The 72089-nt window shown below is 32.7% G+C and overlaps 2 protein-coding genes and 1 long non-coding RNA gene across 3 annotated transcripts; 2 read left to right on the top strand and 1 right to left on the bottom strand.

Moving 5' to 3' along the window:
• Positions 1-800: 800 nt before the first annotated feature.
• Positions 801-5870, top strand: LOC139872064 (protein MLN51 homolog). The gene is made up of 11 exons (XM_071859869.1): positions 801-1505; positions 2366-2468; positions 2902-3104; positions 3185-3870; positions 3977-4088; positions 4179-4313; positions 4415-4470; positions 4786-4831; positions 4927-5124; positions 5283-5369; positions 5453-5870. Exons 1-9 carry the CDS (start codon positions 1033-1035, stop codon positions 4952-4954), a joined length of 1842 nt encoding a protein of 613 aa, XP_071715970.1. The 5' UTR covers positions 801-1032; the 3' UTR covers positions 4955-5124; positions 5283-5369; positions 5453-5870.
• Positions 5871-35755: 29885 nt separating this feature from the next.
• On the top strand, positions 35756-36963 carry LOC139873401 (auxin-responsive protein IAA1-like). The gene is made up of 4 exons (XM_071861334.1): positions 35756-35951; positions 36030-36214; positions 36316-36418; positions 36609-36963. The coding sequence occupies exons 1-4, from the start codon at positions 35776-35778 to the stop codon at positions 36700-36702; spliced, it is 558 nt and encodes a 185-aa protein (XP_071717435.1). The 5' UTR covers positions 35756-35775; the 3' UTR covers positions 36703-36963.
• A 28712-nt stretch (positions 36964-65675) lies between these two features.
• LOC139873629 (uncharacterized) lies at positions 65676-66574 on the bottom strand. The gene is made up of 3 exons (XR_011767394.1): positions 66515-66574; positions 66356-66392; positions 65676-66267 (listed from the first exon to the last, which is right to left on the bottom strand). It is a non-coding gene; the product is annotated as an uncharacterized lncRNA (long non-coding RNA).
• Between the last annotated feature and the right edge of the window lie 5515 nt (positions 66575-72089).

Genomic DNA, 72089 nt, shown 5'->3' with positions numbered 1-72089 from the left:
AAAAATATTGTTGTCTTTATCTTCATCTTCAACGATACATACACATATATACATATACCTAAACCTTATACAGCAGCCATGAAAATGGGGTTAAGCTCCAACTAAAATTAATAAATAAGAAATTCAATCAACAAATACACCAAACACTCAGTCCTGAGATATTTCACGAAAGCACTAAACAAGGGACGAAAGGGTGGGCGGTGGCCTGGGCGGTCTCCTGGGCGAGCCGCTGCCATCGGCGCCCAGGTGGGCGGTGGCCTGGGCGGGGTCCAAGAAAGAACCGTTGGGACTCCCCTTAAGGAACCTTGTGTTGTAGCTCAAGTTGAAGCTCAAGTGCTAGTAACCTGATATTCAAGTGATAATAATAAATAGATCTTAATGTAACCTGATACATTGTGTAGTTGGGGAGTGGGATGAGGTTTTACCGGTGATGTTCTCAGATTGATTCGAGTTTTCTTCAGGGCAGTAGTTTGGGGCGAGTTATTCAACTGCGGGAGATTATTGCGTTAGTAGTTTAGCCCCTGATTGATCTCAAACTACTGTTAAGAAAAAGGAAATGCTATTAAAGTACATTGATGTGTTCTATAAAGTCGTTAATATTTGTGGTTACTAAAAAGTAAAAGTCTTATTTCATCTTAACAAAGTCTTGACCAATATTCTACAAACATTTTTTTAAGGTCTAATGTGCAAGCTTTGTAAAACTTGAAGGGTTTATTAGAGTTAAATCGCTTATATTTTATAGAGTAACAAACATATCTACCTGCCCCTTATCTTCTACTCTCATATTTCCACCCAAATTGGTGCCCTAGAAAATTAAATTAAAATACATACAGATCAGATACGTATATTCTACCCACAAGTCCACACCCTAGACCGACACTTGTTACTTTCGATCAAAATCTTTTTATTTTATTTTTTTAATTTATATCTCCTTTTCAGTTATTCTCGACAATCGATTCCAATTTTTTGATTTGGTTGTGTTGTTAATTAATAAAGTTAGGGTTTTTATTGTTGTGGTTGTTGAGAGTTGATATGGCGGATGAAGAAGAGTACGAGAGTGATCCGGAGCAAGCGAAGCTTTCTCTGAAGATGCGGCGGCGTACGGTGGCCAGTGACGATGAAGACGATGATGACGATAAGGATGATATTAGGGTTAGGGATGTTGATTCTAGGGTTTCGGATTATGAATCTGATGGTCAAGGTGCTGCTGCAGAGTATTATGATGATGATGAAAATGATGATGATGGATATGATGATGATGATGATTTAGTTGAAGAAGATGATGTGATTGAGGAAGTTGAAGTTGTTGAAGGTGTTATTGGTGAGGATTGTGTTGGAGTTAAAAAGGAGAATGATGATGATGATGATAATGTGAATGGTGGACTGGGAGAAGGAGAAGCAGGGCAAGGGGAAAAGAAGGAGAATGAGCCATCTGCAGTGCCCACTGCAGGTGCATTTTATATGCATGATGACCGATTTCGAGATAGTTCTGGTGGTAGACACAGGTGATTCATTTACCTCAATTTGGATATATTATGTTTATTGTTTATATTATGATTCTATGTTTGTTTTGGTGCGAACCGGTAGATAGGGTTTTTCCTGTACACTTTACCAGCTAGTATGTTTAAGTTTGTCTTGGTGCATTTGTTGTAATTGGTTGAATGCTCATTTTTAATGTTTTTTACCTTTAGATAGCTAGTTAGTGTTAACTGTTAGGTTAGTTTCTATTGGTGCAAAGATGTGGTTTTTTGTAGTGGGGAGTGTTGGAGGCCAAGTGTTTATGAGTTGATCAAAATTTTGAAAGGTATAAATCTAATTTCACTTCAATTTTTCGTTTGAGGTCTTTTAGTATGTTAAAGTATTAAACTTTGGTGTTTATTATGTGTAGGCGAAACTATATCATGTATCACGCTTCATTTTTTATTCTATTTTTTATGTAACTTTTTCGATTTCTAAGATTCACTAATACCCAAAGAGTACCTAAGGAATTACATTAACGAATTGTTTCACAGAATGTTATACTACAAACTTGATTGATACAACTATATAAGGGTTATCCGCTGATGCTATGATGATCTAGACATGATTCCAATTTACGATTGTGATTCATTTGTCGTGAACACAATTGCTGATATCAACTCATTTGATGTTTACTGCAAACCTAAACATGAAAACACTCAATGTGCGTTCTTTGTGTTGGAGATAAAAAGTGCTCGTTGAACAAATATGTGGAAGTATATAATAATTTGTATATAGTCTCCCTTCTCTAGATTCATCTTATGTAAGACATATTTCAACAAATTCTTCCATGACATTGGATGTGTGTACTTTGAGTAACAAGGTTTGTTAATATTATTATATTCAGGCGTAGTCTTGGCCGGGGGAAATTGTGGGAGCTGAGAGATGACAGAAAATGGGGGCATGACAAGTTTGAAGAGTTGACTATGCATGAAAGGCATTACGATGAGGTGAACTATTTCTCCAGGAGTATGTATATTTGTTTTTATAGGTGGGCATTTTGACCCATTTGCTCGGAAATGGGTTGATGCAGGTTAAGTTTGTATATTCATCAGGGCAAACAGGATGCTTGTCATGTTTATTTTCTCTTTTTTATCTCTAACAGCTCAAACAGTAATATTAATAAATTTGAAAAGAGATTTTTTTGAGTTAGATGAAAGTCGCAGAAAGTGTATTCATTTATCATTCTACTATATATAAAAAGAATAAAAATTGGTTAGAAAACACTTTGGATCAAATCAACCCAATCCATTTCAAAGTGTACCAAAGATTTCCCATTTTAACTTGTGATCCTGCCCACTTGACATGCACATTTTCAAATTTGAGTTGCGACCTATTTTTTTCTCTAACTTTTTTTTATTCTAATATAATCTGTTATAGCAGGGTAGGAGGGTTTCTCGGGGTCGTAATAGAGCTCGTGGTGGTAGAAGTCGAGGAGAAGATTGTGGATTTGTACGTGGAAACAGGCCTAAAACATTCAACAATAGCAGTCAAAATAATGCTCCCAAGTCTGTGAGAGGCCGAGGCCCCAGAAGATATCAATCTTCTTCACAAAACAGTTTCGAGGCCCCTGCACAAAGCAGACAGTGAGTAGAAACATCTTGACATGTTATTTTTCCATTATTACTTGTATGATATGCCAAGTGATTGATTACCAATGTATTAGGTCAACAAAGTCAACGGATAAAACCCCCCATGTAAGTTCAGGAAGAGCTTCTGCAGCCACCTCATCATCAGATTCTTCTCAAGTTCCAGTTAAAAAAAATCTTGTTGCATCAAATTTGAATTCTGCTTCTCCACCATTTTATCCTTCGGGCTCTTCAAATAAAGAAACCAATACAACTCAGAAAAAGGATGTTCAAACTGGACCGCTTAACCGCGGTCCACGTCCTGTTATGGTTGAGAATTATCCAATCTCTCAATCAAACAAGGTGCGCGGAAGAAATGTTTCTGACTCCTTAGGAATGAACAAGCTTCATATAGATGATTCAGTCTCAAGGTCTGAGGGGAGAGGTCCAATGAATTTTGGACATGTGGCATATCAACCAGTTGCACCTCATCATAACCAAGTAAATAGGGTTACAAATCTGCATCATCCTAGTCAGCAGTTTGTGGCTCGATCTGCTACTGGATCTCGAGCGTCTTCTCCACCCAAAACACCTGGCCCACCTGTGCATGCAAATGAATCTACAGAAATGGAATCTTCTACAGAATCTAATGATTCCAAGACAGTGTTGGTTGGAAAAGGAAAAGGTAGTATTACTAGCAGCGGAATGAGTCCCTTTTCTTATGGAAGCCTCGGTGGTAATCATGGTGATCAAAATTTTTCTGGGGCTCCAACGTTTTTACCAGGTAAATGACATACTGAAAAACATTTACTTTAACTTTTTATGTATTAGTTTCTATTTATATGCTATGATCGTATTTAACATGTGTTTTGTGTCGATTTTTCACATAGTTATGCAATTTGCGGGGCAGCATCCAGGTGGTCTTGGAGTTCCTGCTGTTGGCATGGCGTTTCCCGGCTATGTTGGTCAACCCAATGGGATGGGTAGTTCAGAGATGACCTGGTACACTTTTACCCCTTGGCCGTTTTTTTGTCTGTTTGGTTGTTGTTGTCGAGGTTAAGGTGAGTAACAATACTTTTTATGCTTTACTAGGCTACCTGTTTTGGCTGGTGCTGCTGGAGCTTTAGGTGCTGCTGGACTAGGGGGAACGTACCCTTACATCACAATGGATGGTACTTATCATGCTCATCCCTCTGCCCAGCCATCTTCATTACCTTCTCTTACTAGGTATATTAATATTTAATATTAATATTAATGCTATGGCTTGAGTAATATTCACAGAGTATTTCATGCAGTTCACTGATTTATCTTTTTGTTATTTTATGCAGCAAAGAAAATAATACAAATAAACTTGGCAGTGAAGTGAAACCTTCTCAGAGACCTGGTAAGACGCAATTCTGGTTTCATAACATAATTGTAGGTATAGTGGTATACTTGCATTTTGAACCAAATTGTATAAAGTTCTATCGGAAACGGACAATTTTTAAAATGGTATTTGAAAAATCCATTTTTTGTGGTAAAAAAATTGAGATATATTAATTGATGAGAAAAAGAGTTGAGTACTTGAACAGAGAATTTTGACAAGATTTGTTAGCTTTTAATGCTATTTATCCTTCTCTTAAGTGAATTGAGAACCAAAAATATGTGATTAACTTCATATATTTGACAATTACTTCGTAACTAAATATCTATTTTGCAGAGCTTGTAAATGATGATTTGAGGCAACGACAAAATAAAGCTCGCAGGCAAGTTCACATTTTGGATATTCATTTTGGGGATACCTAATGTTTTCATTTTGTGCATTAAGTGATGTATTTGAGCTGTTTTGTTTTTTGTGCAGATACACTGAAATGACGTTTGATAAGTGAAGTATTAAACAGGTCAAACCCTGTTCAAATTAACTTCTAAAGATCGCTTTTCAACTGAATTTCTGAGTGGTACTTGTGGTGCTTCAGGCCTTTAGGCCGTCTGTGTGTCCTTATGGTGTGTACTCATAACAGCACTTCGGGCACAGCTGCTATATTCTCAATTATTTAAGGTGATCTCCATATTCTATCATCGATGATGTGCTGTTTTATCTATGAATATGTGGCTAAGCTTACTTATTTGCTTGTTATGTGCTTACGTTTACAATTTTAAGTATCACTGGAATTGCGGAAGTATGAATATGATATTAACGTTTCTTTATAAATTTAGGTATTTGTTTGAAACGCCAGTCATGCTGCGCTCTCATAGCAAAAGAATGCAGCCTGATAGGTAGCAGGATTGTTTTTTTGATGCGAGGTATGTCGATAATCGAGCTACATTATTTGTTTAGCATAGACGTGTCGTTTCGTGAGTGTTGACATGTTTGTTTTCAATTACAGGTTTATTGTGGCTTTGTTTCTTTTCTCTTCTTTTGTGAAAGTAGTTTGCAGACTTGGTTGGAAGAATATATTTTTGAAACTAGTTAAAGAACAAGAGATATGGTGCAGTGGCTTTGTGTCAAGGGTAGTTAAACTTTTCTAGTAGGGATAATGGTTTTTTACCTGCAACTGTATTAAATTTTTTTTTTTTTTACTGTCTTTGAGAATTAAGATGTGTTTGGTTGGTGGGTTGCATTGCTGTCTATTTTGGACAATGTTTGGTTTGTCGTCTCTCTTGGTTATAAGTTGGGCCAACGTAATCGAAGTTTCTTCTTCCCTATCGTGTATTATGCAATAAAATCGAAATGTGAACTTCTTTATTATTCCCTTTATGGATATGGATGGACAGGTTCTTATCTTGGTCAGTTTTTCATCAACTGTGAACTTCACAATTTAAATACTCACTAGAAGTACATGTAAAGTAGTAATTTTGATCCATTTATAGCTATTTGGTATTCCTGAAGCATCGCTTTCGGTTCTATGGGTTTTTATTTCAAGGTATCAGGCTAAGAAGTTTCCGAAGCGTAAGACTTCTGTGGTGAAATATTTTTGGTTTGGGGGTGGGTATGATGCTTGTTACTCGGCATTTCATGTCCTATGGGTTACAAATCGGTTGGACCAAGTTTCATTTTGGGTAGTGTTTCACATAACTTATGAACGACAGAAAATGTATGTTTTGGCAACGTTTTGGATGTTTCGTGCCTAGGATTTGTTGGCTTCACTCGATAGTTCGATTGTTATAGTCTAACAACGAGTAAACTGCATCGATTGTTGTAGTCTATCAATGAGTGAAGTGTTATCGGATCGTTAAAGTCTATCAACGAAGCGTTAGCCCACACTTTGGTAAGTTATTTTCAAAATGCCTGATAGAACTACTTTGTACTTTAAGGTGAATAATGACTGGTCAATTATACAAATGTGTCATTTATTATCTATATCTCTAAATGGTGTAAAATGCCATCAATTTGATTGGCTCTTAATGGTGGTAAAGGAGGTAAAATGCCATCAATTTGATTGGCTACAATTCATTTATGTACATTAACATTATCTTATAAAATTACTGTTTATAGTTTAACCATTCAAACAGACATAATTTAGTTATTTAAAATATTAAAAAAAAAATATTGTTAAATAAAAGTCAATAAGTAATCGGTATGTATAACTCATAAATTAAATATACCATATTATTTTTTTAAAAATTTAAAAAATTAAAAAAATATAAAAAATAGATAAAGAAAAATAAAACTGCTATTTTTTTTATATCAAAATTTGAACATTTTATATGACATGATAAACTTTTAACTTTGAACCAATAGTAACTAGTTTTAGGTGATCGCGCTTCGCTGTAGATATAGCTAAATCTATCAAGTTTGCATATTTTAATTTTTATAATATACCCATTCAAACACTTGTAAATTAATTATTCAAAATGATTGCACGATAGAAAATTTTGTTGGACAAAATTCAATAATAATCGCTACATATGTGGTAGTTGTAGTCGATGTTTAATCAGTGGCGATTTCAGGATCAGAATACAGTGAGGTCCTGAATTTTTTTTTCCAATATAATTATATTTGAAAGTTATTTTAGTGAATTTTTACCTTCGAAAAAACCTACAAATTGAAAAATATATGTGGTTTGAGTAGTTAATTTAGTAGTGTCTTATACAATTTAAAAGAAAAACTATAAATACAAAAAATATATTGGGTTATATAGTTAGATTTAGTAGTGTCCTATACAAATTTTAAAATATTTTCTACGTAAAAATTTTAAATTAGTGGTGTCCCGTAACACCACGGATTATACACTAAATTCTCCTGTTTAATAATATCATTAAGCATCTATTTATTACTAATTAAGTTTTGTTTTGAAGGGTAAAACGCTTACAATGCTAGTAACACCTTAAATTTCTTTTACATAATGTGACATCTATGAGGGGGCAATTGCTCTTTGACCTTTGTATACTACGGCAGTGGCGGAACTTTAACTTAAAGACGGATGAGGCGGATGCGAAAATTTAATAAATTTTTCATTTTCAGCAGGGGTAAACACTAATAAAAACTTTATTTTTTAGTAAAAAAATTGTTTTATTAGTGTAAATTTTTTTCATATGTTAAATCCAGATAAGCCGGATACCCTTTTGAGTTACTCTAAGCTCGGCCCGTGTACTACGGACTACATGCCTACGCAAAGGCACAAATATGCACACCATGTTATGTTTATAACCCTATTTATGGGCCCGGAGTAGTTAGGGTTGCCGATATTATAGCATTTTGGAGCAAACATCAAAAATTCAAAATCCATACAAACTTCTTTAGAAACACGATGAAGAATTTTAAAACGCAACTAACGGAATCAATAAATTATATGTATACATACAACCATAACTTGATCGTTTGAAAACTTTGAAAGATGTGTGTACGTAAATGGGTTGTTTAGGTGAATATAGAAAGGTTTTAAAAAAGTAACCACCACTTGTATTGTAAGTAACATAAACTGAAAAGACTCATGTGGTTATAACTTCATTTTCCAAACATGAAGTTGGCTAACCCAATGAATCTCTCCCGAAAAAACCCGCCTATACGTTATTTGAATGAATGCGAACATGGCGGTTCATAATACAAGTCTCCGTTTATAGCCCAACAATCAAACACCTTCACATGCTAGTTTGGGCCAACCAGAATCCATCACCACCCTTTGCATTCTTCTCTAAATTTCGAATAGTCAATTGTTAAATGTTAGATGAGGATTGAAATTTTGTACGCTTAAAAATGTGTTTTTTATATTGTACATTACAGCATGTTAAATATTTAAGATTGATGATATATAAAATTCGGAGTATTACTTGCAACTCTAACTAAAACTATTATTTTAGAAAATAGATTGAACTAGTTTTCGAACCCTCGCTTCACGCCGGGGGTTCGGTTTTCAATGTATTTTATTGCGTTTAGTTTGTAAAATTATTTCGTGGCTAACGATGATGTCGTTGAAGCGCAACTCGAGTCGAACTAAAAGGTATAACCCGTGAAAGATTTAAATGTTATTTTGAATTAACAATATATGTGCATCTCCGCGTTTCGCTATGAAATTGTCGACTTTTAAAAATTTAACGCAAAATCAACGTGTATGAAAAGTACCCCAAATATTTAACGTTTTTTAAAAAGCGTCCGTTTTGCGTATAGTTAGTGACATTGTGTTCCTAAAATTATTTCGAGTTTAACGATGGTGTCGTAAAAATTTAACTCGTTGCGAGCGAAAGGATATGACCCGTTAAATATTTGGGTGGAGTTTACTTAAGATTTGTTATGAAAATGGTTATTTGACACTTTACCCCATGTTTGGAGGGTCGATTTGATTTTTTGAAAAAGTGGGGGGAGGGGCTTTGTAAGTGAAATGAAATTTAGGAGAAAAAGTGAAAAAACGAAAACGCTCCTAATTACTATTCATCATTTTTGTTTAATAGATAGTAAAATTGAATGACTTTTTCTAAACATTATCTGGATTACTCAGGGTGCCTCGCATGAATTTTTGTTGGATATAAAATATGTATAATAAATGTCAATTTTACCTTATATTTAACCTAAATTTGACTATAATTTTTTTCAAAATATGTGTGAGTGAGAGTAATAAATAAGGATAAAATTGTGAGTTTAATAATACGAGTATTTAATAGTTATTTTTTTCAACTAAAAATTATTTTAGACATATTATTTTAGAACAAATGAAGTAGTTACTATTGAAGTATAATAGAAAAATTCATAAAATAACTTTTACACGATGACATATACCAATAATCAACTAGATTTATTTTTTGTTTTTCTCAAATCATTCACTTCTCTCTCTATTTAGAACGAACATTATCTTAGACACTTTTTGACCATGACGTGGAGTTAAAAAAATGTACTTTTCGAAAGTGAGAAAAATCCGACTGTTATGTGGCAGTGTTTAATTTTGAAAGTAGATTATAGTAGGTGTCAAATTTGAGGAGAAAAAGTTTTACCTGAGGTGGTTAAATATGATTGGAAGTTAAGTAGAAAAATATGATTAGAGTTAAGTAGAAAAAAATACAGCAAATAAATAAAGTATAAACGTGGCAAGATTTAATTGGTTAAAAGAATTCTAAAGCCACATTTGCCTTTAAGAACATAACTAACGTCCCAAAAATGTCAAATTTAAAGCCTCGTAACAAGTATTAGCAGTTAGGGTGTTAAATTTGGCCAGGGTGGATTCCAATGCTCTTTTACATCCCGAGTAAAATGTGGTCTGATCACATCATTGTGTAGTTAACATCTTTCCTCACCCGAAAACGCAACTCCTTGTGAAGTAGGACATTCTTTCTCCACATTCTTTACCGACACAATTGTAGTGACCCGAACTTTTCCATGATTATATATTATATGAGATTAATATTTACATGAATAAATGTTTCCAACATGTTAAGCAATCAAACTTGTTAAGACTTGATTAATTGAAATGAGTTTATGTAGACAATTGACCACCCCGTTTGCCTGATGATTCACGAACGTCATAACTTGTGATAATTATATAATCGTTTTATTTTTTTATGATGTAAGTTTTTATTTTATATATATATTGAAGCGACCCGTCCTAATCCATCTGGACGAAGTCCATATCGATTATAAACGATTCACAATAGTTGATTACATCACGAGGTTCATGACCTTCATGACCTCTATATGATACATTTTACAAACATTGCATTCGTTTTTGAAAAGACAATCTTTCATTTCATCGAAAGTTGACGGCATGCATACCATTTCATAATATATCTAACTATAATTGACTTAATAATAATCTTGATGAACTCAACGACTCGAATGCAATGTCTTTTGAAATATGTCATGAATGACTCTAAGTAATATCTTTAAAATGAGCAAATGCACAGCGGACGATTTCTTTCATACCTGAGAATAAACATGCTTTAAAGTGTCAACCAAAAGGTTGGTGAGTTCATTAGTTTAACATAAATAATAATTTCCATCATATTAATAGACCACAAGATTTTCATTTTTCATTTCTCATAAATATACGTCCCATGCATAGAGACAAAAATATAATTCATATGGATTGAACACCTGGTAACCGATGTTAACTTTAATGCATAGAATATCCCCAAACAGAACCTCTCGTATGTATAATAATAATCTCAAAGTACTAAAGCATTCGTACCCCGAATGGGACTTGTCAAGGTCCATAGATCTATCTTTAGGATTCGCGTCAATCAGGGGCCATTTCCCTAAATTCTTAGGTTACCAGACTTGAAGGGCGATATTCGGTTTAATAATCCAACCATAGAATGTAGTTTTGCGTACTTGTGTCTATTCCGTAAAACATTTATAAAAGCAGCGTATGTATTCTCAGTCCCAAAAATATATATTGCAAAAGCATTTAAAAAGGGAGCAAATGAAACTCACCTAATGTATTTTGTAGTAAAAATACATATGACGACATTAGACAAATTGAATAATGCAGGGTTGGCCTCGGATTCATTAATACATATAATCGTAATCGATTAAATTTGTATATTAACATATTTCCTATATTAGTAATTTATTGACTATTTATTTAGGTATTTTAAATACTTAAAATTTTGTATACTTATATATGTGTGTGTGTGTGTGTATATATATATATATATATATATATATATATATATATATATATATATATATATATATATATATATATATATATATATATATATATATATATATATATATATATATATATAACAGATTTAAAGTAATAGATATGTTATGTTTTATAATTATCCTATATTGATGTTTAGAAAAACTATCATTTTATGTTTTAAAACTTTATATTGATATATTTGAAATATTTATTTGAAATAATAATAATAACAGTGATAGTAATAATAATAATAACAATAATAATAATAATAATAGTGATAATAATGATAGTAATAATATAATATTAGTAATGACAAAAATGTTAATAATATTAATTTTACTAGTAATCTTATTACTTATATTGCTAAATAACAACAATCATAATAATAATAATAAAAAATATAATGATAATATTAATAATAAGATTGTAATGATAATAATAATAATTGACAATAATAATAGTGTTAAAATTAATAATAATTTTTAGAAAAATAAGACTACCTCATAAGGGTTTTAAAAAAAATAGTTGTCTCCAGTAGGAATCGAACCCGAGACCTCCCGCTTATACGCAAACACCCATGACCACGGCTCCATATCTGCTTTTCTGATTAATATTAAACCCATATCTATTTATCTCATTCACTATTCTGTTCCTATTCTCTTCTTCATCTTCTCCAATTTTATAAACCGACCAGAATCATTTATAAATCATAATTGAGATTTAATTATAATAACATAAGTAGATATGATCTGTATTAGCGAATTAAATCAATGAAAGAAAAGAAGAAGAAAAAATTAAGCAGTAGCTGCTACTATTCGTAAACAAATGAAGAACATGGATTTGATTTTTGAGATTGAAGTGTTTTGAGACCCCGATTCCTTCATGGAATAGTTTGAAAATCATGCCTAGAAACTTTTCAAATCACTAATTTAACTAGAAACAATACAACGAATTCAAATTTTCATGAAGAATAAATAGTTTGACTTTTAAATTCGTAACTTTGACCCTGCAATTTGAATTCGATATTGAGAATTAAAAACTAATACCTTGCAGATAGTTTCAATAAAGAATTCCTAACATGACTACATTTTTAGATTTCTAAAATTCAATTTGTATTCGATTTTTGATAAAAAGTTGTAAGAACAGGGGTACGAAGGTGTTCTTGAGCTTTCTTGATTTAATTCGTTTGAAATAAGGCTGTAATGGTTCGTACTTGATAATGGTAACGTATAAATGAATGACTTAATCAACATACATGTGCAATTCGTTTGTCTTCTGGCCAAAAGAGAATCGACAGAAAAATATATGGTCGTACAGAAAAAAATAAAAATATATAAAAGTTTGATATCAATTGTAATCAGATTTGGAGTGTTTTGAGATTTGGAAATCTTTGAATTGTACTGAGTTGAAGCCAGGAAACATCTTACGTAACAATTGATAGCTACATCTAACAAATTATGTAATACTTTTATAGAATTATTATTAGTAATTAATAATTATATTATTAATATTAATAATAATATTATTTAGTAATAATTATATTACTAGTACAGATAATTAAATAAATAAAAAAATAAAAACAAAAACACTAATAATAATAATAATAGAATATACTAATTTATAAATGAATAGATTATATCATTTTCTAATAACAAAATAATATAATGATATTAATTCATAATAATAATTCTTAATAATAATATCTTAATGATAATACTAATCATAATATCAAAATTTAAAATTTTATTATTAGTTATAATGATATTAACAATAATGTCAAAAATTTTATTATTAATTTTATTAATAACACTTCTTATAATACTATTAATATTATTACTAATAGTAATAATAAAATTTTACATATCCAATTTCATTTAATAATCTTAATAATATAGATAATAACATTAATGAGAATAATGATCCTAATATAACTTTTATACTTTGCCTTGTCACTACACATATTATATCAACTTTATATTTATTACATATGTATTATTTATTTTATATAATAATATATTTAGATAGTTAACCTTTATATATTTTATATATATATTACAATATATTAAATGACAATCATATATGTATGTATATAAATTCATTTTAAGTTTTATTTATTTATTTTGTATTTATTTTACATAGTTGAATTCTAATGTTTAAATTTTATTTTATTATTACCAATTATTATATATATACCTACATATATTTATTTATAAACAATCGTTCGTGAATCGTCGAAAATAGACAAAAGGTCAATTGAATATATGAACATAGTTCCAAAGTTTTCGAGACTCAATACTACAGACTTTGCTTATCGTGTCGGAAATATATAAAGATTAAGTTTAATTTTGGTCGGAAATTCCCGGGTCATCACAGTACCTACCCGTTAAAGAAATTTCGTCCCGAAATTTGAGTGAGGTGGTCATGACTAACAATAAAAATGTTTTCATGACAAATATGAGTTGATAAATTGAGTTTTATCATTATTGACTAATATAGATAAAACGATTCGATTAGATGGAGTGTACGAATGAAGCTGTCACAACAGATTGAGATAGAGATTTAACTTTTGACGTAGTCACGGTGGAAATTAGAAAATAAGGTGCGTCTTAGCTTTTGACGTTGTCTTGGTTGAATTTAGAAAATAAGGTGCGTCTTAACTTTTGACATTGTCTTGGTTGAATTTCGGAATTCAAGGGATTTAAAGAAAATCTTCGAAATCTAACAGATTTGATTCTTCGGCGAATAAGGAAATTAATATCTCTATAATTAAATGCGGTCATCTGTCTCGATTGTTACGTCTGATTTTTCCTTTATAATTTAAACTCTTTCGTTCCATTATTCTTACCATCCCTATACTTTCTTTCTTAGTTCATACATCCGAAAAATTATGAAAATGCTTAATCCAATACTGATCCTTACTATCGCAATGATCGTCCTTATTTTCCAACTCCCACCAGAAGAATCGGTTTATTTCTACTATGCTCTAGTGCTTATTGTATTTATAATCCTCCCGTGTCTTTATATTGCTATACGCACTGATATTCACGGTTTGTAATTTATGTGTTGTTATTGGGCTTTATATCTTCCCTGATATTTCGAAGTCCCTGCTTCTACCTTTTATAATCATTGTCATCCCCAGTTAATACTTCCCCCTTATTTGCTGCGATTTATACTCCAATTTCTATTTCAGAGCTTTGTCCCTTCGTTTCTTCTTCTTCTTGTGATTGGGCATCTCTTGTAATGGTCCAGAATTCGCAGATATAAGTTTCAGAATGAACATTGTTAATGTCCTAAGAAGGAAACGGTAATAGCACAATTTGACTTGTCAAATTACCAGAATTCAAGGAAAGATAGGACTATCAAGAAAAATATGTTCTTGATATGTTTATAGATTAGACAGAACGTAGGAGTCGTGTAACATGGCACATGATGACGTTATGATCTGTGAATCATCATCTCCCATTTAGAAACTCGGCATGACTTACTGTAATATAATCACGTTGATCAAGTGTCATTATATTATACTAACTCATGCATCAGTTCCCAACATTACTTTACTAACATTTATATTTTAAGCTCGAAAGTTTACAGAATATAGAAACTAACAGTTTCTATATGATGTAACACTGATATCACGAAGAGATTAATGATTTCAGATAAGAATAGTTATGAAAATATCTTCAGAAATATGGAAGATATTTATAATAAAAGATACGATGATATCTTGGAATTTCTAATATCGAAGGATGGTGAAGAAAATTTGTCCGCAAGAGTTTGGATTCAGAAGCAAGGTATTCGTTAATGACGTCAGCAATTACTGAATCATTTGGATTCGTTGAAGGGAGGTTTAGTCCTTGTGATTTGTCCATAGCCTCCTTCATACTTTGCTCAATCCGTTTTTCAGTTCCAGCTTTTCTGAGCTTTGCCAACATTCTATTCTCTATCATCTAATTTCCGATGAATAAGGTCGTTTACAGTTGTCTATAGTTTCTGCTGCTTCATTCAGCTTTTTCAAACTTTGAAGTGTTGATTCGTAGACTGAGTGCTTTTCAGAATTTTTGGAATGGAAGATCATAATTCTAAGAGATAAAGGTTATATGTATACATATAATTGTTGATGTAGAAACGCTGCGAGATTCAAAATACTGATTGCTGATTCTCGGTAATTGGTATGGCACCTTCTCGTTTCAAGACGCGGATGAGTATATGATAGGGTTTCAATGACTATAATGATTTTTCGGAAAATCAAATATAGATGAAATTACTGGTAGGTTTACTGCCAATATGGTGGGACATAGATGGTTCACCGGTAACGATGACGAAAGGTAAACTTATTTATCGAAGTTATAATAGAGTTTATTCGAATGAAAAGTCAAAATTAATTTGCTGAAGCTGCGACAAAATTGGCTACTTTGGAAAAGGATTGCAAAGTTATTTTTGGTAATATCAATGCCAAAGGAGTTAGCACAGATATGTGTTAAACGTTTACTCAGGTTCCGATTGTTTTCAGGTGCATGACTATATGCATAAATCTTTCCTTTCGTAGATGAAGTGCGGTTGGTTCATTCTCTCGATTGCGGTGTTTTCAAGAATTATGAAAGGTTTGAACGCAGATTGTAATTGTCAAGATACAAATGAGGTTTTAAGATGAAATCAAGTGGCAAACTTGAAGAATTGTTTAGTTTCATATGTTATAATCAATATTTTAATTCATTTTTAATTGTCCAATCTTGATAGTCCACAGTCGATAGTCCACAGTTAACAGTCCAATAATTCATATATAGTTTAATTTATAATATTCGAATTAATTAATACGTATCGTGACCCGTGTACTTGTCTCAGACTCGATCACAACTCAAATTATATATATTATTGTAGAATCAACCTCAACCCTGTATAGAGAACTCGATCATTACTGCATATAGAGTGTCTATGGTTATTCCAAATAATATATATAAATGCGTCGATATGATATGTCAAAACCTTGTATACGTGTCCCGATATTTAAAGTGCGTAAAATAAATAACAGAAATTAAAAAACGATAAATAAAGTGCGTAACGTAAATAACAGAAATTAAATGACGATAAATAAAATTGCGAGAATGTAAATTGCGATAAATAAAATGTAATCAGTTAGCTAGGAACAATTAGCTAGGAACAGTTAGCGTGAGTTCTTAACAAAATTTCTCATAGTTAATTTGTTTGTTTCTAACAAATTTTATTTTTCCAATGTTTTCTTCATTATGCCACTTGTTGGATTCTGATAGATTAAAATCCAAATATGAAATTGAATGAAAATGGTTATTCTGTATGAACGGATACGTATATGGGTAGATTTAAGTAGGATATTAAATGACCGTTGAATCAGATTCAAAAAATGTACAATGTAACTTATCAATGTGAAATTTAAATATTCCTAGGGTATTACCTACCCGTTAAAATATTTTCACCATTAACAGTTTGTACAAAAGAATTTTTAATTACAATCTTTATGAAAATATATATACATATATATTTTCTTCAGATGTAATCATAGATTCAATGAGTTAAGATAATATTAATCTCATTTGATTTTTCCGTTATAACTAGAATACATAATCTCTAAAACATTAGAGATTACATAACTGCCATGAAGAACGAAGATAATTGATGTAAAATGATACGTAGAATGATGATTATGCTCGGGGTACATAATGAGATGTCGAGGCGTGTGATGCTGAAACTTAGATTGTTGTTGGTACTGGTATTAATGTTGGTGGTACTGTTGGTGCCGGTGATGCTGCTGAAGCTGGTACATTTTGCACCATATTTTTCAAGGCTACAGCTCGGGCGCGAAGCTCGTTAACTTATTACTCCGGGATGATTTTTGGTAGAAACGAGCGAATGAATAAAGTTTAGAATCTAAGTTATGATATAGTCGTGGTGAGATATTCGGGAAATGAGAGTGAAAATGGTGTTTCGGATTGGTTCGCCGGTGAATGCTTCGAGTTCTTCGCCCAACGGACAATATGGTGGATGAAAGGGATCGCTTCTTCTTGTCTCCAATGATTAAGTAGACTACGAACCCATCAGATGAGTTGAAGATGACTAGTTGGTTGATCCATTTCGTTTACACTGCTTTCAGAGTTTAGGTGAATATCTATGTCGGAATAGCTGTCGGAATAACTATCGGAATAGCTATCGGAATCTGAGGGACTCGAACTAGTTGAGGGATTCACCTCGTACGATTAGATGAATGATTTTCGATAAGAAATAGATTATAGGATGTAGATTAGTACCCTGCAATACATAATTTACATACGCATATATAATACTAAAATCCCATAAGTTACGGAGGAATCTACGGAAGCTGTCAGGCAAAGGTAACAATAACAGATACGCTAAGATATGAATTTATCTATACACTGTCTATGCAATAGAGGCAGTAAGACATGTCTAGACTTTAAAGATGATAAGTAAATAATTTTCGACACGAAATGATAAGGAAAACTTTTGACATGCAGACACGGTCGAAGTACAGACTCACTAATGCATCCTAACGACTATCAGTTAGACATACTAATGCAAGACCTGGTTCGCTAAGACCACCGCTCTGATACCAACTGAAGCGACCCGTCCTAATCCATCTGGACGAAGTCCATATCGATTATAAACGATTCACAATAGTTGATTACATCGCGAGGTTCATGACCTCTATATGATACATTTTACAAACATTGCATTCGTTTTTGAAAAGGCAATCTTTCATTTCATCGAAAGTTGACGGCGTGCATACCATTTCATAATATATCTAACTATAATTGACTTAATAATAATCTTGATGAACTCAACGACTCGAATGCAACGTCTTTTGAAATATGTCATGAATGACTCCAAGTAATATCTTTAAAATGAGCAAAAATACACAGCGGAAGATTTCTTTCATACCTGAGAATAAGCATGCTTTAAAGTGTCAACCAAAAGGTTGGTGAGTTCATTAGTTTATGTGACAACCCAAACCAACCACCGACTAAACCTCGTTAAATTTTAGCTAAAAAAAAAAATTTTTTTGCTGGAAGACTGTTTGCGCGCCGCGCAAAAGCTGGCTGTTGCCGGTTGCCTTTAATGCGAAAAAGATGAGCGACTTCCCGACACATCTAGCCAAAACGCTTTTAACCGTACATTAATATATGTAAAACTAGCACATAACTAAGGTTTGAGCGAGTTTTACAAAGTGGGGCCCACACGTGCCCAAATTGCCACTAAGTGTAAGAATACAAGTTTAATACAAATTAGAGTTTCGACCACAAAAGTTTAATTGCCAAACGACACAACGAGCATGGTGTTTGGGGTTAAACTACCCAAGTCTCGGTCAAACTCCAAGCCAAAACCAAAAGCGCTTCTTAATCATCGAAGCGGGAAACTCAATCCAAGGTAATGCCCTTACCCTTATCCACACACGAACCTATAAAAAGGTAAACAACGAGAGGGTAAGCAAAGCTTAGTGAGCACAATAATTATACATATACATATATAATCTACCTACTTGCATCACTTACGCAACCTCATACGCGGGATCAACAATTCGACAATCATGCAACAATAATATGCATATACCAATATCCGCAATTCCACAAGTAGCTAATAATACAATAGCATACGATTCATAATTAAGCACTTTCACTACATAATTCACGCAACCTTGGTTAACCGATTCGAACAAGGGAAACGGTACTTACAAGACCGTTGGAGTTCATAACATCCACTAGTGTTACTTACACACCGCGTAATCACTAGTCCCCGGGTGATGTCTTAAACACCGCGACTAACTCACCCTTACAACAATGTGGCGTCTTAAACACCGCGACGAATCCACACTTCATTCAATACAATGAGTGGTATCTTGAACACCGCGACACTTCCACTCCCATGACATTGTGGCGTCTTAAACACCGCGACAATACCACAAGTCAATTACACAATGAGTAGTGCCTTAAACACCGCGACAATACTACTCGTTACCTAGAATGTGGTGTCTTGAACACTGCGACAATGCCACATTCACGCAACACAAATAAATACATTATATACACATACGCATAATTATTCCACTCACCTTAAACCTTCGGTGATTATTAAACCAAGCTTGAATTCCAAGGTAACGTACCTATTTCACAAGCATATAATTAATCAATTAACTTGGCCTAATCTCATAACACACACCATCCTAGGTCATCTTGACCCATTTTGACACTTAACCCTAATTTGGGTCATTCTTACCAAAAACCCTAACTCTTGGCACTCAAGGCCTTCATACACTTTAAATCACTAGGTTTTAACACAAAACACTAACGTTAACCAATCTTGGTCCATTTTGACCCGTTTGACTCAATAAAAGTCAATACACCCATTTTGGGTCATTTATACCCAAATCACACCCATTTTCACTTCCTTAAGGTGTTCTAGCAAATTATTAGCCAATTAGGGTTTCATAACAACAATTAATACATTTAAAACCTTAGCTTACACATAATTGAGTCTACATGACCCAATTTACCCAAGAACCCCCAAATTTACCAACAAATGGGTTTTATGAGTAACACTAACTCAAACCCTAACCCATACACGAAATCAAAACAAGAATTGAAAGTTAAGGCATACCACAACTATCAAGATGTAGCAATTGACGAGATGAACAACTTTAGAACTTGGACTTTAGCAAGAAACCCTCTTCTTCCTCTTCAAAGTGAGCTTTCCCTCTCTAAAACTCACTCTCTCACTAAAATCAATTTGGATAAATGTTGGTGGTTGTGGGAGTGATTAATGAACTCCCAAAACTGATCCAAAGGCATTAAATTCGGCTCTAAAGTGCATTTACCAAAATACCCTCGTTTCCATTTAATTAAAAGCAAAAATGAGCTGGCAGACAGGATCTGCGCGGCGCGCCCCTATCTGCGCGGCGCGCATATGGTCTGTTTCAGCTACTTCTTCCATTTTACAACATAACGAAAACTCTACACCCCGGTTTACTATTTACGCATTATATACAATAAAAATACACGGGTCTTACAACTCTCCCCTACTTATTCGGATTGCGTCCTCGCAATCCAAGCCGCATGACAAGCGGGAAGATACACCAACACAAACTCTTCGGGCTCCCATGTAAACTCGGAACCTTTATTCCGTCGCCATTGAACTTTGTAGGTCCTAACCTCCTTATGTCTCAATCGTTTGACCTTCTCATCAAGTATGGCAATCGGCTCTTCAATATACTCCAACTTATTGTTTAGTTCGATCTCATCTAAAGGCATCCATGAGGAATCGTCCGCAAGACACTTACGGAGGTGAGAAACATGAAACGTATTATGGATCCCCGCAAGCTCTTCGGGCAATTCCAATCGATATGCAACTTCACCAACACGAGCCAAAACTTTAAACGGCCCAATATACCGAGGACCTAACTTTCCCCATTTTCGAAATCGAATAATACCCTTCCATGGCGAAACCTTAAGCATGACCATGTCGCCCTCTTGGAATTCGATCGTCCGTCTACGTTTATCGGCATACGACTTTTGCCTATCTTGAGCCTTTTTCAAATGCTCCCGGATAATATCAATCTTGTTATTCGTCTCTAGAACCAAATCGGTACTCCCGATTTCCCTTTGTCCCACTTCTCCCCAACAAATGGGAGTTCGACACCTTCGACCATAAAGCATCTCGTACGGTGGCATCCCGATACTAGTATGAAAACTATTATTGTACGAAAATTCCACCAAAGGTAGATGCTCATCCCAACTACCACCGAAATCGATAATGCACGCCCGTAACATATCTTCCAAAGTTTGATTCGTACGTTCGGTTTGACCGTCCGTTTGAGGATGATACGCCGTGCTCAACTTTAATTGTGTACCCATATCTTCGTGAAACTTTTCCCAAAATCGAGATGTAAAACGGGTATCTCGATCCGAAATAATAGATATAGGAACGCCATGTCGCGAGACCACTTCCTTGATAAACAACTTAGCCAAAGCCTCCGACGATATTGCTTCTTTAATAGGAAGAAACAAAGCGCTTTTCGTCAACCGGTCCACGATCACCCAAATCGAATCATATTGAGTTCTCGCCGTCTTAGGTAATTTAGTGATGAAATCCATGGTAATGTGCTCCCATTTCCATTTCGGGATCTCTAACGGTTGCAACTTACCATACGGCTTTTGATGCTCGGCTTTAACTTGCAAACAAGTAACACATCGTTCAACGTATTTTACAACATCGCGTTTCATGCCCGGCCACCAATAATCTTTCTTCAAGTCATGATACATTTTCGTCGCGCCCGGATGAATGGAATATTTCGACTTATGTGCTTCATCGAGTAACACCCGTCGGTAATCACCCGCCTTAGGCACCCACACCCTTCCTTGAAACGACAATAAACCCCGCGGGCCCATTGTAATGAACTCCGATTGGCCCACAATTCGTTCCGCGTGCTTATCGTGAACATAAGCCTCTATTTGGTCTTCACCCATCTTTTCAAGAAAGTCATTAGTGATAATCAAACGTAACGATGCTACACGTATCGCCGGATGTTGAGTCTTCCGACTTAACGCATCCGCGACCACATTCGCCTTACCCGGATGGTAAAGTATCTCACAATCAAAATCCTTCACCACATCCATCCATCTACGTTGACGATAATTCAAATCTCTTTGAGTAAAAAGATGTTTCAAATTCTTATGATCCGAATATATCGTACACTTGACACCATACAAGTAATGGCGCCAAATTTTCAACGCATGCACAACCGCCGCCATTTCAAGATCATGAGTCGGGTACCTCGTTTCGTGTTCCTTTAATTGCCGAGAGGCATAAGCAATGACTTTACCCCTCTGCATAAGAACGCACCCGAGCCCATTTAAGGAAGCATCACAATAAACCACCATGTCTTCGACGCCTTCCGGTAACACTAACACCGGAGCTTGACACAACTTCTCTTTCAATAATTGAAAAGCAATTTCTTGCTCGTTTTCCCAATTGAACTTAGCACTCTTCCTCGTCAACTTTGTTAATGGAGAAGCAATCTTAGAAAAGTCTTGGATAAACCGACGATAATAACCGGCCAATCCGAGAAAACTTCGGATCTCCGTGGGCGTAGTCGGTCGTCCCCAACTCTTCACCGTCTCAATCTTCCCCGGATCCACTTGGATACCGCTTTCGTTCACAATGTGACCAAGGAATTGAACCTCCCTTAGCCAAAATTCACATTTAGAGAACTTTGCATACAACTTCTCTTTTCTTAGCGTCTTCAAAACTTCATGCAAGTGGCGTTCATGTTCGTGCATACTTTTCGAGTAGACTAGTATGTCATCAATGAACACAATAACCGACTTGTCCAACATAGGTTGGCACACCCGGTTCATAAGATCCATGAATGCCGCCGGTGCATTCGTAAGACCGAAGGGCATAACTACAAATTCATAATGCCCGTAACGCGTTCGGAAAGCCGTTTTCTCAATATCTTCCTCACGGACCCGCATTTGGTGATAGCCGGACCGTAGGTCGATCTTAGAGAAATACGTTGCGCCTTGAAGTTGATCAAACAAATCGTCGATCCTAGGTAGTGGATAACGATTCTTGATCGTCACTTTATTCAACTCACGGTAATCAATGCACATACGCATACTACCGTCTTTCTTCTTCACAAATAAGACCGGAGCGCCCCATGGCGAAGCACTCGGTCGGATAAAATCCTTCTCGAGCAATTCTTGAATTTGATTCAATAACTCTTGCATCTCCGTTGGTGCTAAACGATAAGGAGTTTTAGCAATGGGGGTAGCCCCCGGAACCAACTCGATGCGAAATTCTACTTGTCTTTCCGCCGGAACACCCGGTAACTCATCCGGAAAGACATCTTCAAACTCATTAACTACCGGAATTTCACGAATAGGTGGTGGCTCATTACGAGTGTCGACAACATGAGCAAGGAAAGCCATACCACCGGTAATAACGTGACGTCGTGCCCGAGCAAAAGTGCATATCGGCAACGATCTCCTTCGTTTATCACCATGAATAATCATCTCTCCCCCACTTGGGGTCTTTACACGAATAAACTTGTCGTGGCATGCAATATCGGCTCTATAACGATCGAGCCAATCCATACCAACGACTACATCAAAATCACCCAAAGTCATCGGAATAAGATCAATTTCGAAACTTTCGGCGCCAAACACAACATTGCAATTTTTACACACATCAACCACTAGTGCCGTCTTGCCATCCGCTATTTCAACTTCTACCGGACGACTCAACTTTACTAGCGGTTTACTTAACTTAGGCACAAATCTTGGAGATACGAAAGACAAATTAGCACCACTATCAAAAAGTATCCGAGCCGGATTAGAGTTAACCATGAAAGTACCTGAAACGACTTCATTGGATTGTTTAGCTTCTTCATTAGACATCAAGTAGTTACGACCCCTAGCCGTACCCGCCGCCTTCTCGATTCGTTTAGTATTATCATTACGCAACTCGGGACACTCGGGTTTCTTGTGTCCTTCTTTCCCACAATTGTAGCAAGTGAATTTGGTAGTAGAAGATGGTTTGGTGCAATCACGGGCCATGTGCCCCCTTCGCCCACAATTATGACAAGAATAGGGGAAATCCCCCGAAGCACCCTTCTTCACACTCCCCACACTCTCGGTTGCGCCTTTCTTTGACTTCTTGCTTGAAAAATTTGAATGACTCGAACCTTCAAACTTCCTCTTCCTCAACACAAGCGCTTCAAACCCTTTTGCCATATTAAACAATTCATCGAAGCTCTTCACCACATTCACACTAATCTTTTCTTGATAACTATCATTCAAGGTTCGATAGAAATCTTCTTTCAACATTTTATCATTCTCGACATACTCCGGGCAAAATTGCGTCTTGGACAAGAACACGGATTTGAGAGTGTTCAAGTCCATCGACCCTTGCCTCAAGGTACGTAGCTCGTCCTTAAGCCTTGTAAGATCGGCCGAAGTTCGGTACTCATCGAAGAACTCCTCTTTAAATTCGTCCCAAGTGAAGTCCATACATTGTTCTTCACCATAGAGTTGGATCTTTGCATCCCACCATAACTTCGCATCACCCCGTAACATGCTACAACCATACCTAGTCTTTTTATCGGGAGGGCACTCACAAGTACGGAAAGCCCCCTCCATATCGGAGATGAATCGGGCACTCTTGAGTGGGTCCCTATCGCCCTCAAAAGTAGGAGGTTGAGCATCCTTAAAGTTCTTGAAGAAAAAGTCACGCCTTCCCACATTTTCTTCTTGAAGAGCAATCTTAATTTGCTCCTTAACCATAGTGACGACATGTTCGTCAATCGTCTCTAAAAACATCTTCTTAACATCTTCGCGAAACTCCGCCTTTTGGCGTTGAAAGATGGCCTCAACCTTGGCCGTGAACTCGGGGTCCTCGCTCGTGCCCCCATTATCGGTGTCGTTTCCGTTTCTCATCTTCATTCTATAAAATGGAAAAGATTAAACAACGAAACTAAAGACATGACACATATATACATATACACCATACCACTCCATCTCGCTCGACAATCGTCGTACATCGCTTGTTTGACACGATTTGCACCCGTAGTAAGGGTAGCTAATCATTACTACGCGAGCACGTCGCGTTAACTCGCTAGTACAACGTTCATTTCGCTCGATGATTGCTATACAACACAAACAATAACGCATGATTAGTTCATATAAACCTATGCGCTAACCAAGACCCGGTCCGACCCAAAGTCCTACAAGTCCGCACAATGCACACACAAAAGTCTAAGTCTAGGCGCCTATCTCAAGTCACCTAAATCCCTTAGACCATGCTCTGATACCACTTGTGACAACCCAAACCAACCACCGACTAAACCTCGTTAAATTTTAGCTAAAAAAAAAAAAATTTTTGCTGGAAGACTGTTTGCGCGCCGCGCGCCCCAGCTTGCGCGCCGCGCAAAAGCTGGCTGTTGCCGGTTGCCTTTAATGCGAAAAAGATGAGCGACTTCCCGACACATCTAGCCAAAACGCTTTTAACCGTACATTAATATATGTAAAACTAGCACATAACTAAGGTTTGAGCGAGTTTTACAAAGTGGGGCCCACACATGCCCAAATTGCCACTAAGTGTAAGAATACAAGTTTAATACAAATTAGAGTTTTGACCACAAAAGTTTAATTGCCAAACGACACAACGAGCATGGTGTTTGGGGTTAAACTACCCAAGTCTCGGTCAAACTCCAAGCCAAAACCAAAAGCGCTTCTTAATCATCGAAGCGGGAAACTCAATCCAAGGTAATGCCCTTACCCTTATCCACACACGAACCTATAAAAAGGTAAACAACGAGAGGGTAAGCAAAGCTTAGTGAGCACAATAATTATACATATACATATATAATCTACCTACTTGCATCACTTACGCAACCTCATACGCGGGATCAACAATTCGACAATCATGCAACAATAATATGCATATACCAATATCCGCAATTCCACAAGTAGCTAATAATACAATAGCATACGATTCATAATTAAGCACTTTCACTACATAATTCACGCAACCTTGGTTAACCGATTCGAACAAGGGAAACGGTACTTACAAGACCGTTGGAGTTCATAACATCCACTAGTGTTACTTACACACCGCGTAATCACTAGTCCCCGGGTGATGTCTTAAACACCGCGACTAACTCACCCTTACAACAATGTGGCGTCTTAAACACCGCGACGAATCCACACTTCATTCAATACAATGAGTGGTGTCTTGAACACCGCGACACTTCCACTCCCATGACATTGTGGCGTCTTAAACACCGCGACAATACCACAAGTCAATTACACAATGAGTAGTGCCTTAAACACCGCGACAATACTACTCGTTACCTAGAATGTGGTGTCTTGAACACCGCGACAATGCCACATTCACGCAACACAAATAAATACATTATATACACATACGCATAATTATTCCACTCACCTTAAACCTTCGGTGATTATTAAACCAAGCTTGAATTCCAAGGTAACGTACCTATTTCACAAGCATATAATTAATCAATCAACTTGGCCTAATCTCATAACACACACCATCCTAGGTCATCTTGACCCATTTTGACACTTAACCCTAATTTGGGTCATTCTTACCAAAAACCCTAACTCTTGGCACTCAAGGCCTTCATACACTTTAAATCACTAGGTTTTAACGCAAAACACTAACGTTAACCAATCTTGGTCCATTTTGACCCGTTTGACTCAATAAAAGTCAATACACCCATTTTGGGTCATTTATACCCAAATCACACCCATTTTCACTTCCTTAAGGTGTTCTAGCAAATTATTAGCCAATTAGGGTTTCATAACAACAATTAATACATTTAAAACCTTAGCTTACACATAATTGAGTCTACATGACCCAATTTACCCAAGAACCCCCAAATTTACCAACAAATGGGTTTTATGAGTAACACTAACTCAAACCCTAACCCATACACGAAATCAAAACAAGAATTGAAAGTTAAGGCATACCACAACTATCAAGATGTAGCAATTGACGAGATGAACAACTTTAGAACTTGGACTTTAGCAAGAAACCCTCTTCTTCCTCTTCAAAGTGAGCTTTCCCTCTCTAAAACTCACTCTCTCACTAAAATCAATTTGGATAAATGTTGGTGGTTGTGGGAGTGATTAATGAACTCCCAAAACTGATCCAAAGGCATTAAATTCGGCTCTAAAGTGCATTTACCAAAATACCCTCGTTTCCATTTAATTAAAAGCAAAAATGAGCTGGCAGACAGGATCTGCGCGGCGCGCCCCTATCTGCGCGGCGCGCATATGGTCTGTTTCAGCTACTTCTTCCATTTTACAACATAACGAAAACTCTACACCCCGGTTTACTATTTACGCATTATATACAATAAAAATACACGGGTCTTACAGTTTAATATAAATAATTATTTCCATCATTTTAATAGACCACAAGATTTTCATTTTTCATTTCTCATAAATATACGTCCCATGCATAGTGACAAAAATATCATTCATATGGATTGAACATCTGGTAACCGACGTTAACTTTAATGCATAGAATATCCTCAAACAGAACCTCTCATCTGTATAATAATAATCTCGAAGTACTAAAGCATTCGTACCCCGAATGGGACTTGTCAAGGTCCATAGATCTATCTTTAGGATTCGCGTCAATCAGGGGCCATTTCCTTAAATTCTTAGGTTACCAGACTTGAAGGGCGATATTCGGTTTAATAATCTAACCATAGAATGTAGTTTTACGTACTTGATGTTAAAGCAGAGGTGCATATAAAATAGCTTAAATTTTAGCAGGAAATACTATTAAATACGATACAATTTTACACAAGATATTTATTTATTTATAGAATGGATATACTTAAACCTTGCTACAACACTTATAGGCAGTGTACCTAATCGTACAGTAGTGTAGTTTTTAGTAAGTCCGGTTCGTTCTACAGGGAAAATCTTCTAATCAAAGCTTAAAGCTATATTAGTTTAATTTATAAAAATACGAATATATATATATAAGTAATATTATTATTTTAAAGGGGAGTTTTTACCGTTTAATGACCGATTTGTCGATTTTAAAACTTTAGTCACAGTTAAAACAAAATGTAAAATATTAAATAAATAAAAGACTTAATTTAAAGCGTAAAGTAAATAACGATAATGAAATTGCGATAAATAAAAGTGCGATAAAATAAACTTGCGATAATTAAAAATACGATAATTAAAAGTGCAATTAAATACAATAACAATAAATAAAAATGAGATAATTAGAAGTGCAATTAAATATAAAATAAAGGAAATTAAATATGAAATAAAAGAATTATGCTTATTTAAACTTCCGTAATTATGATGTTTGACGTGTTGATTTTAGTTTTATGCCCATGGGTTAATTGTCCTTTGTCCTGGATTATTTAATATGTCCGTCTGGTTTTTGTCCATAACAGTCCATCAGTCATAAATATAAAGTGCGAGTATCCTCGTCAAATTATCCTTATACCCGAAGTTAAATATTCCAACTAATTGGGGACTTAAAATGTAACAAGATTTTAATACTTTGTTTAATAATTACACCAGGTTGTCGACTGAGTGTAACTCAAGGTTTTAATACTTTGTTATCAATTATGCCAAGTGTCCTTGTACATAATTTCACCCCTGTTTTAATTATTCTAGTGGTTATTAATTCATTCCCGTGTCCGGTTAAATGAACGATTATTCGCACATATAAATACCCCGCCCATCGTGTCCGATCGAGTGTATATGGTAATATATGGGTACGTCCAATTATAAATCTTTATATTAACATTAACAAACTATCATTTAGTTAAACAAATATAAAGCCCCATTAATAGCCCATAGTCTAATTTCCACAAGTGTCGTTCTTTTGTCCAAACCCCAATTATGGTACAAAGCCCAATTACCCAATTTTAATTTAGCCCAACATCATGATTACTTCGGATTAAATAAGCATAATAATAACTTAGCTACGAGACATTAATGTAAAAAGGTTGAACATAACTTACAATGATTAAAAATAGCGTAGCGTTACATGGACAGAATTTCGACTTACACCCTTACAACATTCGCTAACATACCCTTATTATTAGGATTTAAAATTAAAATTAAAATTAAAATATAAATTATATATATATATTTACGTATATATTGAGAGAGAGATAGATTATTGATATGAAAATGATCCGAATTCGTTTGCTTTTATAGGGAATTGAGTTCAGGGGGTCTCCGCGACTCGCGGCCTTTTCTGCCTTCAAACTCCGCGAGTCGCGGAGTTTGAAATTCCAGCTCACCAACTTTGGAGTCTTTCTTACCGACGGATTTTTATTATTTATATAATATATAAATAATTATAAGAATTATTTAAATATTATATTATATTTATGTGCATAGTTGACTTATAATTTTTAGTCCGTTGCGTCGAGCGTTGAGAGTTGACTCTGGTCCCGGTTCCGGATTTTCGAACGTCTTTGCGTACAATTTAATATCTTGTACTTTGCGTTTTGAATCTTGTACTCTTGTAATTTCGAGACGTTTCTTATCAATAATTGGAACCTCTTTGATTGTATTTTGTACTTTTGAGCTTTTTGGTCGTTTGGTCTTCAATTGATCGAATCTGTCTTTTGTCTACACCTTTTAATATTTAAACGAATATCACTTGTAAATAGAACAATTGCAACTAAAAGATTGTCTTTCTTGGGGAATAATGGTATGAAATATATGTTCGTTTTTAGCATTATAAGTACTTGTGTCTATTCCGTAAAACATTTATAAAAGCAGCGCATGTATTCTCAGTCCCAAAAATATATATTGCAAAAGCATTTAAAAAGGGAGCAAATGAAACTCACCTAATGTATTTTGTAGTAAAAATACATATGATGACATTAGAAAAATTGAACAATGCAGGGTTGGCCTCGGATTCATGAACCTATATTAGTTGTATAATCATTAATACATATAATCGTAATCGATTAAATTTGTATATTAACATATTTCATATATTAGTAATTTATTGACTATTTATTTAGGTATTTTAAATACTTAAAATTTTGTATACCTATATATATGTGTGTGTGTGTGTGTGTATATATATATATATATATATATATGTATATATATATATATATATATATATATATATATATATATATATATAACAGATTTAAAGTAATAGATATGTTATGTTTTATAATTATCCTATATTGATGTTTAGAAAAACTATCATTTTATGTTTTAAAACTTTATATTGATATATTTGAAATATTTATTTAAAATAATAATAATAACAGTGATAGTAATAATAATAATAACAATAATAATAATAATAATAATAATAATAATAATAATAATAATAATAATAATAATAATAATAATAATAATAATAGTGATAATTATGATAGTAATAATATAATATTAGTAATGACAAAAATGTTAATAATATTAATTTTACTAGTAATCTTATTACTTATATTACTAAATAACAACAATCATAATAATAATAATAACAAATATAATGATAATATTAATAATAAGATTGTAATAATAATAATATTTGACAATAATAATAGTGTTAAAATTAATAATAATTTTTAGAAAAATAAGACTACCTCATAAGGGTTTTAAAAAAAAATAGTTGTCTCCAGTAGGAATCGAACCCGAGACCTCCCGCTTATACGCAAACACCCATGACCACGGCTCCATATCTTCTTTTCTGATTAATATTAAACCCATATCTATTTATCTCGTTCACTATTCTGTTCCTATTCTCCTCTTCATCTTCTCCAATTTTATAAACCGACCAGAATCATTTATAAATCATAATTGAGATTTAATTATAATAACAGAAGTAGATATGATCTGTATTAGCGAATTAAATCAACGAAAGAAAAGAAAAAAAAATTAAGCAGTAGCTGCTACGGTTCGTAAACAAATGAAGAACATGGATTTGATTTTTGAGATTGAAGTGTTTTGAGACCCCGATTGCTTCATGGAATAGTTTGAAAATTATGCCTAGAAACTTTTCAAATCACTAATTTAACCAGAAACAATACAACGAATTCAAATTTTCACGAAGAACAAATAGTTTGACTTTTAAATTCGTAACTTTGACCTTGCAATTTGAATTCGATATTGAGAATTAAAAACTAATACCTTGCAGATAGTTTCAATAAAGAATTCCTAACATGACTACGTTTTTAGATTTCTGAAATTCAATTTGTATTCGATTTTTGATAAAAAGTTGTAAGAACAGGGGTACGAAGGTGTTCTTGAGCTTTCTTGATTTAATTCGTTTGAAATAAGGCTGTAATGGTTCGTACTTGATAATGGTAACGTATAAATGAATGACTTAATCAACATACATGTGCAATTCATTTGTCTTCTGGCCAAAAGAGAATCGACAGAAAAATATATGGTCGTACAGAAAAAAAAATATATATAAAAGTTTGATATCAATTGTAATCAGATTTGGAGTGTTTTGAGATTTGGAAATCTTTGAATTGTACTGAGTTGAAGCCAAGAAACATCTTACGTAACAATTGATAGCTACATCTAACAAATTGTGTAATAATTTTATAGAATTATTATTAGTAATTAATAATTATATTATTAATATTAATAATAATATTATTAGTAATAATTATATTACTAGTACAGATAATTAAATAAATAAAAAAATAAAAACAAAAACACTAATAATAATAATAGAATATACTAATTTATAAATGAATAGATTATATCATTTTCTAATAACAAAATAATATAATGATATTAATTCATAATAATAATTCTTAGTAATAATATCTTAATGATAATACTAATCATAATATCAAAATTTAAAATTTTATTATTAGTTATAATGATATTAACAATAATGTCAAAATTTTTATTATTAATTTTATTAATAACACTTCTTATAATACTATTAATATTATTACTAATAATAATAATAAAATTTTACATATCCAATTTCATTTAATAATCTTAATAATACAGATAATAACATTAATGAGAATAATGATCCTAATATAACTTTTATACTTTGCCTTGTCACTACATATATTATATCAACTTTATATTTATTACATATGTATTATTTATTTTATATAATAATATATTACATATGTATTATTTATTTTATATAATAATATATTGAGATAGTTAACCTTTATATATTTTATATGTATATTACAATATATTAAATGACAATCATATATGTATGTATATAAATTCATTTTAAGTTTTATTTATTTATTTTGTATTTATTTTACATAGTTGAATTCTAATGTTTAAATTTTATTTTATTATTACCAATTATTATATATATACCTACATATATTTATTTATAAACAATTGTTCGTGAATCGTCGAAAATAGACAAAAGGTCAATTGAATATATGAACATAGTTCCAAAGTTTTCGAGACTCAATACTACAGACTTTGCTTATCGTGTCGGAAATATATAAAGATTAAGTTTAATTTTGGTCGGAAATTCCCGGGTCATCACATATATAAGAAGAAATACAATTAAATCAAAGATGTACAACTAAAACACTATTTGCTACAGTAAAATACTATTTGCTACAGTAACACTATTTACTACAGTAACACTATTTACTCGTATTCAATCCGTATTCGTACTCGTACAATACACAACTTTTAAATGTATATACTATTGGTATATACACTTCAATGATCAGCTCTTAGCAGCCTTAATGAGTCACCTAAACATGTGGGAACCATCATTTGGCAACTAGCATGAAATATCTAACAAAAATACAAACTAATGGAACCTTATATTCAAGGGTAGGATCACGTTTTTCTTCACCAACCATAAACACATTTTCATTCCAACTTTTATGCATCAAATTACTCTCTCTCAATTCCTCTCTTATTGTTCTAAGTGTTCTTCATCATTTTCTTCATAATCTAGCTCAATCTAGCTCAATCTAGTTAACGTAGATCAACATACAAAACAACTACTCAAGAACACTTCATAAACACTTTAAAGTTTACAAGTTTACTTCCAAGCTTTCTAATCCATTCCAAGTAATCATATAAGATCAAGAAACCTCTGTTATTTACAGTAGGTTATCATTCTAATTCAAGGTATAATTCATATTCAAACTTTGATTCAATTTCTATAACTATAACAATCTTAATTCGAGTAGAAATCTTACTTGAACTTGTTTTCGTGTCATGATTCTACTTCAAGAACTTTCAAGCCATCCAAGATCCTTTGAAGCTAGATCATTTCTTGTCAATTTTAGTAGGTTTACCTACTAAACTTGAGGTAGTAATGATGTTCATAACATCATTCGATTCATATATATAAAACTATCTTATTCGAAGATTATAACTTGTAATCACTAGAACATAGTTTAGTTAATTCTAAACTTGTTCGCAAACAAAGTTAATCCTTCTAACTTGACTTTTAAAATCAACTAAACAGATATTCTATATCTATATGATATGCTAACTTAATGATTTAAAACTCGAAAACACGAATAACACCGTAAAACCGGACATACGCCGTCGTAGTGAAACCGGGGGCTGTTTTGGGTTAGATAATTAAAAACTATGATAAAATTTGATTTAAAAGTTGTTCTTCTGGGAAAATAATTTTTCTTATGAACATGAAACTATATTCAAAAATCATGGTTAAACTCAAAGTGGATGTATGTTTTTCAAAACGGTCATCAAGACGTCGTTCTTTCGACTGAAATGACTACCTCTTACAAAAACGACTTGTAACTTATATTTCCGACTATAAACTTATACTTTTTCTGTTTAGATTCATAAATTTCAATTCAATATGAAACCATAGCAACTTGAATCACTCAAAACGGATTTAAAACGAAGAAGTTATGGGTAAAACAAAATTGGATATTTTTACTTGTTGTAGCTACGTGAAATTTGTAACAAATCTATACAAATCATAACTTAACTCACTTATATTGTATTATACATGTATTCTAACATATATTATGTAATCTTGGGATACCATAGACACGTATACAATATTTTGACATATCATATCGACCCATCTATATATATTATTTGGGAACAACCATAGACACTCTATATGCAGTAATGTTCGAGTTAGCTATACAGGGTTGAGGTTGATTCCAAAATAATATATATACTTTGAGTTGTGATCTAGCCTGAGACTTGTATACACTGGGTCGTGGATTGATTCGAGATAATATATATTGATTTAATTCTGTACATCTAACTGTGGACAACTAGTTGTAGATTACTAACGTTGGACTGCTAACTTAACAAACTTAAATCGTTAAAACGTAATAAAACATATTGTGAATATATTTCGATCATACTTTGATATATATGTATATATTTGTTATAAGTTCGTGAATCGATCAGTGGCCAAGTCTAATTCTCAACGAATTAAGAATCTGTGAAATTGAGTTATAGTCCCACTTTTAAAATCTAATATTTTGGGATGAGAATACATGCAGTTTTATAAATGTTTTACAAAATAGACACAAGTATGCGAAACTACATTCTATGGTTGAATTATTATTACCGAATATCACCCTTTTTAGTCTGGTAATCTAAGAATTAGGGAACAGAAACCCTAATTGACGCGAATCCTAAAGATAGATCTATTGGGCCTAACAAACCTCATCCGGGTTACGGATGCTTTAGTACTTCGATTTTATCATGTCCGATGAGAGTCCCGGAATGATGGGGATATTCTAGACGCGTTCTGTTAATGTCGGTTGCCAGGTGTTCACCGTATGAATGATTTTTATCTCTATGCAGTTTATGCGAAATGCCTGATATGAGATGGATGTTTATGAAAAATGAAATATTGTGGTATATTATTACAATTTGATATATATAGGTTAAACCTAAAACTCACCAACATTTTTGTTGACGTTTTTAAGCATGTTTATTCTCAGGTGATTATTAAGAGCTTCCGCTGTTGCATACTAATTAAGGACAAGAATTGGAGTCAGCATGTTTGTAATATATTGTTTAAAAACTGCATTCGGAGATTTAAATCGATGTGTAATATTATTGTAAATCATTATGTAATGGTCGTGTGAAAAATGTTATCTTTTAGATTATCATTACTGGATAATCTACGTTATGATTTTAAAACCTTTAACGATAAAATAAAGGTTATGGTTTGTTTTAAAAACGAATGCAGTCTTTGAAAAACGTCTCATATAGAGGTCAATACCTCGCAAGGAAATCAATTAATATGAAACGTTTATAATCGATATGAACGGGACATTTCAACAATTAAAGTTTCAAGAGACCTCTATTGATAGTTTGCTAGAAGATCCTAAGTATTTAATTAATGTTTCAAATTTTGCTGCTTTGGTTTCTTAGAAGAGTGATTTTGTTGTTAGTTTATATATCTTCTTGAAAGTGTCTAATAAATTTTAAATGTAAAATCTATTAAAATACTTCTTTCATTTTAAAAAATAGTTCTATCTTAAATTTATTATTATTTAATTATAAAATATATTTTTTTTTTGATTGTATAATATATGATATATGATGAAATTTTGTATGAATAAATTGAGTTATATATGTACTTTTATTTAGTATAATTTCATTAAAAATTATATAATACAAAAAAATTACTTGATGTTAAATTAAAAAAAAAAAAAGTAAATGCAATGTTATACGGAGTATTTAAAAACTAAAGTAAATGCAAGATTATTAGTTTGGGACAAAAGGATTATAAGATTTAGTGTAATTGTTTATTACTAGTATTTAATTATTTATCTACATATCCAAGTAGAAGACGTGAGACTCGACATTTGGATTCGTTATAACTTTTTCGTCAAAAATTCAGCACAAACGAACACACGGTAATGATTCGGTACGACACCAACCTCTTAACATCTGGTAGTCTCACCAACCAATCTTCATCATCACCCGTACCAATCAAATCTTAACCGTCCATTTCATTCCACGTGTCACTTCTAACTGTCTAACTGTTTACACCCTCTCACCATATAACTACGCAACAAGCCCATCCGTATAGATTCTCATACCGGAAACCCTTTCCGACCGACCACCATCTCACCGGAAAACTACAAAATGTCATCGGAAACGTCCAAAACCACGTCGGAGATAATCACCGAGCTTTCCTTATGTTTACCAGGCGAATCACGATCCAAAAATTTAACAATTAAAAGAAAATTCTCGGATTTTAAATCAAACAGAGATGTTGATTCTGATGAATGCTCGGACGCTACAAAGCCTTCAACTCAGAAGTATGTCTCGATTAATCTATTCAATTAATTTCATTAATTTTAATTAATTCATAATCTGATATGAATTGAGCGTTATAGGGAACTAGCTGTAGGATGGCCACCGGTGAATTTGTACCGGAAGAACGCTGTTAAACGTAATTTTAAATTTGTAAAAGTGGCCGTTGACGGAGCACCGTATTTAAGAAAAATTGATTTGGAATCATATTCAGATTATCGTCAATTTCAATGCGGTTTGGAAGATATATACTCATGTTTTACAATTGGTACGTACATTTTTAATTTGCATTATATGTATAATTGTTGTATGATTAATTAACTAGTGTAATTGTATTGATAATTAATTGATTAAATATATATGTGACAGAAAATATATTGAATGAAAAAAAGTTGATGGATGGAATAAAATATGTAACAACTTATGAAGATAAAGATGGAGACTGGATGCTTGTTGGTGATGTTCCTTGGAAGTAAGTATTCGTCAAACTAGACAACGTACATTTAAGTAAAAAATAAATTCTCGTTTTAAGTTAGCTGAAAGTTAAAAAAAATTTCACCCGTTTACCAGTTTTACATGCCACCCATGGTCATCTCAACAATTTAGAAGATCATGAGCGAAACGAAAAATGTAATACTTGTTTATTGATTTGTATCTTTCAGGATGTTTGTGGAGACTTGTAGGCGAATAAGGTTAATGAGAAACTCGGATAATGCCCAAAGAAGAAGTTCAAAATGTTCAGTTTCGAGTTGTTGAACTGAAGAGTTTAATGATTCGTGGTTTTGAATTTTGGGCGAAATGGATGAATGGTACAAATTAACGAATAATTAGGAGAATGAATGATTAGTAGTATATTATACGCGGATTATAAACTTATACGGAGTAGTAGAAGTGTAGAATATAGTTTTATATTTAGTATTTTTTTAGACGGTGAAATCTGGTTTGATTTATAAATAGTCGTGTGTTTTCGTGGATCACGGTTTCAACACCATTATAAGTTGTTAGAATCATGAATTCATGACGTAATTATATGAACATTTTTTTCTCAACATTGGATTGAGATTTGATTTGCGGAAATATTGTTTGTGTTTGTGCAAATCTATAGATTCTATCATATTGCTAAAATGATGACATAATAAAAAAGCAATTTTCTTTGTTAAAAAAAATTTAAAAGAAAAAAGAAAAAAATCTAGGCAATCTAGATGACATCATTAATCATTTAATTTACAATTAAAAATATAATCTTTATAATTATACGCACTGTTGCAAAACACCCCGTCTCGACCCGTCTCGACACCCGTCTCGACAGTTTGGTGACTAGCCCGTCACGTCTTGAAGAAAACCGTCTAATATGACAGTCAACGGTCAAAATTCGGGTCAAAGTTGAAAAAAATCAGGTCAAAGTCTCTCAAAATTCGGAAAAGCCAGAAAGTCGGTAAAATCGGTCAAATTTGTCGTATTTTAGTTTGAATTTTCTGTATTATATTAATGGTGATAGCAATTATGAGTACAAATTAGTCAGTTAAAGTTTATGGCTTTAAAATATGTACACATATATACATTTATATACTTATATATATATATTTAAAAGTCAACTTTAGTCAACGTCCGTCTCGACCCCGTATCGAACGTCTCAACTTTTTTAGGACCCGACCGTCTCGACCCCGTCTCACGTCTTTTGCAACCTTGACATATACAATTATATGACGTAATTAACCATCATTTTTCTAATTAGGAAAATAAAATATAATATAATATTCGCTTCAAAACGGATTATGTAGATTGATTCTCATTTCAATAAAAAAAAATTGTTTTTTATTTTACGGAATATATTAGATAAATTAACAAAATAACATTCCCACTAATTATGCTACAATTGCGATAGATTACAACAATCTATAGATTCTATTATATTGCTAAAATGATGACATAATAAAAAAGCAATTTTCTTTGTTAAAAAAAATTTAAAAGAAAAAAGAAAAAAATCTAGGCAATCTAGATGACATCATTAATCATTTAATTTACAATTAAAAATATAATCTTTATAATTATACGCACTGTTGCAAAACACCCCGTCTCGAGCCGTCTCGACACCCGTCTCGACAGTTTGGTGACTAGCCCGTCCCGTCTTGAAGAAAACCGTCTAATATGACAGTCAACGGTCAAAATTCGGGTCAAAGTTGAAAAAAATCAGGTCAAAGCCTCTCAAAATTCGGAAAAGCCAGAAAGTCGGTAAAATCTGTCAAATTTGTCGTATTTTAGTTTGAATTTTCTGTATTATATTAATGGTGATAGCAATTATGAGTACAAATTAGTCAGTTAAAGTTTATGGCTTTAAAATATGTACACATATATACATTTATATACTTATATATATATATATATTTAAAAGTCAACTTTAGTCAACGTCCGTCTCGACCCCATCTCTACCCCGTATCGAACGTCTCGACCTTTTTAGGACCCAACAGTCTCGACCCCGTCTCACGTCTTTTGCAACCTTGACATATATACAATTATATGACGTAATTAACCATCATTTTTCTAATTAGGAAAATAAAATAAAATATAATATTCGCTTCAAAACGGATTATGTAGATTGATTCTCATTTCAATAAAAAAAAATTGTTTTTTATTTTACGGAATATATTAGATAAATTTACAAAATAACATTCCCACTAATTATGCTACAATTGCGATAGATTACAACAAATTATATGGAAAACAACGTCAATTTCGTTATATATGAAAAATAACATACTCAAGTAGTCCTTTAGAGATACATGTGTTAGACCCGTATTTTATTTGTGCCTTATTACCATCATCAATTTACCCCCTTATGTTTGGCCTTAATGACAATTTATACCCTACCTAATTTGACAGTTATTTAATGGAAATAACTGTCATAACTATAAAATAAATATGAGGGTGCGTGGTTTATTCTCTGCATAATATCAATTCAAGATTCTCTGTAGAACACCAATTATTCAAGAGAAAATCCCTCCATTGGATTATTGATATTACTGTAGGAATTGATCAACCCTAATCATGGCTTCATCATCATCAAACCCTAAATTGATTCTTCCATCATCAAGTAAGTTTTCCTTTAATGTTCATATTATTAATTTGTGATTACATGTTATGATTGATCCTGTATGATGATAAATTAATCAACATGTGGTATCATGAGCAATTAAAATTACATGTAATCCTATATTGAATTTTGACTTTGAACATTAAAACTAATATCCGTATTCTGATTCAAGAATGGTCATTGTTTACTGACTTATGTGATTCATGTATAGTGAACTATTAATTGTTACGTAATGGATTTTGGGTAATCAGTTCATGATACGAATTAAAAACAAATCAATTATTCTTGAATTAAAAACAAATCAATTAAATGGTGTGAATTACTATGTATTGAATTCTTTGTTATAGTAATCTGATGCGAATTAAAATTTATTCAAGAAACATAAAGATTACTTTATTGGTAGTAATGGACCGTTTCAATTAATGATTGTTATTTATTGATTTATGTAATTCACGTTTGAACGAATGATTTTATGTATAGGGAGTAAATACTATAATGATCAAATAAAAGAGTATGCTTTTGACGTACTAGTAATAAGATACATCATACATGGATATGTTTAACTTTGAGTGGGTTTGACTAATTGTTATGAGTGGGTTGAATAATTAAGAATTGCCTTTGTTTTGTATAGTGCTATTCTTTTCATAGTCAAACGATTGCTTACTGAGAATTGCACAGAAAAATAACTTTATGTTTTAATCAGTATCCAAAATTTTGTTTCAATCATAAAGTTTGATTGCAAAATTTGCTTCAATCACTGATCAATGTGTTTCAATTAGTATGGAACAGTAGATTGCAAAATATCTTTAACTACATCGTGACTGTTTCTTGTAATTTGTTGTAGTCTTATTAAATGATTATATTGATATGGATTGATTCATTCTTATTATGACACTAATACTTTTATTGGCTTAACAAGGCTTACTGTACTCTTAAAACGGTGTTGAAATTACACAAATTTTAATAAGAATGAATCATAACTAATTTAATCAATGGTAACTTTTATATTAATTTAGATAATCAGCCCAACGAATGATTGTTTAAATTGATGTAGAAGTTTAAGTAATACCATTGTATATAATTTTTTAAGTTGTTCACTCATTGAACCCAACGGCTATTTGTGTGTTAACTTAAACAATGATATATATATATATATATAAAGCATAATTGGCATGTTTGTTACGTTTCTGCCCAACGGTGACATGTAATATGCATGAATGCTTAGTGTAGTAAAAGATGTCTAATGAATCTATTATCAACTAAACCAACGTAAGGTTGATAATGGAGCACAACATCTTATGTGCCTATTATTTTGGTGTTCATAATAGGTTTTATGTTTATACTAACACACTTGACTTTATTTACTTATATCCCATTAATTATTTATTAGCCTTATTTGAGCATGCATTTAATTGTCAATCTATTTCAGCATCTACCTCAACTTCTAATACGGGTTACTTATCCGGAATTGAACCATTAACGGGTACTATTTTTCAACATGGAGAGATCAAGTGAAACTTACTCTCGGAGTAATGGACCTCGATCATGCACTTCGTATTGATCCTCCTGTTGCACTTACTGATGCCAGTACATCAGATCAGAAATGTGCTTATGAACAGTGGGAGCGCTCTAACCGCATGTGTCTCATGATCATTAAGAACTCCATATCCGTTGCTATTCGAGGAGCCATTCCTGACTCTGAGAATGCAAAGGAATACTTAAACTCCGTTGAGGAACAATTTAAAGGGACTTCAAAGGCCCATGCAAGTACTTTGATCCTCAAAATGTTGACTACCAAGTATGATGGGGTTAGTGGTGTACGTGAGCATATTATGATGATGAGTGATATTGTGATGACCCGGAAATTTCTGACCAAATTTAAACTTTATCTTTAAATGATTTAATGTTTCCGACACGATAAGCAAAGTCTATGAAGTTGAATTTCAAAATTTTAGAACTGTTTTATGTATTAAATTATATTTGACTGCTCTCGACGATTCATGAACAATTATATGTATGTATATATATATGTACAAGTAAAAACGACTTTCCTACCGTAAAACACTATTTGCTACAGTAAAACACTATTTGCTACAGTAAAACACTATTTGCTACAGTGAAACCGTGTTTTGCTACAGTAAACACTATTTGCTACAGTAAACACTATTTGGTACAGTGACACTATTTGATGTCGGCGAACTAGTAAACAAAAACAGGATAAGGCGGCCATGCGATCCCATGGCAAAAACACTGAAAACTCATGCGATCGCATGAGGTACTGTAGCAGGCCACATACTATAAAAGCTCGATCTGGTCTCCACTCTCCACATATTATTATTATTTTTTATTATTATTATTATTATTATTATTATTATTATTATTATTATTATTATTATTATTATTATTATTATTATTATTAATATTATTATTATTAATCTTATTATAATATTATTATTAGTAGTAGTATATATACATAAAATACTACGACGAGGTCATGAGCGTGTCACCTTCAAAATGGGTTTTTGAGCGGGATAGAGCTAAGAAAATTATGGGTTATTGTCAAGGAGGTTATGGGTAATGTTCGAGGGTATATTTGTGAATCAAATCTAGTGTTTATCATCTCTGTTGCATCTACGTACTTTCCTACAATATTTAATCTCAATATTGATACGTAAGCACTCATATTTTATCTTTTATATATTAATTGTGTATCCATGTCTAGTGCTCGAGTATATATATTTATATATACGCGTATGCTAATTTTCGTCGTTAAACAGTTTATAATAGATCACGAATTAAATACATATATTACTGGTAAAAGGTATATGATATACATGTTTTTGGAATGCTGGCGAAAAATCAATAACTTTTCATTTAGATATCGAATAGTTTTGATGAACGGATCAAAAGATATGGTCAACTGAATTATAATTGACATTAATTGGAATTGCTTTTTGAATCTGCAATCAATACTTAAACAACTTGTTTACGAGCTTGATAAAATGGATTTTTGAATATTACCAACCGAGTAAATGAATCCTTATATAAGGTACGTCTCGCTTGTTGAACTATTGTCAAAATTGACTTTTTGAAACAACTTTGAATAACTTTTGTATGTCAATTTCGAGCATTAGGATTGTGATACACTATGACCTGACCTAGCTTGATAAACAATTATTGACCAACATATGTTCTCTAGGTTGAGATCTACGGTTATTTGGTAATCCGAGTTTCGATCACATTGTGGTGAACGACTTTATATTCGGCTAAGGTGAGTTTCATTTGCTCCCTTTTTAATTGCTTTTGCAATCTATATTTTTGGGCTGAGAATACATGCACTTTATTTTAAACGCAATGGATACAAGTACATACTAAATTCTACACCGAGTTTGAACCGAAAATCCCTTAGCTTTGGTAACTAGTAACTACCAGTTATAAGAACTGGTGGGCGCGAGTAGTAGTATATGGATCCATAGGGCTTGATATCCCCGTCCGAGCTAGAGCACTAGCCTTTTAACGGACGTATACTATTTGAGAAGCGTACACGTTGGTTTGCGTGTATTTATTAAGATGATTATACAAAGGGTACAAATTATATATACGTTAAGTTTAGTTACCAGGGTGCTCAATTTCGTAGAATATTTTGATAAACGTTTCTGGATTGAACAACTGAAATCTTGTGATCCATCTTTATATACAGATTATGCAAAACATACAAACTATGAACTCACCAACTTTTGTGTTGACACTTGTTAGCATGTTTATTCTCAGGTTCCCTAGAAGTCTTCCGCTGTTTTCTTATATGTTAGACAAGCTATGTGCATGGAGTCATACAGGACATATTTTTCAAGGAAACGTTGCATTCACCAAATCATCACCATGTATCTTATTTTGACTGCATTGTCAACGGAATTACTATTGTAAACTATTATTTACGGTGATTTTCTATATGTAGAAATCATCAGATGTCGAAAACCTTTGATTTAAATATTCATTTATGGTGTGCCTTTTCAAAAGAATGCAATGTTTACAAAACGTATCATATAGAGGTCAAATACCTCGCAATGAAATCGATGAATGACGTGTTCGTCCATATGGATTTGGAGCGATCGTCACAGTTGGTATCAGAGCGTTGGTCCTAGCGAACCAGGTCTTGCATGAGTGTGTCTAACTGATAGTGGTTAGGATGCATTAGTAAGTCTGGACTTCGACCGTGTCTGCATGTTAAAAGTTTTGCTTATTATTTCTTGTCGGAAATTACATGTTTATCATTCTTAAGTCTAGACACGTTTTCCTGCATTTATTGCATAAATAGTGTATAGACAAAAATTCATATCTTAGCGTATCTGTTACTGTAAACTTTTCCTGACATCTTCCGAAAATTTCTCCGTGATTTATGGAATTTGATATTATATATACATATGTAAATTATGTATTGAAGAATACCAAACTAAATTCTATAATCTAATTCATATCAAAAATCATCTCCTTAATTATACAAGATGGATCCCGTATCTATTTCAAATTCCTTAAACTCCGACAGCTATTCCGATATGGATATTCACCTGAATTCCGAAGACAGTGTAACCGGAATGGATCAACCAATTAGCCATCATCTATTCTGGATGAATTGGGGATGGGTTCGTAGCCTACTTAATTATTGGAGACAAGTAGAAGGCGATCCCTTCCATCCACCACATTGCCCTCTTGGCGAAGAACCTGAAGCACTTACCGGCGAACCTGTTCGAGACACCATTTTCTCTCTCATTTCCAGAGTATCTCATCACGATAATATACTATCTCAAATTCTGGATCTTATTCATCCGCTCGTCCGAACCTCCAATCATCCCGGTGTAGTAGAAGAAGTCAACGAGCTTCGTGCTCGGGTAGTGGCTTTGGAGAATATGGTGCAAAGGTTACAAGCACCAGCAGCATCACCGGCATCAACAATACCACCATCAGCAACACCAACAGTACCATCACCACCACCAACAACAACATCCGCATCCCACACCTCAACATCACAATCTGTACCTCGAGCATCAACGTCATACGCCCCATAGATACCAAGGAATACCAACAACAACAAACGATGAAGTATTGATTCATAACTTCACCGAAGAAATATTCTGCAGAGAATATGTAGTGTCAAAAAGTTTTAGAGATTACTTATTTTAGTTCTATTTGTAAACGAGATGAATGAGCGAATAGAAATGATGAAATAAAACCCTGATCGGAATGGTGCACGATTTACAAGCTAGATCTGTTAGCAGCAGCACCGCCAGTACCATCAGTATCGTCAGCATCAGCAGCATCTACAACAACCACAAGTTTCGCCAGATCCATAATCACCGCAAACATCATCACTAATCAACAACACATATATCGTATCAACGAGTTATGAAGTATTAACTCATTCCCTCTAAAGAAATTATATGTATATTTTATATGAATTCTGAGATCAAAATAAATCTTTTCGTACTAAGCTATTACGTGTGAATCTTAACTAGTAGGTACTACTCGGTTAATTCATATTACTAATATGCTATGATGTACATCCTTCGTTAACGACTTAACCATTGTTAACTACAATCTCTATTTCAACCCAATGAATTCCATTTCATAATAAACCAAGTGTATTAATCAATTACATAATTGATTTTACATTTTCAATTTCGATATACTCGAAACTTTCCAGAAAACATCATCCGTGCCTTGTAAGGTTCACAAAAATTCCACGAGCACCAACATCCTTCACCGAGGAATATCAATAAGAATAAATAATGAAGTGTTGATTTCATTAGTGAAAAACTCCGCAAAGATTATGTAATCTTTAATGTTTTAGAGATTAATCATTTCTAAGTCAAGCCAAAAATCAAATGAGCTTAATATGATATTAACTCATTAAATCCGTATTACATATGAAGAAATATACATACATATATTTTCATAAAGACTTATATGAAAATTCTTTTGTACAAAATATTACTTGTGAAATTTTTAACGGGTAGGTAATTCCCGGGAAATATATAAGTTCACAATTAATATGTTATACTGTACATTCTTCAACTTTGATTCAAAAAAATTATTAACTATGTTCATAGCGATATACAATCGTTTCCATACAAATTCAATTACATATTCTGATATTGACGGATCAGAATCCAAGTCAAGATTTAACGGGTGACATCATTCTTAGATCTCTACATCTTTCAAAGCTATACTTTGACTTCAAAAATGTGACAGATCCTTTAGCATTGTTATTACTGAAAATAATATTGCAATCCCTTTTCAAAGTATCCAGTTTTACCACACTTTCAACCAGTTAACTTCGACTTTTCAGATTAACCCTATTATAACCTTGACATACACGTTCTTGTTACTGGGGAACCTTTCATGTTCCACCACATTAGCAGTAAATTTACCAACAACTTCATTGATCTTTGACCTTTCGAAAAATCCTTATACTCATTGAAACTGTATCATGTACTCATCCACATCTTGTAACGGCAATTGCCATATCAACTATCGGGAATTAGCAATCAGTATCTTGAAATCTTGTAGCACGTCTACGCCAACAGTTATATGTGTACATATAACGTCTACCTCCTGGACTTACATACTTCGAATGTGAAGTTTCCGAAAAACACCCCAAACTACGAAACTAGTTCTCCGAATTTTGAAAAAATGTTAATGAAGCAGCAAAAACTGTAAACGACCTTAACAGTCAAAAGTTTGATGATAAAGAATAGTATGGTGGTAAAGCAGAGAAAAAGAGAAGGTTTGGAATTGAAAAACTGATTGAGCAGACCATGAAGGAGGCTGTGGACAAATCACAAAGACTAAATCTACCTTCAAAGAATCCAAATGATTCAGAGTCTGCTGAAATCATTAGCGAATACCTTGCTCCTTACTCTAAAACCTTTGCGGACAACATTTTTCATCATCATCTTATCTTAAATATTCTAAGATATCATCGTATCTCCCATTATAAATATCCTCCATATTTCTGAAGATATTTTTCGAAACCATTCTTATCTGAAATCATTACCTCTTCGCGCTATCTGTGTTACATTATAAAAGAAACTATTTTAGTTTCTAAAATCTGAAAAATTCGAAAAAATGGATGTTTTAAAGTAATGTTGGGAACTGAAGCATGAGTTAGTATAATATAATGACACTTGATCAACGTGATTATATTACAGTAAGTCATGTTGAGTTTCTAATGGAACGTGACAAAGTTTCACAGATCATACCCTCATCATGAACCATGTTACATAACTCTTTCATTCTATTTAACCTCTAAACATATCAAGAAAATATTTTTCTTGATGATTCGGTTTTTTTCGAGGTATTCTGGTAATTTGACAAGTCAGATTGTGCTATTACCATTTCTTTCTTAGAACATTAGTTATGTTCATCTGAAACTTCATACCTACGAATTCTGGACCATTATCTGCTTGACTTAAGGTCGGGAAGAGATAACGAAAGCATGAAGCTTTGAAATATAATGGAGAATATAAAGCCCGATAACAACCCCGAAATTACAAATCGTGTATATCAATGCGTATAGCAATATAAAGACACGGGAGAATGAAAAACACTATAACCCCAAGGTAATAGTAGAAGAAAATAAATTCCTCTGGTGGCAGATGAAAAAGAAGAATGAAGGATACGATAGCCAGGAAAATATCAAGAATCAGAACTGGATTAAGCATTTTCACAATCTATTGGGATGTATGAAATAAGAAAGAAGATTATAGGAGTGGTGAAAATAAATGAAACGGAATAGGTCAATTTATAGCGAAATATCAGACATAGCAATCGAGGCAGATTACGCATTTAATCAAAGAAAATCCTAATTTCCGAAAATTCCGAAGAATCAAATCTTATATAGATTATGAAGATTTTCTATTCCTTAAATTCCAGAAATCAATCGTTAATACGTCAAAAGTTAAGATGAATCAATATTCCCTCATTTCACTTTATTACGATAACTTCTCTCATACGCTTCGAGTAATTGGATTATTTTATCCATATAATTCAACGGTGATAAAATTCTATTTATCAACTCATATTCGTCATGAAAACATTTCTATTGTTAGCCATGACGACCTCACTTAAATTTCGGGACGAAATTTCTTTAACGGGTAGGTACTGTGATGACCCGGAAATTTCTGACCAAATTTAAACTTTATCTTTAAATGATTTAATGTTTCCGACACGATAAGCAAAGTCTATGAAGTTGAATTTCAACATTTTAGAACTGTTTCATGTATTAAATTACATTTGACTGCTCTCGACGATTCATGAACAATTATATGTATGTATATATATATGTACAAGTAAAAACGACTTTCCTACCGTAAAACATTATTTGCTACAGTAAAATGACTTTGCTACAGTAAAACACTATTTGCTACAGTAAAACACTATTTGCTACAGTAAAACACTATTTGCTACAGTGAAACCGTATTTTGCTACAGTGATTTGCTACAGTAACACTGTTTGCTACAGTAAACACTATTTGCTACAGTAACACTATTGCTACATTGAACACTATTTGATGTCGACGAACTAGCAAACAAAAACAGGATAAGGCGGCCATGCGATCGCATTGCAAAAACACTGAAAACTCATGCGATCGCATGAGGTACTGTAGCAGGCCACATACTATAAAAGCTCGATCTGGTCTCCACTCTCCACATATTATTATTATTTATTATTATTATTATTATTATTATATTATTATTATTATTATTATTAATATTAATATTATTATTATTAATCTTATTATAATATTATTATTAGTAGTATATATACATAAAATACTACGACGAGGTTATGAGCGTGTCACCTTCAAAATGGGTTTTTGAGCGGGATAGAGCTAAGGAAATTATGGGTTATTGCCAAGGAGGTTATGTGTAATGTTCGAGGGTATATTTGTGAATCAAATCTAGTGTTTATCATCTCTGTTGCATCTACGTACTTTCATACAATATTTAATCTCAATATTGATACGTAAGCACTCATATTTTATCTTTTATATATTAATTGTGTATCCATGTCTAGTGCTCGAGTATATATATTTATATATACGTGTATGCTAATTTTTGTCGTTAAACAGTTTATAATAGATCACGAATTAAATACATATATTACTGGTAAAAGGTATATGATATACATGTTTTTGGAATGCTGGCGAAAAATCAATAACTTTTCATTTAGATATCGAATAGTTTTGATGAACGGATCAAAAGATATGGTCAACTGAATTATAATTGACATTAATTGGAATTGCTTTTTGAATCTGCAATTAATACTTAAACAACTTGTTTACGAGATTGATAAAATGGATTTTTGAATATTACCAACCGAGTAAATGAATCCTTATATAAGGTACGTCTCGTTTGTTGAACTATTGTCAAAATTGACTTTTTGAAACAACTTTGAATAACTTTTGTATGTCAATTTCGAGCATTAGGATTGTGATACACTATGACCTGACCTAGCTTGATAAACAATTATTGACCAACATATGTTCTCTAGGTTGAGATCTACGGTTATTTGGTAATCCGAGTTTTGATCACATTTTGGTGAACGACTTTATATTCGGCTAAGGTGAGTTTCATTTGCTCCCTTTTTAATTGCTTTTGCAATCTATATTTTTTGGGCTGAGAATACATGCACTTTATTTTAAACGCAATGGATACAAGTACATACTAAATTCTACACCCAGTTTGAACCAAAAATCCCTTAGCTTTGGTAACTAGTAACTACCAGTTATAAGAACTGGTGGGCGCGAGTAGTAGTATATGGATCCATAGGGCTTGATATCCCCGTCCGAGCTAGAGCACTAGCCTTTTAACGGACGTATACTATTTGAGAAGCGTACATGTTGGTTTGCGTGTATTTATTAAGATGATTATACAAAGGGTACAAATTATATATACGTTAAGTTTAGTTACCAGGGTGCTCAATTTCGTAGAATATTTTGATAAACGTTTCTGGATTGAACAACTGAAATCTTGTGATCCATCTTTATATACAAATTATGCGAAACATACAAACTATGAACTCACCAACCTTTGTGTTGACACTTGTTAGCATGTTTATTCTCAGGTTCCCTAGAAGTCTTCCGCTGTTTGATTATATGTTAGACAAGCTATGTGCATGGAGTCATACAGGGTATATTTTTCAAGGAAACATTGCATTCACCAAATCATCACCATGTATCTTATTTTGACTGCATTGTCAACGGAATTACTATTGTAAACTATTATTTACGGTGATTGTCTATATGTAGAAATCATCAGATGTCGAAAACCTTTGATTTAAATATTCATTTATGGTGTGCCTTTTCAAAAGAATGCAATGTTTACAAAATGTATCATATAGAGGTCAAATACCTCGCAATGAAATCGATGAATGACGTGTTCGTCCATATGGATTTGGAGCGATCGTCACAGATATGGCGAACAAACTGAAAGGCATGAACATGGAAATCAGTGAAGGTTTTTTAGTTCATTTCATAATGACATCTCTCCCTATGCAATTTGGTCCTTTCAAGATCAATTATAACACGCAAAAGGAGAAATGGACAATGAGCGAATTGATTGCCATGTGTGTGCAAGAGGAAGAACGCCTTAAAGTAGAAAAACCAGATGTTGCTCACATTGCTACTATAAACTCCAAAAAGAGAAAGGGCTCATGGAAGGGCAAAGGTTCAAGTGGAGATAAGCGTACTCCAAATAAAGTCCAGAAAACAGGTTCAAGTACTAACTCATTCCCAGACGGTCCAAAATGCAAATTTTGCCATAAGAATGGGCATATTCAAAGGGACTGTCCGAAATTCAAGGAATGGTTAGCAAAGAAAGGTATATTTGAATCTTTTATGATTAATGAAACTTTTAATGTAAATGTCCCTATTAATTCATGGTGGATTGACTCTGGATCCATGGTACACATTTCTAATTCTTTACAGGGATTCCATACAATCCGGAGTTTGGAAAGAAACCAACTAACGGTTAAAGTCGGGAATGGAGTTGATTTAAATGTTGAAGCTGTTGGAACCCTTTCATTAATTTTAGAGGGTGGCTTCTGTTTGAATCTTTATGGAACTCTTTATGTACCGAGCATGACTCGAAACTTAATATCTGTATCTAAGCTAATTATTGATGATTATATATTTACATTTGGATACAATAAAGTATATATTAGTTTAAATTCCCGTATTATTGGTACTGGTTGTCTCGAGGGAAACCTCTTTAAGTTGTGTTTAGATAACCAGTTCTCGAAATCTCTTTTATCATTTAATGTTAATGAGAATGTAATTCAAAATAAGAGAAAACAAGATCTCGAAACTTCATCAAAGTTATGGCATCAACGTTTAGGTCATATTTCATGAGACATGATGACTAGACTCGTGAAAGATGAAGTTCTACCTAATCTTGATTTCTCCGATTTTGAAAAATGTGTAGAATGCATAAAGGGAAAAATGACCAACGGAAATAAGAAATGTGCCACACGAAGTACTGGATTATTAGAACTTGTACATACTGACATATGTGGACCTTTTCCTTCGGCCATTGGTGGTCATAAATCATTCATTACCTTCATTGATGATTACTCACGTTACATGTACTTGTTCCTAATTAATGAAAAATCCGAATCACTTGAAATGTTCAAAACTTTTAAAGCGGAAGTTGAAAATCAACTTGACCGTAAAATTAAAGTGGTAAGATCGGATAGAGGAGGTGAATATTATGGTAGACATACTGATGTTGGTCAAGCCCCTGGATCTTTGACTTTTGTAAAGACCATGGGATTATTAACCAATATACCATGCCAGGTACCCCTCAGCAAAATGGTGTAGCTGAGAGGAGAAATCGCACCCTTATGGAAATGGTTCGAAGTATGTTAGCAAATTCAAACCTTCCTGAATTTCTTTGGACTGAGGCATTGAAAACGGCTGTTCACATCCTTAATAGAGTTCCTTCTAAATCTGTCCCGAAAACACCATATGAAATTTGGACAGGAAGGAAACCTAGCTTACGATATTTACGGGTTTGGGGATGTCCAGCCGAAGCAAAGATATACAATCCTCAATCACGAAAACTGGACTTGAAAACCATTAGTTGCTTCTTCATTGGGTACCCAGAACGATCAAAGGGTTACCGATTTTATTGCCCTTCTCACAGTACCAGGATTGTTGAGACACGCCATGCTGAGTTTCTTGAGAATGCTAACAACAGTGGGAGTGGTTCATATAGAAAAATTGAGCTTCAAGAGGCTCGAGATGAGACACTAATAATTCATGTGCCCATCCCGATTAATATGCCACTTGACAGCTCGAATGATCACTTAACTTCTAATGATCATCCAAATAACGTCGTGGAAAATGAACCTAACCCCGTGACTAACATTGAACCACAAGAAACTCAACAACCATTGCGTAGGTCACAACGACAAAGGCAGCCCACGAATTTTGACGATTACTATACCTATTTGAATGAGGCTGATTTTGATTTAGGGAAAATCGATGACCCTGTTTCATATGAAGAAGCCATTACTAGTGACCAATCAGCTCATTGGAAGGAAGCAATGAATGATGAAATGAATTCAATGAGCAAAAATGACGTTTGGGAACTTGCTGAACTACCAAAGGGTGCAAAACCCGTTGGATGCAAGTGGGTTTTTAAGACTAAACTTGACCCAAATGGAAATATTGAGCAATATAAAGCTCGTTTGGTTGCGAAAGGCTACACTCAAAAAGAGGGTATTGATTATAAGGAAACCTTTTCTCCCGTATCGAGAAAAGACTCCCTAAGGATCGTAATGGCCTTAGTAGCTCATTTTGACTTGGAGTTACACCAAATGGATGTCAAAACTGCATTTCTTAATGGAGATTTACATGAAGATGTGTTCATGGCTCAACCTCAAGGTTTTATATCTGAAGGCCAAGAACACTTAGTTTGTAAACTCAAGAAATCTATTTATGGGCTTAAGCAAGCTTCTCGTCAATGGTACTTAAAATTTGATGAAGTAATGAAGAAACACAACTTCATCAAAAATCAGGTAGATCAATGTGTGTACCTCAAAATGAGTGGGAGCAATTTTATTATACTTGTTCTTTACGTTGATGATATCCTTTTGGCAAGTAATAATATTGATTTTTTGCATGAGTCAAAGCGTTTTCTTTCTAGAAACTTTGACATGAAAGATCTTCGTGAAGCCTCTTATGTTATAGGAATTGAAATTCACTGAGATCGAGCCAATGGGATATTAGGATTGTCTCAAAAGGCATATATCGAACGCGTACTTAATAGGTTCGGTATGCAACATTGCTCCCCGACGGTCGCTCCCGTGGTTAAGGGTGATGCTTTTGGATCTCATCAATGTCCGAAAACCGAGGTTGAAATTGAGGAAATGAAGCGAATTCCTTATGCTTCCGTAGTAGGAAGCTTAACGTATGCTCAAGTTTGTACTCGACCAGATATCGCATATATATGTGGCATGTTAGGCAGATTTCAATCTAATCCTGGCCTACATCATTGGAAAGCTGATAAGAAAGTATTGCGATATCTTCAAGGAACGAAAGAGTACAAATTAACCTACACAAGAACCGACAATCTTGAAGTCATTGGATACTCGAATTCTGACTTTGCGAAATGCAAAGACACTAGTAGGTCGACTATGGGATATATATTCATGTTGTCAGGTGGGCCTATTTCTTGGAAGAGTCAGAAGCAAGTGTTGACGACGACCTCAACCATGATGGCTGAGTATGTCGCGGTTTATAATGCGACATGTCAAGCAATGCTGTTGAGAAACTTGATCACTGGACTCAAAATTGTTAATTCCATCTCAAGGCCATTGAAGATTTACTGCGATAATAGTGCAGCCGTGAGCTTCTCGAACAGTAACAGTTCGACTGGAGCTGGTTTATACCTCGATACAAAGTACTTATTCGTACGTGAAAGAGTGGAAGAACAACGTATATGTATCGAGCACATTAGAACTCATGAAATGCTTGCGGATCCGCTAACTAAAGGTCTACCACCCAATGTATTTACAAGTCACGTGACCAAGATGGGTTTTCGTCGAGACCTTACATGATGTTGTAGTTAGTGTACCATTTCATGATAATGTTTAATTATTAATAAAAGCGCTTTATGACAATATCCTTCACTATAATGTCTTGTTTGTCTATATTTACTTCAAATGTGTACACTTAACTTTCATTATAGATAAACTAATGTTGTGTACCACATTATGCTCTTGTCATTTTGGCTTTAAAGAAATCATACTTTTTATATTAGTACCATTAGTATAATTGATGGGGGTCCCGTGTCAAATGCGATACGTAAGGCTGTATCTTTTTGCTTTTGGTGCTATATGAAATTATGATAATTATGATAAACTTGGCCAACTTAATTTAGTTTATCTACAAATGGTAATTCGGCCAAGTGGGAGAATGTTAGACCCGTATTTTATTTGTGGCCTTATTACCATCATCAATTTACCCCCTTATGTTTGGCCTTAATGACAATTTATACCCTACCTAATTTGACAGTTATTTAATGGAAATAACTGTCATAACTATAAAATAAATATGAGGTGTAATGACCCGAAAATTTGCGACTAAATTTAAACTTAATCTTTAAAGGATTAATGATTTCGACACGATAAACAAAGTCTGTAAAACTGAATCTCAAAATTTTTGAACTATTCAAGTACCCTTCGATTTTCTCAACGATTCGCGAACAATTATATGTAAATAGATACATATATATACTATAACTTGAAAACGTAACAAAGTTTTAATTGCATAATACCGTACATTAAACTTATTGGTTTATATATCTAATTAAATATATATGATTTCAAGTTATTTAGTAAACGATAGTAACATTCGATTATTGATTTGATTGATATTTAGATAAGTTAACTAAAACGTTTAAGATGAACCAGTAAAACACTAATTTGATAAAGTATTTTCAAATTGCTACAGTACCCAAAATGCTACAGTGTTTTCGAAAATCACTATTTGCTACAGTAAAATTGACTTTGCTACAGTAAAACACTATTTTAAAAATGTATTTTAACAAATAGTGAGACGATGATTTATAGAAGTAAATGACCAAAATACTCGAAAGTTTAAGATATACTTTGAGTGGTATAGTTTAGGAATAATTTAAGGCTATATTTTAACAAAGGTACGAGTCACGAAATGTAAAATGCAAGTTTTCTCAGCGTACGAAAGGACATTCGAGAAACCGGAACCGGGACATAAGTCAAGTAACAACGTACGACTTATCGGAACAAAAATTACAAATCAACTATGCATGGGAATAAAATATAATATATAATTAATTAATTTAAATTATATATTATATATATATTATTTAATTATGTCGACAAGCTAGGAGCCAAAACAATGTGAGCTGTCCCTGGTCCTCATGCGAGTCGCATGGCCAGAAGGCCATTTCCATGCGAGTCGCATGACTCCAGATTCCAGGCCAGGTACTATAAATTCAGGTGTTTTGCTCGAATGAAAAATCAAACACACATACACAAATATATATTACTCCGTATAATATTTATTATTATTATTATTATTATTATTATTATTATTATTATTATTATTATTATTAAGATTATTATTAATCTTATTAATCTTATTATTAGTATTATTATTTTTGCGATACAAAAATAATAATGTACATAAAATATTACGACGGAGTACTGTCCAAGTAATTTTCAAAACGAGTTTCCGAGCGAGCTAGAGCTAAGGAAAATATGGGTTATTGCCAAGAAGGTTATGGGTAATGTTCGGGGGTATTTTTGTGAATCAAACCTCGTGTTTATTATCTCCGATGCGTCTACGTGCTTTCCTACAATATTGTATATCAATATTAAACAGTGAGTTCATTGATCCCTTTTTATACATATTTTTGGGCTGAGAATACATGCGCTGTTTTATAAAATGAATACAAAAACTAAAACTGATTTGAGTGAGTTTCATATGATCCCTTTTACTCTCTACATTTTTGGGCTGAGAATACATGCAAATGCTTTATTAACCGATATACAATATTTATATGTGTGAGTTTCATTGCTCCCTTTTTAATTGCTTTTGCAATATATATTTTTGGGCTGAGAATACATGCAATTTATTTTAAACGCAATGGATACAAGTACATACTTAATTCTACACCGAGTTTGAACCGAAAATCCCTTAGCTTTGGTAACTAGTAACTGCCGGTTATAAGAACTGGTGGGCGCGAGTAGTAGTATATGGATCCATAGGGCTTGACATCCCCGTTCGAGCTAGAGCGCTAGCCTTTTAACGGACGTATGCTATTTGAGAAGCGTACACGTTGGTTTGCGTGTATTATTAAGATGATTATACAGAGGGTACAAATTATATAAACGTTAAAGTTTAGTTACCAGGGTGCTCAATTTTGTAGAACCGATTGATAAACGTTTCGGATGAAACAACTGAAATCTTGTGATCCACCTTTTATGTAAAACCAATTGATAAACGTTTCGGATGAAACAACTGAAATCTTGTGATCCACCTTTTATGTAAAACCTATTGATAAACGTTTTGAATAAAACAACTAAACTTTTGTAATCCACATCGATATACGGATTATGTGTAATATTAAAACTATGAACTCACCAACCTTTGTGTTGACACTTGAAGCATGTTTATTCTCAGGTTTCTAGAAGTCTTCCGCTGTTTGCTTATACGTGATACAAGATATGTGCTTGGAGTCATACATGTTATATACAAGAAACTTGCATTCACCAAACCATTACCATGTATCTTATTTTGACTGTATTGTCAACAGATGTATTATTGTAAACCATTAAAATGGTGATTGTCTATACGTAGGAATCATCAGATGTTAAAAACCTGAAATTTATATATTCGTTTATGAAATACCTTTTCAAACGAATACAATGTTACAAAATGTATCACATATAGGTCAAATACCTCGCAATGAAATCAATGAATGACGTGTTCGTCCATATGAATTTGGAGCGATCGTCACATGAGGGTGCGTGGTTTATTCTCTGCATAATATCAATTCAAGATTCTCTATAGAACACCAATTATTCAAGAGAAAATCCCTCCATTGGATTATTGATATTACTGTAGGAATTGATCAACCCTAATCATGGCTTCATCATCATCAAACCCTAAATTGATTCTTCCATCATCAAGTAAGTTTTCCTTTAATGTTCATATTATTAATTTGTGATTACATGTTATGATTGATCCTGTATGATGATAAATTAATCAACAACATGTGGATTAATACACTTTATTATATATTCGTAATTTATTATAGTTTACCAATTGCATTTTCATTCATACGCTAATGGTAGTTGACTATCTAATTGTGAACGTGATGTTAACTAATCGATTATACCATTTTGTATTTGTTTAATATCTAAATATTTAAATTCAACTGTTTCATATAAAAAATTCGTGGTTCCACGGGTCTTTTCACTAGTTGTATATATTTGTGTTAAAAGGCATCCATTTTAACTCAAAACGACGTGACTCGAAGTGATTATTAGTATATAGGAGTAATTTTAACCTAATACGATGTCACTTGAAGTGACTATTACTCTATTATTATATAGGAGTAATATACGAAATCTGAGTTTCTATTTTCTCGTTGATTGCTCCGTATTTATTATTATCTATTTAAAATTTGACGAATTTAAGTTACTTAGGGTGTAGCTGCTATTGGTTGACTGAAGAAATATTTATGACAATTAAACTTCAGGACCACGTGAAAATGACATGATTAGGGTTATATTTGGCCCATCCCTTTTGTGGTAATAACTTGGGTGTTATGATTTTAAACCCTCATAACATCACAATCATTGTTTTAGTAATTGGTAAAGCAACGTCTTTTAATGGGTTTAAAGAAAGATATATTAGTGTTATTGATTTACCCGCAACAAAAGTCTAATTTATATTGTACAATGCGCTTAACTTTAGTGACGACGGTAAGATTTTTGATTGTTAATTGCTTAAAATAATATATTTATGATACTCTGTTAAATATTTATATCATGTCATTGGATAAAAAACTGAAACACATGAACAATGAAGTCCTAAGGTAGAACAATATGAAAACTACAATTTTTATAAAAAAATGTACAACTCTCACGTTGAGTTATTTGTGATGTTACTAAGGATAATTAGTTGTAGTTTAATTGCGCTTACTTATTTAAAAAAAAAAAAAAAACAATGCTAAACTTATATTATATAATTAAATTTATGATTTGAACTTGCGGACATAGTCCAACGGTTTTTCCCATATACTTTTTGAGTTTGTGTCATGGGATAGGGAGAGGTCATGAGTTCGATCCTTAGGGATGACATGATTTTCTTTAAACCAATTGAACACCAATAATGATGGTATATATTGACATGATTTTCCTTAAATCAATTGAACACCAATAATGGTGGTATATATTGACACTATACTCTATAGAGAGGTTTTATCGGATTCGTTCACGGACCTCTACCCGGACCACTGCTCGAATGGATGTGTTCCGGAGTACCGTCGATCGGGTTTGGGTTTCCGCCCGAACGCGTGTGTTACGTGCAAATGATGAGAGTCGTTGAAATAAATGATCTACTGATGTTAAAAAATCGTCGTTCAAAACAAAAATTAAATTTATGATGTTGCAAGTTGAAAATTTAGATTACACGAGCCAATATAATATCAATGTATTTTTAACAAATATAAATATAATTTTATACACAAAAATGATGTTGCAAGTAGAAAACTCAGATTACACGACCCAATATAATATCAACTAGTTGAGGACCCGCGAATTCGCGGGACTTTATGAGTGTAAAAAGAATATTAAGAATTTCAATAATGTATTAGAGTTTAGCTATATCTTTATTTTTACTATATCCAATGTAGCAATGCAAATTAAAAATGCAAACATATATATATATATATATATATATATATATATATATATATATATATATATATATATATATATATATATATATAGGGGCAGGATCAATGGAGAAGTAACCAATCGGGGGGAAGCAAAAATTTTTTTTTTTCGTTTTTTTTGAAATTTTTTTTTTCCGGCATCAAGATCACATGAAAATATGAACATTTAGAAGAGACACTTCGTGATGAATGTTATTATTTAGGCGGGAAAACGATCGACAAAAATAACATTCAAGATAATATTGTTCGTGAAGAATATGAACGTTTTTTTTTCCATGTTTTGTGAAGTAAAATTTAGCCCGATTTAGAGTTTAGGGTTTAGGGTTTGGTGTTTTGGGTTTATGCAAAACACCAAACCCTAAACCCTAAACCCTAAACTCTAAACCGTTCGTGTTAAAAACTCAATCTAAATCCTAAATCTAAACCCTAAATCTAAACCCTAAACCCTAAATTTCTAAACCCTAATATCTAAACCCTATAAACCCTAATATCTAAACCCTAATATCTAAATCCCAATAGCTAAAACCTCAACATACGCTCGAAAAACACGATAATTGTTATACATTACTTCTTCGAGCGTTTTCCCGCCAAAATAAAAACATTTATCACAAAGTGTCTCTACTAAATGTTCATATTTTCATCTCATCTATAATGTTCATGAAAAAAGTTTTTTCAAAAAACGAAAAAAAAAAAAAACTTTTTGCTTCCCCCCGCTTCCCCCCGATTGGTTACTTCCCTCTTGATCCTACCACTATATATATATATATATATATATATATATATATATATATATATATATATATATATATATATATATATATATATATATATATATATATATATAGCAATGCAAATTAAAAGTATGATAATGAGTGTTCCAAGTACATAGCAAACTTATAACACGTCACACATGAACAAAACAGTGAAAAACTAACCAAAACTTTATTTGTTGTTGTCAAACAGTTAATTTTAAAGAATCCTCATTACTTCAATTAGTTGGAACGTTAGTTGGCTAACATCGTAGGTCACCGTACATAGATCTCCATCAGCCAAATCATTATGCTAATAAATTGCCTACATCCTCTGGATACTACCTTGGCTGTTGTTTTCCTTTCTCCACTATAAAACCCCGTACTTGCATCAATATTGACAACAGTAACACTTGAGCCATGGAAAACTCCTGGTAGACAGTGGCGAATCTAGGATGATAACGTTACCGGGTCCTAAAAAAATTTTCAAAGCTAATTATATAAAAAGGACACTTGATGGTTGTTTACTTAAAAAAAAAAATCATTGATTTTAAAATATATGGGGTCATCTAGTTAAATTTAGTGGTGTCATATACGATTTGAAGAGTATATCGTATGAAAAATGTATACATTAGTGGGGCCATAGGACCCCACCCCTTTAACTCTATATTCACCCCTGCTCGTAGACCGTACCATTCATTTGAAATTCGCTGAAAAATAATAAGAAACCGTTGGTAAATAAGTAACTTTATATCATATAAGTATAAGTTACAATTAGAGATAATCTACTTTATGCAATTTATTTAAATAAAAGAGGATGTGGTCAGAAAAATATTTCAAAGCATTTAAAGAAACAAAAAAGTGTTAGTAGAAAAATACCAAGCATCTCGCTTTACGAATCGGAAATGTGAACAAAAGAGCATCATTAGGGTTTGGGTTTGGATTTGGATTGATATGAACCTCGTTTGTTGGAAATTGAGTTGGTTGATCATGAGCTGAAGACTGATTCTGGTTTTGCACACCAGCTCCTCTTACCTCATCATCCTTAAAGTCTTCTTCAACTTTAATTTCTCGTGTAGCAGGTAAAGAATTGTGATACTAATTGTGCAAAGATGATATTGTGATTCTTTCAATACAACTTGGTAGATAGACTATCAACTCAAGAGTTTTGACATTAATTGGATTGAAATGTAAAAAAATGCAAAATGATTTAATATGAGTAATCGAATGAAATTTGAAACAAAAGGGTAACCTCGTCAGCTTTAGAATCTGTAGTATGGTTCCCCTTTAATACATAAGTTAAACTTGACAAATCAAAGACTGAGATACTAATGCTAAATCTTTTATATGAGAGAAACAACATTAGTTTTCTTTATTTCAATTGTCTTTTGCCAACAGAGACTTCTCATAGCCACTTCTACACAAGGTTAGTTGGTTTTCACCAATTAACCCGCATTGGACACATATAAGAATAGATGTGAAACATCTATCATATCTTCATTTAATATAGAATTTAAATTTAAAAAAATAGATGATAGCAAACTATCTTAATCTACCAAGCTACCAAGATGATTTTAGAGTCCTGGTGAACGAAAATAAAAACTATAGTACTTGAAAACTTTTCATTCAGTATTCATATTCATCTGGACATAATGTTGTACTTGAAGAAGACGAAAAGAAAAACTCACACCCTGAAGCACCGAGAATTCTGTTTTGTTCTTTTCAAGGCCATTCCCACGTAAAAAAATTTTGGGTCTGTTTTATCAGTTGTTTGCGTTCACTCACCCGTTTCCTTTTAGGCTAAATTATATATTATACATGTTTGACACATTTACAGATGAGTCATGACATAACCCAAATCAACCCATATAATATTAAAAGGGTCGAACTGCCACCTGTAACTCAAAATGTATCTTTTGCAATGTTATTTACTAAGTAGTTTTATACCCTGATGACGGTCCTATGGGATAACGAACCAGCCTCCCAAGGTAGAGGGCATAAAAGTCTCCTAGTGACATCATGAGGAAGTTCGGATGGCTTTACATAAGATAATGCGGTCCAAGCCAACACCATAAGTGGGACCCCATAATCTGCTATAAAACTTCAAAACCACCATGTACCATAACGCCAAGACCTAGCACCTCTACTCTTCATAGAAGTAATAAGGACACCAAAAGATAAGATGACTACGAAAAGCCCGTTGGTATATATCCACTGATTTTGGTATTGCTCTGTTGTACTGTTTTCTCCTTTTGGAACACGAAATTGACTAATTACACAAACACCATGGCACTGATATCTAAATTATGTAAACCTATATTGAGAGACCAATTCTTATGGCGTAAAGCACAAAATCACATATTGAATTAAAAGTACACTCACATTTTCGAGAAGTCATGATTGGGGCTTTGATCTTTGTAGATTAAGATCTGCAACGTATGACCTGCAGCAAATGGGGGTCATAGAAGACTTTTAATCAAAAGTAGACAAACTAATTTCTTTCTTTGTATCCGACGTCCTGAAATTTGGATCTAGTCAAGCTGACCCTTTCACCCACAAAACAACATTAACTTGTTGATCCCTATTAGGTTCTTTTTCTTTAAAAGTGAAACATTTTTCGTGTTTAAAAGATAACCAATTCGTTGTTTCACCAAGTCTCAGTCGACTTCTATTTAAAGTAGGTCTCACCAAGTTTCATATATCACGTAAAATAACAAAATGATGATTATTTAGAAGAAAAACGAAGAAGGATAATTTTAGTTAACCACATTAAACAAAAGAAAAAGAAAAAGAAAAAAAGGAATTAATAAAGATATTTTATTTGTAGTAACGACGATCTCTTAGTTAACACAAAATAAAGGTTGTCTCCCCTTACTGTTTTCCAGCCATAGTATTGACCTGATGGAAACTTCAAAGGGATATTGTAAGATATATACTACTAACCTTTTAGTCCACTTGAATCTTCCACAGCCTACACCTTATTACACCTTATGAAAACGGACCAAAAGGCAAACACATTAATTAATTAATCATTAAATAATAAAAACAATAGTAGACAGGGAAGGACAAATCTGATGCTCATATCAAAATTCTCACAAGATGCGATAAGAAGCGTTGTTCTGACCCATAATAATGTACACAATTTGACTTGGACCCGTATTGACTGCATATCCAGACCCATATTAAGTGTTTCCCTTCAATCATTGTTTTTTCGTTGAGGTGCTCCACTACAATGATTCCCATTACCTTGTACATCAAACATCAGTTTATGAGTTTTGAATAAAAATAGTCAAACACCCTAAACAATCATTAGCATTTGAGTTCCAAGTTATAAACCAACTCTGTTGCACAATCTATTACAAATATTTTTACCCCAGGTGCAAGAAACCAGATTTGTATCTAACCTCATAAACCACGGTGGCCCTCAGAGACTTTATATGTGGAGCCAAACCTCCCCTAGATGAAGAAAAAGCAACCGATAACTTGGTAAACTGCAAATAGAGATACTCATGAACATTCTGATCTATTAAGTGTCTTAACAACAACAACAACAACAACAACAACAACAACAACAACAACAACAACAACAACCCTTAAGATTTATTTGGTCCACCATATTTACAACTATATTTATAAGCATTTAATGAATATAGAAAAGGCTAAAATAATGCTAAGCATTCAATCATCATTAGAATGTTCATTATTTTTTTATGACTCATATAATGATTTATTTATTTAAAAGATATAATATAATGCTAAGTCATCTTATAGAGGAATGGTGAATTTATTACGCCTAAAAATTAGATCAGTTACCAAGCATAATAGAAACTTACCTTCACAGAATGTGGTATTGAGTTTCATGCAGCATGGAGAAACTGTATTCATATCTTCCTCATACGTCATTAGTATATTATTATATTAATATATTAATATAAAGATTAATACCAAATAATTAATACCAAATACAACTCACATAACATCATTCATTTTTGAATCGCCGGGCCTAGACGTGGAAATTGACATATAAGTGAAACTTCTACATTCTTTACATATGCTCAACACAATTGAAGTTTCCATGGATGTTTCTGCTAGAAAAAAGTAAGAAATATTTGTTTCAAGTTTGAACATTACTCTCACATGAATCACTCATCTCACTCTACACAAAAAGTCAAACAATTTAGTCAACCAATATATCAAATATGATATCAACAACAGTTTGAAGAATACTCACTTTATAAGGAGAAAAATCTTCTGATCTCGAATGCGACTGAGTTGATGCGTGAAGCTTTAGAAGGAGCCAGTGTGAGAAATTCTTTGGTGACACCGTGATCTTCGTCAATAAGTTTGCTTGTCGTTTGACCCATATTGACACCTACGCTTAAAATGATTTCTATATATAACGATCAACATTAACACACATCCTTTAATTATAAAAATCCCAAATACAACTAAGACAAAGTGCAAAAATGGTCCAAACAAATATGACTGACTCATTCTTCCATAGCCTTAGCAGCAACTATCTCATTTTAAAAATTACATAGATAATCACATTTAGTTAGAGAATTGGACATAGGTATAGCATTGGATGGAACCAGGGATTGCTAAACTTAAAATATAGAACTTGGGCAACTAATTATGGTCATGAGCATTAATATTTGTTTTTTTTACATCTCACCCACATGCATCGAGAGAGTATAATTTTTCAAAATTAGAAACCCCATCTGCACATGTAAACCTTAATCATTTGGTATAAGAGTAAAATGCTATAAATCCATAAATTTTAATGAAATTGTAATTTAAACAAAGACATAAAATAAAAATAAAGATAAAAAATATAAAGATGGGTACCAAAAATTTACCTGCAAGGCTGCAACTAAATTTATCCTTGTCATTTCATCAAACATATGGTGTGCGTCTAATAAAAATTCGTACCAACTGGTGATTTTTTGGAGTTGTATTATGATTTTTCACGTTTTAGATTGTTGATTAAATCTTTTACCCATTCTTCTCCAGTTTTCCATGATCATTGCAACACTAATTCGTAACACTTGTTGCACTTAAACATAATCAAAAACACTATATTTTGTCAACAATTCACAATGGATATACATACATAACAATGAAGAAACATAAACTTGCAGGATAGTCAAACCAATAAGATCAAGTGATAAATGGCCAATAAACCATGATTTATATTTAGAAGATACATACATAGCAATGAAGAAGCATAAAGTTGTAGGATAGTCAAACCTATAAGATCAAGTGAAGTGATAAATAGTCACCTTCTAGGTCATTGGATTCGAGTTCCCAAAATACTTCTATTTACATTTTTATATGAGCATTTGGAATACCATTCTCTTAAGACACCTAAATCCACTGAGCTCTGAATATAAGAAAGATAATACTCACTGGTTTGTTGATTTATTCCATTATCCAGATCAGATGCCAGCAACCCATCTATGAAGCCTGCACAATCTCATCAATTGTGAACACAAAACCGACCGGTTAAACTACAATGTCATACAAAAAAAGGACTCTCAACTTGCACCATTAAATATTAAGACCTGTGGCAGTAGCGAGCCACCCTGAATAACAATGGCAATCAACAATCAGAGACGTGCCAGGTTTAAGCTTAGCCTATATCAAAGATATATGAATAATGAATAATGCTTATAATTATAATTATATCACCTAATTAGTGACCGTAAAGTGTTAGATGCTTATTATCATTCAATGGGATTTTACACGTCAACAAAAGTGAATTTAGAGTCTTGGTTCAACTTTTTTTTAGAATGAAACCACATCTAAAAAGTTATACAAAATAGTAACATGCATCGATGCATAAACCGTGATATACAAAATAACAACATGCCCCAAATGCATATTGACCCTTGAATCCTACTAAATAATAATGACACAATTGGTTTTTGGGGATGAGAGTTTGAAAATCAATTTCATAAACGGTAACACCGCAACACCTTGTTAGGGAAATTAAAAATTAACAAATCTATTAACATAAATCACTTATATATATGACCTCAACACCTTTTTAAAGAAATTAAAAATCAACACATCTAATAGCATAAATCAATTATATATGCAACTATACACAATATACAAAAATAAAAAATACAACGTTGTATATATAAAACCTAAACACTCAATTTAACAACTGTGACAGCAAAAAAGTAAAAAAAGAAAAATAATAAAAAAAGAACACAAAGCAAGCTGATGGACTTACCGAGTCTTAGCGACATTCAGCAACTCGATTATTGTAGTTTGTTGCAACAGTTGATGCGTTATGTTATTCTATGAAAAAAACAATCTCAGCCATCCATGCATTTTTATTCTTCAAATCACAACCATTCATTTCTTAATCTCTCCCGAATAACGTGATATAGTCACCATTAGGAGTTAAACTCTCGAAATTACCCCTACTAATCCATAACCATACGGGAATATCAAATGAAAATAGGGGTCAATTCAATCACATCTCATTTTCCATCCACACAATCTTCATAATCCAAAACCCATCTCCAAAGAACTTACTGCGTTACATATATTAAACCGTTAAAGATGGTCGATCACTTACGTGAGCTGTATTGTAAGCAAGGTAAGCCATAAGTAACACGAGAGCTACTCCACAGTCAGTTGAATTCCTGAAAATTTAAGGGATAATTCATTCAAAGCATATATAAATAGCATTTAATACATCAAAGATTCACGCTAATTACTTGAAGAAATTGGTATATATCTTCATAAGTTGGAGTAATTATTCATAATCCAAGTTAAAAGATGGTTTACTCATAGAAAATACAAATATCATATACACCCATTACGTTGAACCATGTAATTACATGATGAACAATTTAATAACTGACTGAATGGGAAAGGATAATAACAGCAATAGTGCTTTTTAGTACATGTATATTCAGCAACCCATATTAATAAATGTATCCTCAGAAATTGCCCTTACCCATTCATCGGTCATAGTGATTTTTAAGGGCTATTAACATGTATCTGGTGCAACTGCATTCTTAAAGTGTTCAATAATCCATGCAGATAATTAATACCCGACTTCACCAAAAATTAGAGAGGTGGTGATACTTGACCAAATAGAAGAGAAGTGACTGTTTTACATCTTTACTTCTTTATTGATATCGATAGGTTTGATGAAGTAAATGATCGACTGCCGCATACATGATTTAGAATTTGGGCAAATCATGAATCATGCCTCAGATTACACAAAGCATTCAAAATAATTCTTAGACCAATAAACAATCATTAAGAAAACTCATTATATGCATTAGTGTTCATTTAACAACTATAAATTCATAAGTCTGTAGAAACGTCAAAATGCTAATATTTGATTGCATCAAAAATTGTATTTCATACCTCGTGATAAACACTGAAACAATAGCAACGAAGCAAATCATTTGATGTACATCGATTATTCATCAATAATGTTTTGAATCTGAAACAAAAACAAAGTATTTCTATTTGAATCCGAAACAAAATATCAAATTCGAAGAAATTAACAATAACTAAAATCAGAAAGATACCCAGGTTCCATTTATTTCGATCATCAGCAACAATTTTCTACACGGTTAAATTTAAAACATTTGTAAATCAATGAAAATTACAAAACCCTAATTTGTATAATAATCAATAACCTAGGCTAAAAATCCAAAATTGAATAAGAAGATGACAAAATTACGTACCCTAAAACTGCGAAATCATATCCTTCTGGGTCGCAAAGTCATGATTTCCTGTATGATTTCCTAAAATGTAGAATCTTGTTCATGGTTTTCCTAAAAATAGGTGTTGAATCTAATTTGTGAAAACCCCATTACTGGGTGTTGAATCGATTATGTATGTTGATGATGAAGAACGGATCGTGGTTTTATTCTGAAAAAGACCCGAGTGATATTCATCGGGTTTGATCGGATATGTGAATTAGAGATTTTGAATCTGATGAATACCGAGTGATATAGATATTGTTGATTAGCTGAGTGTTACTGATTTGAGATGAGAGAGTTTTGAAGGGTTGAAGAAGACTGCGTAACTTGCAAATGAATTTGAGATGGAACGATACCTAATTTTAGGGCTAAACCCTGTAAGTTTTGAAGGCTAATTTTGTCTGATTACCTCTTAATCTAAGAATTATCACGTGATTAAGGGTTGGTTTTGAAATGAATGGCTATGATTAGAGATGGTTAAAAGTTTGGATGGTTAGGATTTAATATTTTTGAGAATTGTCACTCAATAGTGTTTTCACTTTAAGTATAAGAGAGATGTATTTTTAACAAATATAAATATAATGTAATACACAAAAACATGTAATTGTTGTTAATTGAGGAAAATATGTTACAACTGTAAGTAAATATATATATATTTTAATTAATGTTACGTGTAAACTTTAAGATTATTAGTTAAGTTTGCATATGTTTTGACTATTTTTTAATTGTTATTATAGTTGATTAAGAACTTTTTATATGAGGTGGAGTAAAATTTAGCTTACCAAAATTAATCTACGCATAAATTCGATAATTAAAAAGAAATAAAAATCTAATAACATAGATATGTAAAGATATTTAAATTTTATAATTTTCACATACATACTTTTATATTCACAATTTATATTTCTATATTTTCTATAATAACTTAAGAGTTTATTAGTTTATACTGTATCGTGTATATGTATAAGGATATGTAAATAAATATGTATATATTTTAGTACATTATGTATATGTATATAAAGCTCTAATATATGTATTTCAGAGATAGTGGATATATTCGTGGATGATACAATTTCATCTATATTCGGTCCATGAAAATTTCAGATCACTCATATCAATATCCACATCCGCTATACCATTAAAGTCATCCATATCTATTTAATAAATCGGATCAAATGAATATTAGATTAATCATATATCTATTATCATTATCATCACTAATAGGGGTGTTCATCGGTTCGGTTTTCGGTTTGTTCGGTGTATTTGGTTCGGTGTATTCGGTTTTGAATTTTATTTGGGCAAAATCGAAAACTGAACCGAAAAACCGAATTCAAAACTGAAACCGAACCGAAACTGAAAACTGAATTTGAATTCGGCTCGGTTTCGGTTTAAACCGAAAATCATGAAAAAAGCAGAACCGTGGTAGTTTAATTTTGGCGTTATTGATGTCTTAGTTGTTTACAACCTAAAACTATGATATAATATTTAATTATCAAGAATTCAATGATTTATAAATATTTACATCTTAATGTTGACGTTTACTAATTCTGTTATTAATAAGAATAACATAATAATTTGAGTAAGATATAATGTGGTCTACCAAATCATCATGTGAGTGACATCTATTTAGATGTTTGGATTTCAATAATGACATTAAAACATAAATATGCAAATTAAATATCTTAAAAATTTTGAATTCGGATTTGAATTTTGTTTTCTGTTTAACCAAATTTAGAATTTTCAAAACCGAAACTGAAAATCAAGCCGAAAACCGAATTCAAATTCGGTTTCAGTTTTACTCGACTCAAAAACTGTTTTTTTAATTCAGTTTGGTTTTTTCCCGATTTGATTTCGGTTTGATTCTCGAATTAAACGGTTTCTAACTAAATACCGAGTAATCACTAATCATAAGTTTCCTGAGGCCGAGGGTAAGGATAGGAAATGAATATTACAATTGAGCTTTAATCTATTTCTATTATGCTCTTTAAATCAATAGCGCAAAGCCCATTAGACTTCAAGCATTATATAGTCCACTTAAGTAAATATAACCGATTATTTGGGCTTGACTGACAGCTACAATAATTATTCCCAAGTAGCATAATGTAAGACATAGCCACAACATATCCAATCTCATCGTATTTCCACAAACACAAATAGTCAATGTGGCATGTATATGCAACTAGGAGTATTTATAATATCCAAGTTCGAATTCACGAATAACTTGAAATCGAAAATAAAAATTCGATCCGAAAATATTTGAAAAATTGGATTTTCGGATTTTCAAAAGGCAGATATCCGATTTTCTGATTTTTTGAATTTAGATGTCAGATGCCACTTTCAAAATTATCAGATATTCAGATATTCGAAATTACATATACATATTTTCAATATATTTATATTAGTATTATATATTTTATAAGACTTAAAGAATAGAGTATAGCTTTATAATATCATATTGTATATTTATTTATATATTTATATTATACTTGTATTTCAACAAACACAAGTAGTCAATATGGTATGTATACGCAACTAGGACTATCCATAATATCTATATTCGAATTCGGAACCCGAATAATTTTAAAATCCGTTCAGAAAATATTCGAAAATTCCAATATTCAGATTTTTAGAAATTCAAAATCGGATAACTGGTTTTTTGGATTCAGATATTAGATGCTACTTTCAAAAATACCAGATAGGATATCCGAAACACATACTTATTTTTAATATAATTATTTTTATATTATACTTTATAATGAGTAAAAGATTAGAACATAACTTTATAATATTATAATGTATAATATTATACTTTATACTATAATACCATTTCTTTTTTGTTATGTGTGTGTTTGGGATTATGTGATTTACATATATAATTGTAGTCGTCTCAAATTAAAATTAAAGTTCGGATGTTTGGTTAATCCGATATTCGAAGTGGAAATTTTGAATTTCTAAAATCGAATATTTAAAATTTCGAATTCAAATATCAAATGGCCAAATCTACTATCCGAATTTTTGATTATCCAATTTTGAACACCTCTATATCCAACGACAACAACAAAAATAACAATAATAATAATATAATTAACAACAATAATAATTAGTAATGATAAAACAATATTAAGAGCTTTCTAATAATAGTTTTATTGGATTATTGGATGGTTATTTTAAAGGAAAAAAATTCGTGTATAATAATACAAGTTAGTAAGTGGTTCTCAGCAAGTTATTTCGGAAATTATCAACATGATATGGTATGAATATATAATGCATGTGTGTGTTATAACTTAAGAACTCTTCTAATATTAACTATAAGGTTGTCATTAAAAAATTAGGCATTTTCTTGTGCATAAATCATCCTCTATAATTAACCAACAAAAAGTATCAATATTCTTTTTGCACATTTTGTTCTTTAATGACAACCTAAGGGTTGTTTTTAGATTTTTTCAAATTATTGTTATATCAATTAATAGTACGTGATAATAATAATAATAATGATAATAATGTTATAAGTCAAGTGTCATGGTGTAGTGGCCGACACTTTTGATAAAGTAAAATTTGGTGAATCAATATATTTGGTGGATCACGGATATTACTGTTCCACCTAACTGCACAGTGAATTATTGTACTATAAATATGCTATCGATTGTAATTAGTATACACACCATTCTTGAATAAGAATTTAATCTCTTCTATCTTCTTCATATTAGTATCTTCTTTAATATTAGTAAAATATATGCCATATAAAGTATTAAAATTATAACACGTTATCAGCACGAAGAGCTCCGTATAATCATGGTGATTCTTCTAGTTGCTCAATCACCACTTCCACCTCTCAAGATTTCTGCCGGCCACCGTCCTCCGCCGCTGAAACCGTCAGAAGATCCTGAAACCTCCGATGTGTCTTCTCATCAAGAAGTTATCAGCTTGGATTCTTCCATCACTAAGTTATACTCATCAAGTATTACAAAAATTGTTGACGTTATTTAATTTAAATTACTTTGAATTAATTAATTAACAAGAAAACCAATATTTTACAACGATCATAAAATGAACCTGTTTTGAGAGGGATAGTTAAAAAAAATAAAAATATTAAGATACATATACATATATTACTTACACATATATAAACTCACCTCGGGTATCACCTCCTAACCCCGTCAATAACTCTTTCATCAAACACCAACTAAACACCACCTTCTTTATCAAATGATCAACCCAAGAATCACTTTACTATCATCAATCTTCATGAACACACTCACCATCATTTGAGAACCATCTTCGACACCATAACCAAAATAACCAATAGCACCAAACCAAAACGTAACTGCTATTGCTTCCTGTTCTGTCTGGTCGATAACCACAACAAGTCCACAACCGCTTTTGTACGTGTTCTAGCCAGCTTCTATTGCAGCTTGTGAGGTTGCGTATTTTTTTTTTCTCCTCTTCTAAACTTGCACAAACGATTTAAATATAAATATTGGGAGTACCTTTAAAACTTAATAAAGGCGAGTTAGATTTTTTTTTCTTTCGTGAAAGCAACAAAACGGCGGGGTTGATATACCCGTGATTTAGGGTGAGACAAATAAATAAAAGAAGGTGGTACCTATTTAAATACTTAGTTAATCATATAAAGCCTTTTTTTTTTTATAAAGTGTTGGTAAGCTTTTCTTAGTGGGTACTTACCTAATAATAAGGTATGATCGCTAGTGAAACTTAAAGCAAGGAAACTACCGACACAAATTAAATATGATGAAACTTAAAGCAAGGAATTATATAGTAAAGTACAAGCACTTAACCCACTATGTTATACCACTGCAATTGGTTGACGGTAAAAAATATGGCAGACAAGTAAAATTATTGTGATAATTAGTCGCCTACCACTTAATAACCAACCATACATATCTAAATATAATACTAATATTAAATAAAATAATATAATAATTAATATAAAAAATAAAAAACGTGATATATTAGTGGATGTGAAATGAAATATAATTGAATATCATATCAATCATACACAGTCAATAATGAAAAAAAAATCTGGTCCCGGTTGTTCACGTAAGAAAAATAGGAGTAAGATAAAAGGAAAAAGAGATATAGATGGTGGTTTTATATTAAGGAGTTTTAGGATATTTGTTGATTGGAGGATGTGAATGTGGTAGTCAAAAACATGCACTAACAGAAAAATAAAGGAGATGGTGTATTGATAATGCTAAAAACGAACATATATTTCATAGCATTATTCCTCAAGAAAGACAAGCTTTTAGTTGCAATTGTTCTATTTACAAGTAATATTCGTTTAAATAATAAAAGGTGAAGACAAAAGACAGATTCGACGAATTGAAGATGCAAATGACCAAAAAGCTCAAAAGTACAAAATACAATCAAAGAGGTTCCAATTATTGATAAGAAACGTCTCAAAATTACAAGAGTACAAGATTCAAAACGCAAAGTACAAGATATTAAATTGTACGCAAGGACGTTCGAAAATCCGGAACTGGGACCAGAGTCAACTCTCAACGCTCGACGCAACAGACTAAAAATTACAAGTTAACTA

This window comes from Rutidosis leptorrhynchoides, chromosome 10 (assembly GCF_046630445.1).
Source record: "Rutidosis leptorrhynchoides isolate AG116_Rl617_1_P2 chromosome 10, CSIRO_AGI_Rlap_v1, whole genome shotgun sequence".
NCBI classification, from domain to species: Eukaryota; Viridiplantae; Streptophyta; class Magnoliopsida; order Asterales; family Asteraceae; genus Rutidosis; species Rutidosis leptorrhynchoides.
This window is presented reverse-complemented; position numbering and strand designations above follow the sequence as displayed.

Bases quoted from the DNA above. Each gene is read 5' to 3' on its own strand.
- LOC139872064 (XM_071859869.1), top strand. From the start codon at position 1,033: ATGGCGGATGAAGAAGAGTACGAGAGTGATCCGGAGCAAGCGAAGCTT. The intron at 3,871-3,976 runs GTAAATGACATA...TTTTTCACATAG, and splicing joins GGCTCCAACGTTTTTACCAG to TTATGCAATTTGCGGGGCAG. The intron at 4,314-4,414 runs GTATATTAATAT...TATTTTATGCAG, and splicing joins TCATTACCTTCTCTTACTAG to CAAAGAAAATAATACAAATA.
- LOC139873401 (XM_071861334.1), top strand. From the start codon at position 35,776: ATGTCATCGGAAACGTCCAAAACCACGTCGGAGATAATCACCGAGCTT. The intron at 36,215-36,315 runs GTACGTACATTT...TATATGTGACAG, and splicing joins ATACTCATGTTTTACAATTG to AAAATATATTGAATGAAAAA. The intron at 36,419-36,608 runs GTAAGTATTCGT...TGTATCTTTCAG, and splicing joins GTTGGTGATGTTCCTTGGAA to GATGTTTGTGGAGACTTGTA.